The 72,089-nt window shown below is 39.3% G+C and overlaps 1 protein-coding gene across 5 annotated transcripts; it reads left to right on the top strand.

Moving 5' to 3' along the window:
• Nucleotides 1-33,737: 33,737 nt before the first annotated feature.
• Nucleotides 33,738-57,179, top strand: PTGFR (prostaglandin F receptor). Of its 5 annotated transcripts, none has more exons than XM_068952730.1 (3): nucleotides 33,738-33,797; nucleotides 35,316-36,163; nucleotides 54,943-57,167. In XM_068952730.1, the coding sequence occupies exons 2-3, from the start codon at nucleotides 35,375-35,377 to the stop codon at nucleotides 55,246-55,248; spliced, it is 1,095 nt and encodes a 364-aa protein (XP_068808831.1). In that variant the 5' UTR covers nucleotides 33,738-33,797; nucleotides 35,316-35,374; the 3' UTR covers nucleotides 55,249-57,167. The 5 variants fall into 5 exon arrangements, with proteins under 5 accessions (XP_068808831.1, XP_068808834.1, XP_068808832.1 ...); XM_068952733.1 differs by lacking the exon at nucleotides 33,738-33,797 and adding an exon at nucleotides 34,079-34,164 and having other exon boundaries at nucleotides 54,943-57,173; XM_068952731.1 differs by lacking the exon at nucleotides 33,738-33,797 and adding an exon at nucleotides 34,301-34,438 and having other exon boundaries at nucleotides 54,943-57,179.
• The last annotated feature ends 14,910 nt before the right edge of the window (nucleotides 57,180-72,089 follow it).

Genomic DNA, 72,089 nt, shown 5'->3' with positions numbered 1-72,089 from the left:
TAGCACAAAGCAGATGCTTCTGACAGATGCAGCTCTGGGGGCAGAGCACTTCTGGTGGGAAGTGCAGAGAAGACCTTGCTTTGCTCAGAAGCACGTTGGAACAAATGTCACATATGAGCACAAAAGGCTTTATGTTCTGATAGTAATTTTCTTCTACATTCCTTTTTTATTTTTGTTTTACGGTTTTATTTTTCTTCCCTTTATTTCTTTTCCTTTTCTCTCATAGTCCCATATTAACGACAGCCTTTAGATACAGTGGAGTTTACTGTAATACTTTGAATTTTTCAGTATAATTTTCTTCTAGAATCACGCTAAATAACCCTCCTATCCACTTAAGTTGGCACAAGAAACACACCTGCTTCTCTGACAGGACCGTGTGCTGTGCTGACTGCCATTCTTGGACTTTCATTCCTATTTTTCCTCACAGAACTGGTGTCCTGAGTTTGGCAGGCCCTCATCTTTTAAAAGCTGGAGGAGAATTGCTTGCTGGCGGTAGATGTAATTTCAGCTCATGGCTGAAATTCTGCTCTTTATAGCACAAGAGTTCAGTGTCAAATATTTTAAAATAAGCAGGATTAGGGTTAATCAGTTCATGAGAGGGACATCTTTAGGAAGCAGCCACATGTGCTAGGAAAGAGTTGCTAGATGGGAAACCACGGGGGTTGGTGCACAGGGTGGTGGTCTAGATGCCTGCCTGTGGTTCCTCCCAGCTCCATTGCACTGTGAGTTTTCTATGACCTATGAGACTGGATATATATGTGAGGAAGATGTAAAACTGAGGTTTGAGGTGTGACAATTTGCAGAGGTCTTGAGCCCCCTATCACTCCTCCCCCCAGTTTTGAGATGTTTGCTTCAGTATCAGCCAAATTTGACTGCTGTTTCTTTCGGCAGTGCGTGGGTAGGAATTGCACCTTTTTGTAAACACAGATATGTAACAGCTCTGTCTCCAGACAAAATGTGGGCTCTCACCTTGATCAGAAAGAGCTCTGAAGATTGTATAATGCTTTTTGCTCCTAGACAATTGTATATCATTGTCATTTCACAGCGTGGTTCTAACCACTTTGCTGATAGCTGTGGTTTACACTCAGTGAATTAGTAAAAGAAAGTGTCTCATGTCGGGAAAAACTTCCACAAAAGTGAAGTACTCTGAGGGACAAATCTTAGGCATTTTCTGTTCATTCTCATTCACTTACCTGGGCAGTTCTGCTCTACAGTTGTACGCCGTTGTGGGTTGGGTTAGTTGCTGAAGCTTCTTCTTATATGCCTCAGTTCACTGGGAAAAGAGTAAAACAAAAAGAAACCTTTCCAGTATCCCATTCTACAAAAAGTCAAACTTTGCTCTTGGTTCAAACTTCCAGCAGGAAACCAAACTTCACAGGTTCAAATGCCCTTTAAAAAAGAACATCCCACATAATACAACACATCAGTTATATGTATTTTCCTATTATATAGATTCCTGTTTCAGAACAAAAATTTACCTTCTGTTTGGCCTTTGCTGTGGGATGGGCTTAAGCAAGGTGCAGCAGGAGATGTTGATGTTGTGATTCTGTATTTGTTCTGTTGTGAAAACACGGAAACCAACCAAAATCTTCTAGGACATCTGTGGTTTCTAGATGTAGAGGGAGGAAAATATGTAGGGAAGGAGCTGACTAATGCTTGCTTGCCAGCTGAACGGATTATATTAGATCAGTCACTGGGAGGAAAACCACGAGCAATAGTAGACTAAAAACTGCAGACAGATAGTGCATGTACATCTAGATCTTTGTTTTTTGGTCAAGCTGATATGAGAAAGACTATGAATACAGGAGATCTAGAGCAGAATAGTGTGGTGTGTCTGTGTGGTTTTCTTTGCTTGTGTTTTTTGTTTTGTTTTGGGTTGTCCCTTTTACTAAAGTCCTGAGATCTGCTTTGGAGCCCCAGCCAGTCCTTTTGTACCAGAACAACATCTGGAAAGTTGGTAGATCCTTTCATTCGGGATGACAGGTGGTTAACATAATAATAACATAGTAAAAATAAGCTGCCCCAACACTTATGTTTTTCCTTCACCCAGTTTGGAGGCTGTGGATAAGGAGGGGAATTTGGCCATTTTTCAGGCTACTTCAAATCAGGCTGTAGACCACTTCAAAGACATGGGAACTGCAAATGCTTCTATTTTCCCCATCCCATCCTCAGCTGTGTTTAGCGTTTCCTAGAGTGGTGCACCTGGGAGGCTTTTGTTCGGTAGTAACAACAGCTCAACAATGTCTGCTCCACTTGCTTGCAACCCAGTGGTTAGGCCTGACATGTTCTGAAATGCGCCACAGACTCCACAGCCCCTGAGATATTTCCTTTCTTTGGCTCAGTGGTGATAAATTAAAGGTTTCCTGCTATATTTAACTTTATTGCTGTACCTTCTCTAGTGTATCCCGCTGGCTAGAAATAAACATATTTTTTGACCCTTGAAATTAAACATTAGTTTTGGGAAAGCCCGTGGATAGATGGAAGGGAATCAATCAGTGATGGAGAACATTTTTCGTCTCCTGAGCAAGCATCTCCCCCCCGCCGACCCCTTAGCCCTACTTCCTCCACTTGCTCTGCTTCCGCTCCTTGCGGCAGCCAATGGCTTTCCACAGCTTCGGCCATTTTACCTACACTTGAGTCACTTGAGTGCCATCGACAGTAGCACCGTGCACCACTCCTGATCTTTGTGCAGCACGTTCACCATCAGTGACATAGGGGTTTAACTTATGCCTTTCATTGCTTAGTGAACGCAGTAAAAACGTCCCGGTCAAATGGACTGTGAGCCTGGCAGGAAACAGGTAGCCTGTGTTTATGCAGTATCCAACACAAAGGGTCTCTGCTAGTGGCTGAGACCTTTGCGCACTGATATATATGTTTAATAACAGTAAAAAACCTAGTAATTCCATAATCTTCCAGGCACAGTGAAAGGGTAGCTTTAAAATGTCTTTGGCATTGCTCAGTTCTTATAACCAGCCCTACAAAGATATAAATGGTTTTATACACTGAATGATGTTAACTTGCTTGACCTCCTGCTGGTTTTGGGTGCAGGGGATGTATGAGATGGCCACACGTGTGAACACTGGTTAATTGGTCAACATCATGTTAATTAGCTGACTAGGACACATGTGCCCCATACACACATCTTTTCGAAGTGATTCAGAGCTAGCTGATGGGTATGTGGTGGACCCCGCATTGCTAAGGCCTAATAGGAAACTATTCTGCACCTTGAGCAGGAGAAGACATGTTCTGCCCCTCTATTGTGAAATGCCAACTGTAGGTAGCATGAACTAGAGAAATGACTACAGACTCTGGAGTAACCACAGCTTTGTTATAATAATTTCTCTTGTGGTCTCTCCTGTTGCTTATCAGAGGACTGCCAAGAAGTAAGAGGCTCTCATCTTAATTTCTCACTGAAGTCAGAGAGAATGATTGTGCCTGGTATTGAAGCAAGAAAGAGAAGTAGTTTTGTGCACTTCTTTCTAAACACTTTCTGAAACAGTCCAGCTGGCATGATAATTTGGGAGCTGTATTCATTCAGTTGCTAAACTGTTTGTAAACTGTATCCTCTGCATAGATTCTGGTCTGGTCTCCTAAATGCAACAGCTGTGCTTGTCTTTATAGCCTGAGAAAGCTGGAGCAGCACTGGAAGTTTGCAGTTTTAGTAATTGTTCGTCAGCTGACGTAAAGGCAAAACTGATTGGGGAGCATGTGCTTTCTCTATTCTCTGCCTCTGCCCATGTGTTGCCATTTAACGGGGGTGGGTCACAGCATTCAAGGCTTTTGATACTTCAGATCTGCATGTGCATATTAAGTCCCAAACAGTTTGACAACAGATTTTTAAAGACTTCAGAAAATATAACTGCATTCATGGAAGCAGTGAAATACAAACTTAATTCTATAAGGTGAAAATGAAATGCAAAAACAAGGTCACAACCTGGTGATGAGGCAGTAATAAAAAAAATTGAAATCTAGTGTTTGTTTTCAGGGGTGCTGAGATTTTGTTGCCTAGAACAGTCCTTTCTGTAGATCTTTATATAACTATATTAAAATTGTTTCTGAAACTTTAGCGACTGCAGAGACAATGTTCTTAGATTTATATTCATTTACAGAATTCCCTTTATTGCCATAAAGTTGTGAATGTCTTGAGAATACTTATTGCTGTCTTTGGTTTAGAAAACAACTTCTAATTGACGGCAATTATGGTAGAGTGTAACCAACAGATGGCAGCACTCCAATAATTTTTTTTCTATTAAGTAGACAAGAAAATAAGTTTATTTATTATGTTATCAGCTATACTATGCTAGCTGTTTTTTGAGAGGAAACGATGAAAAATCTTAGAGGTTAAAAATACTTCACAGTTTTTGTACAAGCATAGCTCAAACTTACTTTTACTAAAATGCCGTTAATTCAACACTATCTCTAAGATGAGGTAAGTAGAGAAAAAACGACATTGAGAGGAGTCACTAGTCAAACTAAGTAGGAAAAGTGTGTTTGTATTAAACACTCATGCTGGACAGTTCCCAAATGGGAATTTTTCTTACAACAACAAGAAAAAGACTTAAGCTCCGTGAAATACAAGGAGCTGGAGAGGGAATCAGAAGGACTGACTGAGGCATGTGTCCTTGTCCTTCAATTTGATAAATTTAATAGTTGTCCTAACAGTGACCCTGACAATACTGCTAGTGTCCTTATGAAATGAAATGTGCTATCTTAATACATGTATTCTTCCACTTTCCTGGTGACTCTCACAGAGGGATTTACGAGATCAACAAAACGATATTCACAGGCCTTTCCAAAGCCTGTTGAGGTCAGACAAAAGGTTCCCAGTGATTTCTTTTGTTTCTGAATCAACCGCAGTATGGTGGCACCCCAAAAGGGCCTGAAATTGCGCAATGTCCAAATATGCACCTTATGCTGGTTTTTGGATTATCAGTACAGCTGAGAAAGTAATAAGGTAATAAGAAGATAGGAGCTATTTCTTTTTGGGGAAAGAGTTTAGAACTGTTTATCAGGCTTATATTGCAAAAAAAATCACCAAACAACAAAAACAAAATAGCCAAGCATCCAAACAAGAAAAAGCCTTTAACCCCCCTTCCCCCAAAGCATTGTCAAGTTCAGACACCTCACAAACCACGGCACGTAACATCTTCCAAAACATAGAAAATCCCTTAGGAAAAGGTTTCTCATAATCACAGATTTCTTTGCAGGAGATTGCTCAACAGTTCTTAAGCAACATTTCCATTATGTACAAAGCAAAACCAAAAGCTTACAGCGTTCCAGCATGCGTTCATTTGCTGCTTGTAACTGAAAGTTTGGTCTTAGTCTGCTTTACTCTCAACTCTTTTACAAGGTGACTACGAATTCGGAACGTAATCTGAAAACTCATCTTCACATCTGTGAAGCTGTGGTATCTCCTTGCTCATTTATTTCAGCAGGACTAATGCCTGATGTACTTATTTAATCAATGTGGTACTCCAGGACAGGGGTGCTTTGAGTAGTTGAAGGCTTTCAGTATTAGGGCCCAGTTTGCTCATTTCTTTGAAATGATGAAAAAGACATTAATATTTTCCTTTGACTTAGTGTTTATTTTTGGTTGCTTAAGGTTCCAGGCTGAAGGTAGAGATTGCAAATAAGTAAAGGAAAAAAGGACAATGTGCAATTCATATACTTCTGGCCCTGAATAGAAGCAGTTAGTCCAAAGGCAGCAGGGTGAATAGGACCTGCCTTTTCCTACAATGATTTGCAAAAAAAGCTCTGAGAGAAATCTATAGGAGAAAACAAGGCTGACAAGAATGCAAGATGGAATGCAGTGGAAAATTTTTCTGCCTTTTTTACAGCAGTTGCCTTTTCTACAACTATCACCTTTTTCATGCCTTTTGACTTGCCCTGCTATAGGATAATTCAAATTATGTAACTCTGGGTTGTTACTAAATTTTATTTTGGAAGTGGAAAAAGAATTTGTTCTTTGTACCAGCAAAAGACGGTTTAACCTACAGAAATCGTAGTTCTTTTTCTTCATCTTCCTGCTATTATTTTCCAGGCAATGGCTATCTGTGAACGAGAAGGCATACCTTGCTTGAGTCACAGTCCTGTAATATCTCAGTCCTTCCATGAATTAGCACAGCACAATTAGCTGCAAGCCAGACTTACAAGCCAGGAGAGTTTGACATCAGTGGGAGTTGTCTCAGAAAGGAGCGTACAGTGTGACTCAAGAAGAGACATGAATTCCTCAAACTCTATTAAATAAACAGAATGTTGATGTTTGCGGTGAGTCAAACATCTGCGTTTCACTGTGAGTATTACATGAACTTTGAAAATGCAAAGCTTCCTTTGGTTTTATTAAATTTAACAGTTTGACAAAACTTGGCTGTCAGAAGTACTTCTAAAAGGCATGACCAGTAAAGAAAGAGTGGTGTCTTATTGTATTGAAACACCAGCTATACTGACCTTTTTTACTCTGTGGTTCACGCATGTTCACTTCCTGGGCACGGTGGTTCCATTACTGGCCTCGCTCAGTGTGTTTACTTTTTGTCTATCCAGTCATTAACTTATACGTTAAAATTCAGGGTTTTCCTTTTCAACAAAAAGTTGTATGGTAAGAGGAAAAAAGTACAGTTATACTTATGTCTTAAAGATTCTTTTAGTTTTATTCAGAGTGGTTTCAACAGGATCATCCAAACTTTTTTTCAGAAAAACTAAAATTGCATGGAATTGCTTAGAAACTTAAATATCTTCTGAAAAATATTTGAACAAACTGGACTATCATGTTCTTTTACATCAAATCACAGCAGAATTAAAGATTTGTGTGATTTTTTTTTTTTAAATAGCTTTAAGTAACTTCATTTTTGGAGAATAATTTACCTCCCAAACGTACTCTTTCAGTCAAATACAAAATGAAGAAAAATATGTCCCAGGAAACTGTCATAATATTTCCAAAATGAAGCATTTGATTTCTGAATGTGATAAACAAAGAGATTTGGATGCCATTTAAGTCTCCTGAACAGCATTCAGTCTCATGATGTCCTGATCTACTGGCAGGATGAAGCTCTTGGCTGAAATTCCTCTTTGAGTGAACAAGGCAGTATTAATGCTCAGGTCACCCCTATTTTGGATTATTTTCCTAACAGCTAGAATGGTGGAACTCATTGTCACTGCGAGCGGTGTACCAAATTTCACATAGTCAGGGACCAAGAGGCTGTAACTCAAGAGCTGAGGAGAGGAAACTCTGACAGAAGTTTGGAGGCAGGAGGTGACAACAGTTCCCTGAGGCTGAACATGTCATTTGCCACCAATTCAGGCAAACAGTGTTGGCCACAGCTGGCTCTTTTCTTTGTATAGCTAAGGGTTCAGAGCACGCAGCCCTGCAAAAACCAGCCCTACTCCATCGCGCAGACCACCGACTTGCCGCAGCAGCCGTGCCGGATGCTTGAAAAGCAATTGTGACGCAAGAGCGACAGGATCGCCACCTTTGGTACACAGCGCCAAGGACATGAAGCTTTTTTTTTTCCTGATTTCTTTTTGACTCTGGCTTGCTGGCATTATTAAGTATGTCTGATTTGTTTCTGCTTGAATGAAATGTTTTGTTCAATCTGAAATGATCTGTTTTAATTGGCTGAGTATGTGGAAACATTTCAGTTTGGGATGCATCCAAAACAATAACCACTAACTTTTTTTTTCTGCTGGCTACTGAACCAAAATAAATCAATTCTTCACAAGGTTTCTGTTTCAATATCTGCCGTGGAGAAACTTGACAGGATTCTGCATTTACTTGAACCTGAAAATCAATGTGAAATGTAAAGCTATGGATCAAAAACAAAGCAAGCTCAGAGCAGCTCCCAGAATAGAGAAGTGAGCGTAGTTTACAGTTTTAGTTGTATTTTTTTTCTGATCCACTTAAATTCAATCTGAGTTTATATCAGATTTTCTTAAAAGTTGATATCATTTGGGATTCAGTTTCCTTTAATCCTCTGTTGAAATAATGCTGCAAGGGTCAGTTCTGGATATTGAATGTAGTCTTTTTTTTAAGTGATGCACACATTCTGGGCCAGGATTGTTTCCACTTGTCGTTAAAGACTGTGAGCAGCAAGGTTAGATCAGCACTTTATGACAAGTTTTAAATTTGTTAAAATTCAGCATAGGTTTTTGGATCAAGGTTCCACATTTCAAGTTAGATTCAGAGTTACAGCTTCGAGCCGATGTGAGCTTAGGTAACTTCAATTTGGATTTCTGGTTCAGGTCCATGCTAGTTATAAACGAAGGTAAAATATAATGTGGATGGAGCTGAAAGAAGGACAATTTTTTGTGCTTGTTTTACAGTAATGTAGCACAGAATAGGAATGGAATTAGCACTGTTAGAGGCTATCCAAAACAAATACGATTTAGGGAGAAGAACAAGAGCTTTGGCTGTATCCTGTTGCAGGAAGGAGTCAGACGCATGATGGAAGGAACCCATGTTGCCTCTCCCATAGAGCCAACCCAAGGATGTGGTTTCTTATGCCCCTTCTGGTGCGTTTACTTCTGAAGTGATCGGATTCCCAGATGGAAAACAGGGATTGAGGAAAAACAAATCCTTTCTCCCTTGTCCAAGCACAACTTACTTAACTGCATTTTGCTTCATCTGCTGTGGCGCTGGGGAGATGGAAATGGCTTGCTCAGGTGCTGGTTATGGACTCAATCCCCCTCTTCCTTCTCTTCCTCTTCTACACCTCTACCATCTCAAGCTATCACTTGATATGTTGGCAACCCAATTAAATGCATACAACTACAGTAGCTTTGCTTTGCAGCCATAAGGATAATTTTAAAGTAGTTAGCTGGTAAAATCAGCTTGGCTTAAACGGAACATATTTGCTAAGAAGCTTATATGAGGAAGAAGGTAAGGAATATGAAATAAAGTTGATAGGTGATGTTTTGGATGGGCTGGATAACCTGTCCTTACATTAGGCTGTTTGGGTCACCTGACAGTTATAGGGTTTTTTTTGTTCTTTTTTTTTTTTTCTTAATATATAGGAATCTCAGCTACAAGTCGTAACAGGAGGCCACATATCTTTGAAAAGGCTGCACTGAAAACTTTAACAGCCTGAACTAGGCTTTTTTAAGCACTCTAGGGGCTTCCCATCAGAACCACATTTGCCCAGCTCCAAGTTCAGAAAGACAGCAGAGTGTTGATTCACTTTCAAGTTTTCTTAACACCACAGAGGGCTTGGAATATAACTGGAAAGAAAAAAAAACCTGCTGCACAAATTCTGTGGAAAACAGTGCGTGAGTCAGTAGCCATGCTTTCTGGGAAACCTTTTGTAAAAAGGAGAAACTAGCCAGCTAGCAGAAGGTAGTTATCTTACATTTAAGGGGCTTTGTGGTGTTGATTTGAGGATCATATTGAAATGTTTGAACATACTGCTAGCGGTCAACATTTGCTCCCAGTGCTGGACTACATCCTAACACCTCACGGTGGTTGTGCTGCTGGTTTTGCTAAGCCACGTACAGAGCTAAAACTCTTTTGCGAGAGCTGGTTTCATAGCATTAACTCCAGCTTTGCATATCCCTCTCAGTCTGTGGGATATGCGGTCCTGAGGCAGGATTATCCATTTTCCACCTGCCTTCCCATTCCCATACTTTTGTCAAAAAAGTGGTGCTGCAACAACAGTGTTGGAGCGCTGGGGAGAGGAAACTACACCTTCTTTTTCTCCCTAAAACTGCCTGCAAACTAATCCCTGCTCAAGCTCTATAACGTAGGCTATTTATCGCAGAGAAAAGCTTGTGTTAGCAGCTTGAAGAACAGATTTTTCTCTCTTCTCCAACCTTATCTATTAACCTTTTCTGTCAAAATGGTTTTATAAAAAAAAAAAGAAAAGATCGCCCACCAAATGTCACATATGTCATTCTGCAGAAGTCTGGCGATGATGGAGAATTTGCAGGTAGCTTCTGTAGTTCTTGGTAGATGAGAGTTCACTATGTAAGGAGAATCAGGGAAAAAAATGGTTGGGAACAAGTTGTGCTGGATATTTGCAAAGTTAGGGAGTTATTTTCCTTGTGTCAATAGTTAAATTGAGTTTATAATGGTAATGCCAATAGCAACATGGATAGGAATGCAATTTAATGGCCTCTATGTGATGCTTTTATTTTTGTTTTCAGCTGTCAATAATCTTCACTAGCATTAGTTGCATGTAGAGCCTTCTTTATTATTTTCACAAAAGGTAGCAAGGATTGGATGAACTTCTCTTCAGGTGACTAGATGAGGATAAGAATACACTGGCAAGACAAGGTGGTAATACCAATCCATCACCTCTTACTCGGTTATGATTTATTTAGTCTCAGTTCCCAAATTTTCCTATGCTCAAAGTGAATTTCATGATTAGTTTATCACTGTTTCCCTACAGGCATGCTCCTTTAATTCAAAAAAGGTCAGGTTCTGCTTGATTTCCTATTTTCACTGCTAAGCAAATGTGAGATCATGACTAGGATGCCAAATATGAAGCAAATACATGGGATTTCTTTCAGTATACTTGCACTATTTTTTCTTTGGGTGGTCCAATATTATTCCAATATTATTTTTCACAAAATGTAAGAGAATAATTTGATTACCTAGCATAACTTTTCAATCTTGCATGTGGATTTTGTTCTTAATACACAGAATAGAAAACAGAATAACTTTCTGGTAGCATGGTTTGTCTAGTATGAAACAGGTAGTACCTTAAATGACAAGGTATATAAAAATTGCCTAATGCTTTTAACTGAATTGTGATGGTTTCCTTTGAAAACTTTAGCTTCTGTAGCAAACTTTTAATCTTATCCTACAAGTAGAAACTGAGTATAAACGCTGCTTTGAATGGAATCATGTGAAATCAGACATAACCCTCCTGGCTACTGTAGTGAACTGTGCAAAATATGCACGATAGGATTTCAGTCAGGAAAATGAGAGATTAAGAAGAGATCTGATGTCTGTTTGAAGAGAAATAGAGACTTTTTTGTGTGTTTAATCACCCCAAATAAGAAGGAAACTGAAGTTTTTCTTTGTGACATCGATTTAATGAAACATCTTAATTTATGAGACTTCATTTTTTCTCTTTTTTATTTTTGTTTTTGGATGGTATCTGACACTGAATCCCATTTACGAAAAAAGAGTGAGTGATGATATACAATAGATTAGTATCTACACCTTCAGAATGGAAGAAGGCAGAACTATTCCCACATATGCAGCTCTTAAGAAAAATGTAACATGGACACTCAGCGTGCCCTTACTTATAATGCGGGGAAATAAGAACAGTAATCGCCTCACAGACTCTTGGTAAAGTATGGTTATTTATAGTTGTGTGTTCAAAGGTAGCTGGTGAAATTCTGAAAGGCTTAAGCTCCCCCTGGATTTTTCTACTCAAGAATGTATTGTAAAAATAATCTGATCTTCTTGACACAAAGAGTTAGAATACAGCAATCTAATGTGATAGGTTTGCTAGAAACGTTAACCATTGATCTGAGTCATCACTTTCCACTATAATTCTAAACTCCACTGGCAGGAACCACACATGCAGCCTTTGGTGCATATTTGGCTAACAGATCTAACAGCTTTGAAGTTGGGATTAAGAATGTAAAAAAAACACCCCAAAAGCTAGTCATACATGGACATGGATCAAAGTCTAGAACAGAAGAAAGTATGCGGCTTTTGAGTCTGGATTTCCATTTGGCTTTTAAAAAATAGGTGTTGGGGAATCTGTTATATTTCCCTAGTAATCTCAGAGTCAAAACAAAAATTACTTTCTGCTGTGGTTTATGTAGAACAGCTTTATATTTGGCTACACTGTAAACATTAACGTTAATCTTTTCTTTAAAAACAACAGTCTGGTTTTCAATGATTTGAATTATAAAAGCGCCTTTGATTTCTCTCAAAGAATGCTTTTGAAAAAGCTAATTACTGTGGATATTTGTTCCATCTTCTCTATCAGTGGTGATATTTTATACAAACTTTATTTATGTTACATTATAAAAACGCTGTGTTTATTAATAGCATATATATATATATAGTTAATACTATTTAAAAGAGAACATTCAAAAATGCAAAAGCTCTATGATTTACACTTTATCATGACTTACAACTGCCTATTGCTTATTTTAACCATCTATCTTGAATCATTACTAGCCCTTTGTAAATTCTCTCAATATAAAGTGTGACATATTTAATCTTTATAATAATATGTTTCATCCTCTGTTAAGAGTCAGGAATCTTGTCTAGATTTTAAAATATTTAAACTTAAAATAACTTTGAGGTTTGATTGGAAAGAAAGCATTGGTGCTTAAAATACATTAAATCCTCCATTTCTTTTCCAAGACTGCTTCACTTCTTTCTTGGACTGAACTCACCAGCGGCAGCTCTGCTGAGCCCTGCTGTGGGGCGAGGCAGCACATTGTGTGCAGTAGGTCTCTAAGCACAGTCTCAGAGCTCTCTTCAGAAGGACACGCTGGTTCTAGCATCCAGCATGAAATGTTTCTTAGGTCACGCAGAATTTATGACAGTTGTTTAAATCTAATCTAATCTAATTTGCTCTCGTGGAGTTTCCAGATGCTCATGAAAAAGATCAGAGTAAATCATTTGCATTGATTAGCCCACAAAATTGCCTGTATTGTAGCTGAAAATAGGTGTTAGTGATGGGTGCAGACAGATGCAAGAGGAGGGGATAAGGCAGTCAAGGTTGTACAGAGAACAGAGGAAAGACAGGCAAAGTTTAAGGAAATAAAGGACAGGAAATAAAGGACAGAAAAGGCATTTGCTAAATGGTTAAACGCCTGCTCATGCAAGACAACTGTATGGATACAGATCAGGTGGCAGGATGAGCAAACACCAAATCTGAAGAAGGATGGTGTGATTAACGAATAACTGAATAATGATTCTGTGATTCTATGGCTCAGCCGGGCCGGCAGACATTGAGCTCCTCACAGCTGTATCTCGTTTTCTTTCCTCTGTTAACCAGGAAATGGGTATTACTTTGTTTAACACCTGGGGATCAGAGGCAAAGATAGACCAACTGATTTATTTGAGGTCATCCAGGAAGTCTACAGCAGAACAGGGAACTGAACCAGGAATTTCTGAGTTCAGTATTCTAACCATGGGACAACTCATTTCCTTTCTATGGAAGTTTCCAATGCCAAATTACATTAGAGGAGAACTAGTCCCTATTGTTTACATTTTTTTAAAACAAAACTTCATTAAGACTGAATTCAATACCTCACAAATACATTACCAAGATTACCATGAAATGTTTAATAAATCTCTAAATCCTAATGAAAAGAGTGGCTGGTGATGTCAATGATAACGAGATCACAAGATTCAGGAAAAAAGCAAGCAAGACTTACGTGAGGAGATAAGTAAGGTTATTTTCTGATGAAAGGAAAAAGAACCAATAGAGGTTTTTCTGATTTGGGAGAACCTTGTTTGTGTGATTGAATATGCAGAATAATTTAAAAGCTCATTTATTATGAAATAAAATCTGCTTGTTTGAATACTTGGTCTCATCAAATTCCCTGGGGCTGCTTACATAAAGGAAAACAATCTGCTACAGTTAAAAGTTTTACTCACTTCTCTCATTTCCCAGCTCTTTCTTGAAAAAAAACCCAAAACAAAGAAGTCCACTATTTGTGAAAGCTCTTTACTTCAGGAGAGCATACTGTTGCAAGAGCTGACTGTCGCCCAGCTATCGTCTGAAAAGGATGTTGCTCAAGTCACTAACAGAAAAGAACTGTGCTTAAAAAAACAAAGAAAGAAAAGAGAACTGTTTATGCTGAGCATTATGGATCTTTACCAGGTTATAAGTATCACTTACCACCTTGAAAGCAGTGTAGTGATGCTGTCAATTTTTAGGGAGACGGAGCATTTGACATCTCAACTCCTGGAGACGCTGTTTGTGTGTCTACGACTGTTTCTGAGACACAAGTTAGGTCTGATATAGTAACTGTATAGATACACCCAGGCTACCTTCTTTTTTTCTGTGTATTATATGCTCCACTTATCATTGCATCTCTGCTCCCTTTTAAATATTTTCTACTTTTTACTGTTTTTCTGAAGCCTTTTCTAGCTGCACTAAACTGAGGGCTGCATACTGCCAGCGTTATGCTTTTTGTGGCTCCTGCGCTAACAACAGCAATGCAACGTGATCTGTGTTTCGTTACTCTGCTGAGTGCGGTCCTGGCTCTGCTAAAGTCGACAGGGGTTCTGTCTTTGGCTTCCATGAGTACTGAATTTCAGACCTCAGCCTTTGCCTCAAGTGATTGCCAGAAAGATCCAGCGACAGCAGCGAAAGCCTAGGGACCTGGCTAGATGTGTCTGCAGGGCTGGCATTGCTGGTAATCCCATCAGCTCCGCTTCCGTGATGAGGCAAGTAAGTGAATGTCCTGTGGATGTCCGTGGTAGTTACATATACCTCTCTCCAAAAGTAGCATTTGTTCATATAATAGAAGATAATACTCTTCTTATTTAGAATTAATTATTTAGGATTATTTAGGATTATTATTCAGTAGCAGAAAGTCTGACTGGGGAGAAACAGATCAAAGTACTTTATCTCTTAGTCCTATATTGGCCTTTTATGCTGTCGCAGTGTCATGATAATAAATTATTTTTTAAAAATAAATATCTGAGCGTCTCTTGCTGCCCAACATATGGATATAAAACTTCATTTACACATGCAGCTATCCCTCTGTACACAGTACTGAAATACTGAAAACATCTTGCCATTATAAGTTTATATTGGCCTGAGGGTCCCCATACTGACCAGATGGCCGCTGGGGCCCCAGCTGCGGTGCAGGCAGAGCTCTGTGTTTCAGAGCTCTCCTGGCTTTGAAGCTTCCTATTTGCTTCAAGCTGCTCAGTAAGTTGTAAAATGTTACTTTCCATTCTGTGTAAATTCTCATATCTTCTCCCCATTAGTCCAGTGGTTTCTATTTCGTTTACCAGCACCACAGGCTGACACCCGTTCCTAAAGATGCAGTTCCCTTTCTTTTTCCTGTAACTTTTCACCTCCTAGTTTATGGTGTGTGGGTTTTGCTGTTTTTTTACTGCCTTTACTTTGCTGTCACCATGTATTTCTGTATGCTTCCTAGTCATCGACCCTGTTACTCCTCCCTTAAACACTGCCAGTTGCCTTCTACCCTACTAGTGCATCCACTTGTTCTTCCTTTACCTCTCTCTTCTGTTCTGTTTGGCAAAGGTTTTCTTTCCTTTGCCAGGCTTTTAGTGCCATGCTTTTTTTTTAATGTGTTCCAACAGGAAGTACCACAAGGGAATGGTATCTTAAAGCTTCTCTCACATAAATCTTCTTTTGGGGAGGGCTGGCTGATGTATCAGGCCAAGATATGTACTGTTGTGGCTTCTAGCAGGTAAGTGATGATTATTCTAGGCCAGCTGTTTTCCTGATTTCCAGACCTGCAGTTCTGATGCTTGCACAATTTTTCTTTCTCAGCCCTTTATCAATGAATAAGAATTTTGGACATGCGTCATCAATCTCCAAAATTAAAATAGACTCCAATGCCACAGCATTAATTCTCAATTTTTTCTCATCATCTTGTTTCACATCATCCTTCCTAATAATTTATAGATCTGCTATATCTGTCCTAATAATTTATAGATCTGCTATATCTGTTAAGCTGAGTCTTCTGCTGTGTCTAAAGGTGATAATCGCAATATTTGAGTGGAAAAGATATTTCTAGAGCCCCAAAAAATCCCTAAGTCCACTCTTGACCCTGTTTCAAGATCTTTTCCTAGCTTGTTGATAAGGGTAAAACTGGTGCTTACTGCAAAGGTTAATTATAAACCAGGATGCTGATGCCAGGAAACCTCAGCTCATACAAGGTTCTGCTGTATTTCAGGAAATGCTTTAAAGCAACACAGGCTGCAAACTGATTGGGTGGGAATTGGAAACCTGCAGTTCTTGTTGGATAGCAAAGTATCGTCTCACCTTGTGTTCTTTGGTGCAATGGGTCCCCATGCGTTGTACTTCATTTGACTTCTCAGCTTACCAGAACTGGGGATAGGGTGAGCGTGGGCACAGAGCAAAAACTCTGTTTTGATAAATAAATGTGACTGCATTCCCTTGACTGGGGCCAGAAAAGTGGTAGGATTTTCAAGTGTTTAAATGAGTTCACCGCATTATTATTATTAATTATGATGAGAGGTAGGCCCTTGTTCTATTCAAATATTTTTTGAAAAAGAGCTTATTTTCAATTTTTCTAGTAAGTCTGGCCTGGAGATTTTGGGTCTTTTCCTTGGTTGGTATAGAAATAGCTCAGGTGATTCTGCTCGTGGACACTAAAAGTTAGGCTGAACTCATGGCTAATCTTTCAGGTTGTCCTGGTGCAAAGATTTCAGATAAGCGGTAAATAATCAGTTTGGATTACTTCCACCTAGAAGAAGCAAGTTAAGACATCAGGAGTCCGACAACGTTTGCTGAAGATGCCAAAGAGAAATCCAAACAGGTACTGACTGAAGGACAGGTAGGTTGAAGGTGATGTACCAATAGTATAAGAGGCACTCATTATTTTTAAGCAAAAATGTAACTTCTTTAAGATTCATCCAGCCATACCACATCCAGTGGTAACAGTGACCTTTTCAGTAGGTAGGTGATGATGAGAACTACCATTTAATATCCATTGAAATAGTCCTTGAAGTGAAATCAGGAATTCTTTGATGCTTTAACATTTGACTGTTGATCATTACTATTATCCAGCGGAAAAAGTTTTAATCAAAAAACAAGTTAAGAGGTAGAGATGGAAACTGTACCCAGTACTATACTGTAACAAAGAAATACTCAAAGTGAAGGGATCTGGTAAATGTGAAGCACAGAATTTATTCAAAGGCTGTCTCAATGAATGAGTGAAGTCAGGTCACAACAGGTGATCTGAGGATTTAAACACAGAAATAAACTAGCATGTGTCAGTTGATCCATGGAAACTGCACTTTGTTAGTCTGCAGCAAAGGCAAAGAACTGGAGATGGCTTACTCTGCCTGAAGAAGTCACAAAACCAGGCAAACACATTGGAAGAAGAAGACCTACAGTTCCTTTAGTTGAAGGTTCAGAAGCAGCATTTAGGAACACTTCTCTTTACTGATGAGAGGTGCTGACCCCAGTTTTGAAGAAGCACAAAGGGAATGTGTTACCTTTGACCAAGATACACAACGTGGAGCAGCTTTAACTTCTTCTACTAACCATCTCTTTCACCCTTATGGGGTAAATCTGTGCTTTGACTACACTTGGTTAAAACTGTGGGACTGAACACACCACAGCCATTTTTGCATTTAGCCTTTTGTGAGGTGGACCTAAATCTGCCCCATAATCAAGTCAATCAAGCATTTACCACCCAGTGGTGCACAAATGTCAGTTACTCAAATGGCAGCCCTTCAGTTTTAGCAAAAATAATGTCTAGCTGTTTTCTTGCACGTTCTAATTCCAAGAGCTATAGCTTGCTCACCTGTGAACCCCCATGACGGTTAATTTTCTAATCAATACGGAACAGCCAAAGATCACGCACTTTAGGGCATTTAATTAAAACTCAGTGAAATAGGATGAGATTTAGACTATCACTGCTCAAACCTATCCGAATAAAACTTTTCTGAATTCCATAATCGCTCCCTGCCGAGGGCCTGATTCACAATGTGCTGAAATTGCTTCAAGTGTTTAGGTTCTTTGCAGTCTATGGATTAGCTCTTACGTGGAGCAAAAGAAAACTTTGCATGAGTGAAATAAGGAGCATGGAATACAAATTTGTTAGCTGTAATGGTGGCTGGGGGCAGCAGAATTAAGACCGTGTTAGAATTTTAATTCCTTCCTTCCTAAGTGAATTGCTCACTCAAATTCAGGCCCACTGGAAAAAAACCAAACCAAAACAAAAGCAGAAATTCAATTTCTGATGCAGATATGCTCCTGTCAAAATTTACACGTTTAGAAATATATAGTAGCATGAATTCAAGCTTGAGTTAACTAAGCTTCAGCATAATTCCAAATAGTTTAAGCTGATGTAGGTGTGATCTTTCAGGAGGAATTGCTATTAACTGTTTACTAAAGCAGGAAATGTTGTTTACAATTTTTGCCACTATTTTTTTAGATGTGGGAGGATTTTGGTATTTTCCTTGTTTTAAGTGATTTTCCTTTTTCTCCCCCCCCCCCCCCCCCCCCCCGCCTCGCTCCTCAAGCTGGACTCTCTTAAAAAACTCAGAACAAATTGTTCCTTAGTGTTATAACTGTTCCCAGGCTTGGTAGCTTGCCCTTCCGCTCTGTCTAATGAGGTCACTGGGACAATCCCAACAGTGGCATAGGTAGTGTTTAGGATTGTGTGAATTTATGATCTACAGGAACCGACATAGTGTTTGTGAATGGGTCTGGTTATAGCTAAATGCAGCTAGCTAGTCAAGTTAGAGAGCAAGTGTGGTTCCCTTGCTCACAACACCCCAGATTTTCGGTTCCTGCAGTCTCCTGCCTTGAGAAATGTTTCTAAGTATTCTTATGCTGCAAAGGAGGTGGAGGGCTTTTCTTCCGCAGATCCTAAAAGAATACGTTTAACAAATGCCTGTAACGCCTGAGCATTGGAACTGGCTCTGGAACCAGCAGTAGCTACTCCTACCACTCGTAATAGCAAATGAAACCTATCTGATGCCGGCTGGACTGGCTGGAGACTGGACGTAAGCCAGGGGAAGGGTCATTTGAACTGCACAGCTGAAATGCTCTCCTTGGGGAAACCCTGCTCCGGAATCTAGCCAGAAAATGATATGCACCAATCCCGTAGTTTATCAGGGCATTGCAATACAGCCACCTCATTGTGGTTATATGTGAAAGTGTGAAAAGCTCTGAAAAAGTATTTGATGTGCTACAGAATTGTTTTCATAAGCCAGGAGAAAGTCCATTAACTTGGAGTAAGATTTTCCAGAGGATAGCCAATTAAATTCTTCAACAGCCAATTAAGTTCTTCAACCTTGCACAGAAACACGCAAAACAATTGTTTCCTTCCAAAAAAATGTGGAATGGAACGTTTAAATGAGAAATTATGGGCAGGAAGCTAAATTTTACGTAACCTCATAAGCTTTAAAAGAAATTTTTGTTCACTGGTTTACTGCTTCTGCATCTAAATAGTCTAGTGTTACAAAACTGTTGCTGATGTCTTGTAACTGTTTTGTGAGATCAAATTATTTTTGGAGGCCTAGTTTTGCTGTTTGCATCCACACCAGAAATTCACTAGCATGGTTAACTTCCTTGCAAGCGTTTCAGTGAATCCAGTTTCTCTCTTTATCTTGCGCACCAGAAACACTTGGGAGCAGTTTGTCTCTAGAAACAGTCTAGTGAAAGGTACTGTGATCTCCCTCTGTTTCAGTGAAGCCCGAGTTGTGGAAGGGTAAACAAATTAATTGTTCAGTTAATAAAACCTAAAGCAGTGCTGATGCTGTTCTGTGGTCATATTCTGTGTTCCAATCCGCAACTCGTTTTTGTCTCTGAATCAGAGAGCCACTAGTTCTGAGGAAACTGATTTTTTATCAGACTTTTATCTTTTCAATATTTCTCCTGAATTTTCTTGCTAGCATGTTTAAAACGCTGCAGTGGTTAACCTGAAAACATAAGCCAGCAGTGCCCTACCGCCACATTTTGTGAAAAACAGAGGTGTGCTCTGAGTGCATAGAACAAGCTTGCCACCACTTGCTAGTCCAAAGACCTCAGCTCGAACGCAGTGTTCAGTTGTGGGCACGGTTTTTAGAAAGTGCAGACTAATTGAAAAGAATCCAGAGGAAAGAGACTAGCCAGAATCTTGTCTTTCTAACTCCTCTGTCAGTGAAGAAAGGCTGAAAAGGAATGATGGAGTCATAGATTACAGTGAGATGAAGTGCAAACACCAGAGACAGTATTTAAGTAAAAGGAGACAATGCAGAATATATGATTTTCAGGACCATTGTCCATAGGATAAGCTTAAAACCCAAAAGGGGTGGTTTGGTTAATATTGAGAATAACTTTCTCAGTGTAAGGATAGCAAATCCTGGAAAAGATCAGCTTTGCAATCTTCAGACTCTTTGCTCCTGGAGGTTTGGAGAAAAAACTGAATTCTTGTGAATGCTTTACTTTAACAAACAAACTGTTGGAAATTGGAATTCGTAGAAGCTTAAGAAGTACAAAGAAGAAGGAAATCAATATGCTGATCTGTGAATTTTAAAGTGAAAAACAGTTTTTATGGATGTTTTCTCTATTTGGAGTCTATTATGGATAGTATCTTTAGTGAGCATCAGTACCATATACTGCTAGATTTTGCTGTTTCCTCAACATGATGAAGCAATAGCATGACTGTTTTGGGATCATTGATTTGTTCTTAAGTTTAACTTTTTTCTGTTTGAGCTCTTTAAAAAAAGGATTGGCCTATAGCATATTACTGTATTTTTTGATGTTGGCACAGCTAGGAAAACTTTTCTTTGTCTCTTTTATCTTCCATTACGGTTTATATATTCCCCCAAAAGTATTAGATATCTCATGGATATACTAGCAGCTCATAGATAACGAGGCACAGGTAACTCTAAGCGTAGAGAAATTGCTATATGTGTATATAGCTAAACAGGGTCTCGGAGATTTATCTCCATTTACTGGAGGTAAATCTCAGCAGATTTAAGGGCAGAGAACTTGAGCAAAACATTAAATGCCACTTACTGTATATACCTAATGACAAATATCAGATCACACTGAATTTCGTCAAAGGGTAGATATTGGCAAAGAAAGGATACTGTGGTCAGTGCTCTTACAAAGCTCCGAGTCACTTGGACCTGTTTTTTTTTAATATTGTATGTTGTCAATGATATGTATTTCAGTAAACATGAAAAACATGGTTTAATTCATTCTGATTAATCAATACACCTGAAAAATGTTACTGCAAAGGAAACATATTATACATAGTATGCTTAATAAATAATAAATAGCCTATTTTAAATTGATACTCTCTTAGAAAAAATAGCAGTTCTGTAATCAGTCTATAAGGGTAGCATTGTTATTGGTGGCTCTTATATTCCAAGTCAAGATCTTTGTGTGTATGTGCACTGCATTTTACATTTAGGATGTAGTTGTTACTATCTGTTTAAGATGTAAACCTTCGCAAAATTGGTAGTGTTTATTACTAGAAAGTGGGAAATGTTAAGAAAAATGTAGGTCACCAAGTTTTATCTTCAAGACTTAAATGTCTTGTCTTGTCTTTCATAGCCTGCTAGCAACCTTTTTTCAAAAAATGCAGTGGCCTTTGTTACTGCCATAAGCCACGCTATCTTTCCATACACGTTATCTTTCCACTCTCACATGAAGAAAATTCTACTCAGGCAAACCCTGCCTGCAGTGATTCACTATCTTTTTTCTCCTTCTACCACAAGAAGAATTCAATCTATTGAATGATCAGTTCATGACCTGTTTGCTAATATAAAACTAAGTCTAGACCCTGTTGTAGAATACACTGTTGTTGGTGGAGCTGACACACGTGAGCTGAAGATTTGGCCTTTAATATGAAAATAGTGATATGATGGCAAAAGAAAATATAATGAAAAAAAACTCTCTCTACCTTTAAAAAACATCCATTGAATAAACTTTATGCCATTGACCAGGCTGTTAAAACTGGCCATCCTATTCAGAGTGTGCCAGTGCCCTTTTGAGAACACTTCACACACCACCAGCTCTTGCTTTTAGTACATTCTTCTGATATTTTCCATTGCTCAGTTTAGTTCAGTTAGCACTAGTTATCTCTCCTTGGGCTTCATCCTGAACAGTTCCTCTTTTTTGGTATTTATGCTCATGCAGAAGATAATCACATACCCCATTTAATTGTTGTTTAGCCAGCCTATGCTGATTGACTTCTTTTAATATTTCCTCAAAATTTACATTTGTCACTTCAATTTCTCAATCATTTCACTTACTTAACTCATTCCAGACTTTGTCATCCTTATGGTAGCAAGATGCAGCAATCTACATTCTTCTAGCTGTAGTGTCATCAGTGAGGAAAGAGTAACATACTTTCCTAGACAATTCCTCTGCCAGTCAGCCCTTATTAGACATCAGAGGACCTCAGAAGAGAGTGGATAATTGACTATGACAGCTAAGAAAAAAATAGTGGGAAAGATTGATCCTCTTGAAGAACAAATCAAGGGGCTAGGAGCCATTCGAACGGGAAATATGGAAATTCACCGGCAGTTTTTCCTTCTTAAGTACAGCTCAGACCTGAAATGATAAAAATTAGATGTTTTGCCTTCATCCTAAAGGCTAAGTACTGCTCAGAAGTAATAAATCTGACAACATACTGGCCAATATCTTAATGGTCAAAATGAAAATAAAAGAATCAAAGGCATCATTCTAGATGAGATGAAATGTCCTGTCATAACTGTCCTGATATTTGATCAGAGTTAGTCACATTTCAACAGACAGGGTACTTCTCCAATGTCCTTACAGACACATCCATGTTCAACACTTTCCTAATTCAAATCAGGCTACTCAAAAGCTGTTTGTTTTTGTTGCAGTGATGGCATAGTGCTAGTGCTGTGCATTCTTCTTGTGCCCTTTCCATTTCCTTCATTTCTCTTCTGTTTTGCTTCTACTGAGTAAACAGCTCTGTGCCTACTGCAGTTTCCCAAGCTTGAAAATAGAAGTGTCTTACACTATTTCTGGGTTTACCGTTAACTAGCTATGACCTCAGGCCATCAGAATGTTAAAATGTCACTGATTATTTTGTTATTAATTGATGTAAAGAATTTAAAAAATACTCCTAATGCACACATTATTTCTGTACATTTCACATTTCCAAGCAGACTCAGCTTTTCTTTATGTAGCTGTATGCCAGATGTGTTCCTCTGCATATGCCATTGTGAATCCAGTTCAGCCCATTTTAAAGTCAATTGGTGTTCCTTATACATGGAAATTCTTATCAGAATTACTCTAACCTGAGCTAAAAGCTGGTAGAATTCAGTCCTAAGCAGTGTCAAAGTAAGTGTAAATTGTTTTTACAACCTGTAGCGTTACTAATGGAGTCACAAGGTACTGGAAAAGGCCTAGAGCTTTTTAGTCTTTAAACATCTGAAGTCAGACTTATTCTTTCTGTGCGTGCATTCGCCTATATATGTGATCTACTGTGTCTACACAGAAAGGCATGTGGCAGCCCTCTAAGAGCCTTTATGACACTTCTGGACATGCTTCTGTTTTGAATATGTGAAGCTAAACTTTCTTTTCAAGCCCAAGTTCCTGGCAAATGCAGTTGCAAAAACTTCTGTAATTCACACATGCAATGAGGTTTGTCTCTACTACTGTACTTTTAGTTGCGTATGGGCCTTTCTAATTATTAAGTCCTGGCATCTGAGATTTGGTCAGTGAATCCAGTCACGCAGAGGTCTGCCACCAAACTCAAACGCTTGCTTTGTCTGTCTTGCAAACCCAACCCTCCACCCGTCAGCAAATAAAGCCGAAGAAAACCAGCATTGCCCTGTACAGGATGTGAATGCCTCTTTGCTCCCTTCCTTCACGATATGCTCTTAGACCTTGAAGGTCTAGTTCCCTTCCAAACCGCTTCTCTCTTCCCCTGCCCCACCAGTGAAACTATAGCAATCCTATTACTTGAGATTTAGTTTTCTTTAATTAGCCTACTGTTTATCAAATCCTACTGTTTATCAAAAGCAAAAGGCTTGGTAAGATTTCAGAGGTAAATTCTCTGCCTGCTTTATGGATATATCTGTACAGATTCTATTACTGAGAGCTATATGGTTATGTGGCTGCCTATCACACTGAAAATTCAATTTCTTCAAATTAAGGATATAAAGTTGTTTACTGTCTTTCTTTAGCACAGATTCTACCTAAGGTAAGCCAACACCATGAGGATGAAGTTAGATCATTCTTAATAAATAAAGTAATTATTAATTAATTAATTAAGATCATTATTATTTAAACACCTCCACAAAGAGACCTTTTCATATCATAAGCGAGTGCTTTTTCCTTTCACTAAGCTGAAGCTCTCTCTCCTTCAAAAGTCATTTTCTTCCAGGAAATCCAACCTCTTTCGTTTCATTTGGAACCCTTGAGGCTGAGTTCCTGCTTATGGTTTTGCTTTGTGGTTGATCCTAAAATTCAGAGATCACACTTTGCTGTAAGATACTGTAAGATACTATGAATTCTAAGCAAAAAGGTTGTAGAAATATGAAGCCTTTTCTAAAATTAAATTTGTCTGCATAAATTGTTGCTTCCCTCTAATTTCATTTTCTTTTCTTTGATATGTACAAAACAAAGTCCCGTTCTGCTCGCTTTTAGGTTTTCTGGGGATAATTTTTTTATCATTTATCTGCAATAGTCATGTATTCTTGCATCTCTGTTGATGCTAGCTGTGGTGGCATGGCTCAAGGAGAGAACTATATCTGTGAAATGAAATAGTTTATCATTCTAGGACTGTTTTTTGTGGTAATCATCTGCCATTTGTATTGCTTATAATTCTAAGCCCCCTAAAGTCCATGGAAATCTTCCTATTGCTTTTCAACAGACTTTAGATCTGTATTTGATAATATACATATAAAATAACATTGAATATTTTATTTAAAAATATGAAAAATGACCAGAAGAGAATCAGGACAAAAAATAAAAGAAAAAAGAAAATCAAAATGAACCTGTCAAATTGCTAGCATATATTCTTTTTTGAGGAATAACCTTGATATGGATCACCTTTGAAATATTTTGTTATTGATAGCAAAATGCATGCTTTACTGTTACAACAGAGCAAAAGCAAAAAGTTCTGAATATGCCACTATATAGCTAATGTTAAATAACAGCATCCTTATTCTTTTGAGTTTATCTTATAATTGAAAGGATTGTTAACATCTTTGATAAAAATCTACAAAAATACTACTGCATAATTTAATCAAAACCATCTCCGTAAGAAGTTAAGCCAGTTAAGTAGTTATATTTTGGGGATTTTTAACATCTTTCTATTTTCTTAAGCAAAGTAAAGTTGTAAAAGTTTCTTTGACTAGAGCTGGCTTGCAGAGTGCTACTTATTGTGCTACTTCATCAGAAAGGTCAATGCAGTGCATTGTAAAACACATGGGTGATGGTTACGCTGATAGATCCTTTTTCCCCCTATCATTAAAATATAAATAACTCCTCTACCATTCCAAATATTTGTTAAATTCAATTTTTGAAAGAAGGAGGATAAAATAATTTAGGTAATGGTATAAAAATTTAAAGGTTACAGTGCTGATTAAGTCCCAGCTAATCTCATCCATCATTTTTACTGACTTTTATAGAAATTTTCCTCTTATGATCACTATCTTATTTTCTCTCTGGAAAGTAACTTTACAACTGGATATCCATTTTCAGAAATGCTTGTTTCACATTGATTTATTTTAACCTATTACATTGCCCCCAAAATAGTTTTTAAAAAAAGAAAATCATATTTAATTGACAGCGTTGGATTCACAACTGCCTACTTTCCGTTATGTCTCAGAAAAGAAAACCTATTAATTCATAGATTAATGACTACAAGAATTCTTTAACTCTCTTCCACATTTGATGTATTAAATATAATTTCTGTCAACTTTTTGACATCTCTTTTTTGATGTGGAAAAAAAGCAACGTATTTCTAGAGTACAGATTGAAAGGTAAAAACTTGTCAATAGAAAGAATAGAAACAATAGAAAATAGAAAGAATAGAAGCATTAGTTCCAGGATCACTGATAGTAGGCATAAAAGTTCAAAAATAGGAACACTATTATAAAGCTATTATAAAACTATTAAGTGATTATGAAACTATTAAGTGATGTAGATTACCCACAGATCTCCATCTCACATCTGTAAATGCAAAAGGATTCTACATTAAAAGGATACTTCTGTTTTTGTTTTTAAATGCTGCTGTGCTCTGTTTCCTGATACTTTTGATAATCAGGAGCAACTAGTAGTAATCTGACCACGATTTTGTAACAGAACCGGAATCTGGAAAAACACACACGTTTTGCAAACAGCAGCATTAATTACAGGTTATTAAACAGAAAGGAAGAATTTCACTCAGTCACAGCTTTGAGAATCCTAGCAGTATTTGCTCACAAGAAACAATAGATTACATTTTTCATTTCTTTGATGAATTATCAGTTTCAAATGTCTTTTTATTTTTGTATAAATTGGAATAGATGCATCTGAAACTAAAACCATCATTTCAGCCTAATTGCTTGAGAGAAATGCTTGCCAGGGCCCAGCAGGGTCTATCGGAAGATGACACTCGACAGTGAGTCAAGTGTGAGGATTGCTTTTCTGTCTGTGCAGAGGAGGTCACTTTAGCTTCTTCCATCTGTTTATTTATGCAGATTATAAACTCCCTCGGGGCAGTAGCTGTTCGCTACTGTCCATACCATCCCGATTATGCACTGGCTGTGAAATAAAAAAGACCCTTGTAAAGTTGACAAGCTTTCTCCTGTTATCTGCATCCCTCCCTTACCTTCCCCCCCAAAACTCTTCAGCTGTCCTCCAACAGCAATGACTAACGAACTTAAAATGGAGCATTACATAGAATGTAACATGTAAGTCACTTCATGTGCAAGTTGATGTGGAGCAGTATCATGGCCCTTTTAAAGCTGTACAGCATGTCTATGGCTTTCGGCTGTGCCTTCTCCAGGATTTAGGCTGCCAGCCCCTCTGTGAAAGTGCTGAAGGGCACGGGTCTTCAGACTAACCCTTCCACCCTTCTGCCAAAGTTAGTGGGCTATTTGTCTAATAAATAGAAAGAAAAAAAATATGATTGAAGAGTCCTTTGTTGTGGAGCAGAGAGATATTTTGCAAACACCGTGAGGCTAATCACTTCTTTTGAAGTGAAAAAATAAGTGTTCTCAACAATTCTCACCTGCCCTGGAGTAAATCATCCCCGTCAGGGTCACCTCCGGGCTTCTTGGAGAAGCAGAGAAAGGAGTCCAGCCTTCCAGGTAGTGAAATTTTAACAACGGGTTTCTATGACACGTCAGGTGTCTACTCTAGCACGTCAGCGGAAGAAATATTATCAAATGAAGATGGTTTAGAATTGCTTTTTTGATTGCCTCTTTGCTTAATTAACTTCTGAATTAGATGACGCCTAGATTTGTAACTAGTATGTTAGAAGTGCCTTTATCAAAAATACCATTCTTTATCATATTTCGTAAAAGAAAAGCTGTTCCATTTAACAGAATGTCACCCTTCTTTTAAGCCACAATTAAAAGTAACATATAGGCCACATCTGCCAAACAAAGAGGTTGAAAATCACACAATTAGAAAGAAAAATGAAGAAGGTCTCTTTAAAATAGATAGTCCTAACTAGTGGTTTTATTGTTTGTTTGGTGGTTTAATTCTGTAAATATTTAGAGAAATTTTGAGAGAATATAAATTTTTAAGACTAATGTGTGTGAAACTGATAAAGTCTGAAAAAAACAGTTCTCTGCCTGTTGGCTGATGGTAGATATTAACTAGCTAGTATGAGCTAGTATGGCACAATGATTAGAACTCGGATCTGTGGGTCACTGATTTTAAGGGGATCATTTCTTTGAAGTCACTGCGGAAATTCTGTTTGCAACCAATAGAACAGTAGGACCCCTTAGTTCCAAAATATCCTTTAAAACTGTTGAATCTATCAAAAGTCCACATATCAAATTCTTGAACAACTGTACATGCAAAGAAATCAAATAATACCACGTAAGTGTAGGGCGTACAGCAGGCATACCCTAATGAAATTTATTTATGTAATGGACTTATTTTGGCAATCATGTCACATGTCATAAACATAATAGGTTAGGACAATTTGAAGGAAATGATTTCCTTATTTAATTTGACCTGAGCAGAATGATTGAAAAGAATACTTCATGAAAGATATCTTCTGATTTGGTTTTGCATTGTTTCCATTCTGGAGAAAGGAAGAAGAGAAAAGGAGTTAATATGGCACAGCATTTAATATCACTTTGCAGATTGTTTGTTCCTGTGTGTCAGAATATTACAGAGGTGAGTCATAAGCGAGAACATTTTGTCTCACATATTCAAAATGAACAAAAGCAAATTATACTGTTATTGTTATGGGTAGAACAGTACTTCCAGTCTTGATTAAACCCACTCACTACAAATTACCCCAGCCTGAAAAGGCAAAATGCACATCAGTAATAGTGACATGTGTCTTCTCTAACCCGTTTAAAGATTTGGCTCTATGGTAGTGAAAAAAATGGATCGTAAAGGAGGCATCCCTCGACTACGATTTCTGAAACATCTTGTTGGACTTTTAAAAATATATTTCTGATTATGAACTCTGCTATTGATTAGAGCCAGTCAAATGGTTACAGAATTGCAACACGAAGCTTCCTAAAAATTCTTGAAGGGAATGCTTGTAAATTCATAGATGATAGAAAAACCACCCTCAGATTATCTTGTAGTCAATTTTTAAAAAGGAGTTAAAAGAAATTTCAGTTACAAACTTGCTATATGATCACCTTGCTGTTATTCTATCCACCTAGCCTCCTTTTTAGGGTGTAGACTTGTACAGAATAATAGGTATAACTGTACAGAACGAGGAGTCAAACTACACAGAAGGATTTGAATCATCTCTCTTACATACCTTGTACTGATAGAAGAGAAAACATTAAGTACCAAGAAAATATCAGCTTCAGAAAGTATGCAAATGAAGAACAAAGATGGGGAATTATTATCCTCCTCCTCTTTCATTTATAACGATGTTAGGCACTGTTTGAATTAACCAAACCTTTTTATAGTGACCATATGTGATTAAGAAGAAAGTGTCTCTAAGTAAGAAAAAAACGTAAATCAATAAAATGATGTAATGAAAGGTTTGAGTAGGCACTTTTAGTATTTACCATTTGTTGGCATGATCTGCTAGTGAATCATCTGATCAATAACTAGCACCTTCATTATAATGTTTATGCAAACATTTCTAAGAACAAACGTGAGTAAGACAATCAAGAATCAATTTGTTTTTTTGTATTGCATATTGTGGCATATTACAAATATCCTAGCTTAGACTGAAAACTTCAGTGTTTAGTCATTTTTTTCCCACTTGAAGTGCTGTGTGAATGTTGGACAGCTGGATGATGGATGCTTGAGCTCTTTCCTCACGCATTAATGTGGTTTAACTGTGATGACTAGGTTGAGTTCATCTGTTTCAGAAACTTAACTCATGATTTTGGTCTGCTCATCAAACAATTGCTTTGCAGGTCTGCTGGTATCTCAGAAACAATCTGTTTATTTATTGGGTATCAATGGGCCCATTAGCCAATTGATGGCCAAATTCTTGGGCTAAGGGAGTGACTTCTTGGAGTCTTAATGTGACAGGAACAAGATCTAGCTTAAGACAAAAAACCTGTCTTTGCTCTACCTACTGAGAAGAAATATCATGCAAACAAGAATGTCCCAAATTGTAGCAAACACTCTCTGTCCTGTTCTCTGCCCCCAATTTCAAATTCCACCAGGGAAACTGTGCAAGTTTCCCCTTTGCTCCATCTACTGCAACTCTTACCTCATCTGCCAGGAGACATGTCTCATTATCAAGAAGAAAAGAATTGAACTTCCTTGCTGATAGGGATGTTTAGAAAACAAAACAACATTATCCACAGTTGTACTTCCAGTAAGAGCAAACAGTCCCTATTCAGATATCAGCAGGTGGAAATCTCAGCAGAACTGATGTATGTTTGTTGTTATGATTCCTGATGACCTTTCTTGTTTTTATTCCACACTGATAGTGAATGCCTACTGGCATGTTGATGCTTTTAACCTGAACTGATTTAGGGCTTGTTACAAAACACCAGTAATTTATATTTAACTACCTAGGAATTTCCTCCTTTAACTGCATTGGCCAGTGTCCCAGTTCAGGCAATATTTATGCCAGAATTTGTGACTGCTTTATGAGGTACTTGATGGTGAGGCACAAAGGTCACAGTGGCCTATATTATCTGAATGACAAAGCCATGAACGAACGTTCAGTGCATTTTGCTGAACCATGCTTTTCTTAATAGAATTATTTAATATGTATTCTAAAATGAGTATTTTAAATATGCCAGGATCCTGAGAGTGTTTATTTTATCCACCTTCCTCAAGAATCAAGCAAACCTAGGACCATGAGACCTGCTGAAGATCTCTGAAGAAGAGATATATTACAGCTTCCATTATGTACTTCATGTACCTACACTGTCTAATTAGGTATGCCAATATGATATTGCACAAGAAATAACATGTTCTTCTTACAAAACATTTCTTTTCTAACTTGGACTGAAACTTATAGTTTTGTCTTAACACTATCAAGCCGGTACCCAATGCACAAATTATACCTGATTTTGAAAGGGGAACATAACAGTTACATACTGCTCCTAAGAAAGCTTTATTTATTTGTTAAATGTGTATGAGCCTTCAAATGTTTAAGGGGCTTAAGGTGATATCCTTTACTGCGCACTTATACTAGGTACATCATCATCTTCCATATTGCTGACCTCATTTTCCTGCCTACATTTTCCATATATGAGGTAAATGAATTTCTTATGCAGAATCAGCCCTTGGTCTATCTTAACTGTTTTGCAAAATGACATTGTGAATTGTCCTTCACTTATATGTCATTAACAAAAAACTCTGTCTCTGAAAACCTGGTGTAAGGCCTGTTTAAAAAAAAGCAACCCCCTCCCTCCCCAAAAGACATATAATTTATTTATCATTTTCTAATAATGACAATAATGAATATTACTACTAATAATACAAGAATGGCTGGCTTTTTTAAAGAATGAATCAGACAAATTCTTAGACTTCCAAGACTGTATTCTTTCAGCCCTTGTGTTTCTGTTGTCTGCCTATTGTTAGCTTTAGAACAGAGCAAGACTCTTGACTCCTGAGCCATTAATACTGTATATAGCATGGCATCTATGCATCAAAAAGATGTGCAGTATTGCCTTATCTAAATCCCACCTACTCATAACCTTCCTTTCTATCTAATACCTTCACGTGAATATGTGCTTTTTCATTTGAATGTCTCATTCATCTTGTAAAGTTGAATAGAAATGGTATAGCAGCTTGATATAAGTGGCTTAATAGAAGTGGCAAGAGATGGGAGTCCTGAAGGATTGCTAATTTAGAAGTTGGTAACCCTAACCCTCCATGGAAATGGGTGCTGCAGGACGCACTGTCCCTGTCTGTGACCTCAGAAGTCATTTCCATGTCAAATGATTACAGACCAAACAATGTGGCATTTAACTGAGGGATTTTCAGTGACAGTTTGATTTGATTGAGGAGCCCCCAAATCTGATCCTGTTTTATTAATTTCCATCTGTCGTGATCTGATTTAGTACTTTTGTCTCGTTGGTATCATTGATATTTCACTGAATGTGATTAGTTGGAAGGATGACATTTGGTATCATCATGAACAAAGAAAAAAAAAGATTCTCAAAGTTTTGCAGGAAGAACTGTGAATAATGAAATCAAAGTATATACTAACCATCATTTAAAGCCGCATTAGAAATTTAAAAGAAAATCATACAAGAGGAAGAGATACTGCTAGTATTTGCATCCTACCATTCTACTGAAAAATCTACCTGTTTATTTACAGGTAGTTTGTCTGGAGCTGGTCTTTTGGGAAAAATTAGTGCAAGGCTTGAGAACGTGTCTAGATTTGTAGCAAGAGGCTTTGAGGATCTGATCACTGTACGCTTCATTTGTCAACCAGCAGTACAATTCTTCATCCAGAAAAGGTTCTTTACTTTTTTTTCCCAGTGTTCAGAGTTTGATAACCAATGGGTTGCTTGCGATTATCTCAGGACATGCAGACTGTCCTTCTACCTCTGCATATATGTTATACCAATGCTTTAAGATTGTCTTCTGTATTGAAAGCCATTGAAATGAGCAGGGAACGCTGGTTTCTGCATTCAGCTTGAAACGTGGGACAAAAAGAAATACTCAGGATAGAAAGAAATACCTTCATGATTCCCGAAATGTATTATATTTTGAGGAGTTCAGGATTTTATAACAAACACACACAGACTCCAAAACACATTCAGCAATGCTGAAGTCATAGTGAACAAAGCCAATGGCAAGACTGAGCTGTTCTTCAGTCTTTTGTGGCGTTTGAACAGCCAGAGCAATACTGAGACTCTAAGAGACACTCCGTGTGACTCTTGCACCTCAAGCTTTTGTTTTCAATTGTATAAGAGCATTTGTCAAATCCGGGGTCTGCCTTGACTAGCTGGCAAACTCTTGATGACAGTGAAGAGCCGTTGCGCTGCTGAGGGGAGATTCACCCTTTCTCTCGGTTCTCGCAGCCCTGGCTCAGCACTGCAACCCGACGAGAAGCTGCTGCCCCCTGGAAGGCAGGAGCTCCTGGTCAGGCCCACGGCAAAGGCCGTGACGGGAGAGTTTGGATCGCTTCTTTCTCTGTTGTTCTTTGATTAGCAATAGGAATAGGCTGATTCTCAGCCAGTATGAATAACTCAACTCTGCTAGGGTCACTGCCAGTTTTCACTCTCCCCAAATCTTCTCGTATCAGGAGCACACAAGCATCTACAGTGCTGAGCTGCAGACACGTCTGCCCTGCTCACGTCGATGCCTAACATCGTGCTTCTTCGCGGCAGGCTAACAGAGCAAAACTGCAGTATAGCACGTTCTGCCCTTTGAGTTGTACAGGTGGAGGAGCACTTACTATGCCTGTAGTCTGAAAAGGGTGTTGGCAGTTCATATATTTATTTTGCTAAGACTCTCTCTTTTTCTCCTTTTCCTATCTCTGCAGCAATTGAAATTTCACTCTCCTTCCTTTTGGCAGATCAGCGTTCGACGCTTAAGTTAAAGCAGCCGAGAGATTATACATATAGAGATATAAAATATCCTGGAGTTTAATAAAATAGATTTGGCAGTACAGATAGCACTGTAATGTTGAAAGTTTGCCTTCTGCAGCAGACAGTAGTTCAGTTACCATTCTCTTAATTGTTTTCCTGTTCCTTCAGTAATTATCGTCTTTTGTAGAGGACAGCATCCTGTTGGAAAAGAAAATGTTAGCAGAACTTTGGTTTGCTCTACTTGACAATGGCCATTTAACTTCTGCCTCCCAGACTGCAGGGCTGTGAAGTACCAGCAACTTCATCGTTTCCTTTTCAACAGACATGCCCTTCACTTCAGGAAAGAGATTGGTGAATAAATCCTGTCAACGCAATGGTACAACGCAAGCTGAAGTTTGTAGTTTGAAGTCTCCATCTTGATCTACTTCTGGAACAGGAAACATAAAATCAACTGAACTTTAACAGGCAATAATTTATGTTGAGATTTTTTATTTTTATTGTTGTCTTAAAGAATTTCTGGGAATTTATAGGTCCTAATCAGATCAAATTGAAAAGGAATTTGTTTCTACTGTGTGGCAAAATTGTTTGCTTTTGCTTGTCGTACTATAAAATGCCAAAATGCGACAGGCATTTTCAGGAAGAGGGAAACTACATGGTGCTTTTAGTTGTCTGTGCATGTGACTGGAGATACTATTTGAAGGGAACGGATGGCTTTAGCTGCCCTGCACGACCTCACCTCATCAGTAGATTAGGAAGGGGCATCTTGCGTGCTTGCAGTACTCCAGGCATGGAGGTAAGTGAAACTTGTGGCATCACGGTGAATTTTCATTTTTAACTAATCGCCTCCCTGAGGTGGGAGGAGTACAAATCAAGGCTGTGCCTTAATGAAAAGTTCTCCATCATTCTTACAGATAACAAGTTCCGTAGGATTTTACAGTTCGACTTTATACCTATTTCCGCAGGAAGAGTTTTCAACAACAGTTCCCGTTCGGGCCTGTTCTGTAGCGCCGGGCACGGCTGGGAGAGAGAGGTTGTCCGTCCGGTGATGGCCGAAGGCTCCCCGCACCTGCCTGGAGGCGAGGAGCCCTGGCCCCGCTCCCCCCGGCTCCGCGACCGGCGGCACCGGCTGTGGGGGGCGGCCCCGCTGCCCCCTCCCGGCCCCCTCGCAGCCCGGCGGGCCGCGCCGGGGCCGCGCCTCCTCCGCCGCCCCCGCTCGCGCTGGGCCGAGGCTGAGCGCCAGGACCCCCGCGGAGGGCCGGGCGAGCTGGCGGCTCCCCGGGGCGGCCGGTCCCGCAGGGAGCGGGGCGGAGCGGGGCCGGCAGGGAGGGAGGGAGGCGGGCGGCGGTGGGGGCAGCGCGCTGCGCCGCTGCGCTTCTCGCCGGCGCCGCGGAGCGGAGGTGAGCGGCGGGCTGGGGCCGGGGCCGGGGCCGGGGCCGGGGCCGGGGCCGGGGCAGGCGGCGGGGCCCGCGGCGGTGCCCCCCCCCGGCCACGCGTGCCCGCGGCGGCGCGGCGCCTCGCCCCGCCTCCGGCCGCGCACACTTAAGGGACGCCGGCGGCGGAGAGGGAGGTTTGGGCCGGGGTGCCGGTGCGGCGTGGCGTGGCGTGGCGTGGCCGCTCGCCCCGCGCCCACGTGGTGGCTGTGGCTGGCGGCGCGCGTGGCGCTGCGCGGAGGTAGGGGCGAAGGTGCGGGGCGCTCGCCGGGTGCAGAGCGCGCTCGCGTTCAGCCGCCCGCAGCGCTGGTAGCGCCGCCGGCTCCGTCCCAGCCCCGGCGGGACCTCGCCGCCGCTTCGCGTTGGGCAGGGTTAACAGCCCGGTCTCTGCTGCGCGAGTTTTTGCTCAGCTGCGTGTGCCGAGGCTGTAGATGGGAGACGAAGTGTGAAGTAACTTGCAGGATGGGTTTCTGGAAAAGGGAGCTTCTAAAAACGGGGAAGCCGAAAAGTTTATACTTCAGCAGAGGGAACTGGGGAGTTGGAGACTTCAGCACTGGTTACGCTAGAGCTTTAAAACATTGAATTGAGAGAGGAGACTTACTTGGAAGATGTTAGGACATTGTTTTGAAAATAACTGCTTAACAGTGAGGGAAGAAAAATGAAGTGTGATTGGCATCTCAGAACGTTCCAGTTTGAGGATTTCACATTTGATTGTGGTTGGGTCGATAAATTCACCTATAGTAGGAATATGTTGCAAAAACCTATGTTTGTATATGTGGTTTAACCACCACAGTGTCCTTACGGTTTCTCTGATTCATGTACATTTTACGTATGTGTGTATTATATATTCATTATATATATTTTATATGTCATATGTATACCTTATATATGTCAGGAGTATAAACATGCTGTGCATTATATCTACATCGTATAATGCATGCAGATAATTGTTTTACCCTTTATCTGATGTGCTAAAACGTGATGCGGTATCATATCTCTCAGAAAACAGGAAAATTAGATTTGTACCACAGACTAATATTGTGGAATTTCTGCTACAAATGTCATTTGAACAGTGGATGCCTTTTACAGTGTGTGTTTATTTGTTTTTAATATTACAGATGCCTTTTGATTGCAAGAGTGCTGAAATGTTTTGAGCGCTGCCTCTACTTTCCTAACCATGAACAGTTCAAAATCGCCAGGGCTGGCTGGATTTGGAATCTTAAGAAACACAACCTGCCACACAGAGAAGAAGATTTCAGTTTTCTTTTCAATAATCTTCATGACGGTGGGAATATTGTCCAACAGTCTTGCAATAGCAATTCTTATGAAGGCATATCAGAGGTTTAGACAGAAATCAAAAGCCTCTTTTTTGCTTCTTGCTAGCGGTCTGGTTATCACAGATCTCTTTGGCCACCTCATCAACGGAGCCATTGCAGTGTTTGTGTATGCGTCTGACAAAGACTGGATTCGGTTTAACCAGTCCAACATTCTTTGCAGTGTTTTTGGCATCTGCATGGTATTCTTTGGTTTGTGCCCGCTCTTCCTGGGCAGTGTGATGGCTGTTGAACGTTGCATTGGAGTCACTAAGCCAATATTTCACTCTACAAAAATGACTTCTAAACATGTGAAAATGATGTTGACTATGGTATGTCTGTTTGCTGTTCTTATAGCTTTGCTGCCTATTCTTAGGTTTAGAGCCTATCAGATTCAAGCATCGAGGACCTGGTGCTTCTATAAAACAGAACATGTTGAGGACTGGGAAGACAGATTTTATCTCTTACTTTTTTCTTGCCTTGGGTTACTGGCCCTTGCTATTTCATTCTTGTGCAATGCTGTCACAGGAATTACCCTCTTAAGAGTCAAATTTAAAAGTCAACAAAGACAAGGCAGATCTCATCATTTTGAAATGATCATTCAGCTCTTGGCTATAATGTGTGTTTCTTGCATTTGCTGGAGTCCATTCCTGGTAAGAGTCTAATGTGTTTGCCAATTTTTAATGCACATCGCTGTCTAAAACTTACCCTTTTTCATCTCCAGGTTATAAGGTGCTCTAGTTGCCGTAACAGCTCCATTCACATTTTAATGCATTACTTGTACAGTACATTGCCCGTGATGTATATACCTGTGCATCTGTAACAAATATAGTAATTATTCTCCACTTCTGATCATAAGTGAAATAGACTGAGTAAGCAAAACGTACAGGGACTGTGAAGGCTTTATTTCCGGTGAAGCAGACGGTGGGGGGCAGAGTGGTGGCTAGAATAAATTAGAGCAATTACTGAGCTTGCCCAAGAAATTCAATGAAAGCTTGGGGTGGTTTGTCTGTTCAGTCTTTACTGTGGTTTGTAACGTTCTTTACTCGTGGTAGTCTGTTCATGGTTACTGCTACTTGCAAACTACGTTACAGAAGATGACAGTTAAAAAGCTAAAACTCCTCCTCTCCGTTAACAGATTATTAAGGGCTTTGCTTTAGAGTTATGTCAAAAAGCAGTGGCTGATGGGGGCTTAATCTAAAAACTTGGTTTAGATCTGAACAAGCTGGGTTTGTAGTCTGGACAGATCCCTAGCAAAGACTGTCTGTGCACTTGGTGCTCTTTCTCGGCTGTCCCGGATGTAACTTAGGGCTGCTTGCTAGCAATAACTGTGATTCTCTCAGAGCCGAAAGTGTTGGTCAGATTAGCCTGCACTCTCTCAGTAAGCAGTGTCAAAAGAAACAGGGCTATGATACGGAAAAAACTTGAGGGCTTCTATTGCCTGATGGTATTAGAAAGCTAAATTAACTGTGACTGTCTAGTGTAGTAAATCTGACTGAAGCAGTTTTGATTTTGTCTAGGGTAAGAGAGGTTAAGTCACAAATAATATTAAATCTTAATTTGTTTCCTAGAAACAAGGTCCCATAGTTTTCCACTGACGTGAATGAGGAGCGATTTTGGTTTTATCCATGGAGTTCACAAAAATAGAAAATTAAGTCTGAGATCTGAATCAAATCCAGTTACATCTCATCTGCTCACTGACTGTGGTATAGTATGGAGGTACCTCAACCAGTTCTGACTTAGCTTAGATGCTGACAGTAGCCTAGCTGCAGCAGTCCAGTATATCTGGCAGGTAGCAGCTAAGTTTATCCAGTATTGCAGAAATGGAGGGTGTCTATATCTAAATCTGTGTCACTGAAACACACAAGAACTCCATCACTCGTATCAGTAGAGACAGAATTTTTCTCCGGCTTCTCTATTGATTTTTCTAGACTTGGTCTACAAAATAGTTTAAATTTATGTTAGCTTTTTTCAGCGTGCTGACTGTTGTGTATAGCGTATGAAAATAGTAATTAGAACATGATAGCAAGCTCTTGTAACGTGTAGCTACTTCCAGACACCTGCTCACCTCATTAAATTAATCTGGGGCAAGCACAGAATAATTATCAAGAAAAGCAACTGAAGCAATTGCTTTACTTTTCATAGAAAAACAGTATATTTATCCACTCTTGATATTTATTTTCAGTTAAAATAACTGTCCTTAAAAATCGCAAATAATTTCATTTCAAATGCCTTTGGGTATCAAAAGAGTTATAGGCTTTTTTTTTGTTCAAAAGAAGTATTTCATTCATACAGTATATGAAGAAACACTGAATTGCAATGTTGATTTTTTTTCAGTATTAGTAATTTTGTTATGCCTTTCCTCTCTCTTTTATTAATTATACAAATATAACTTTTTTATTCTTTACAATCTTTAAAGAAACCATTGTGCTACTTTCATTAAAGCATTTAATGTCATCCAGATTGTAGCTGAAAATCAATTATTATTCTAGCAGAAAATTTTTTTCAGTGCCTTGAGTTTAGCATTCTCATCAGCTGGTGATGTAGACCAGTGAATTGAGTCCTTGCTTAGTTTTGCGCTTGTTAATTTTTGAGACTGGGTTGCAGAGGGAGGTGATGGACAAGCAACCCTGGTTTGCTTAGCAGGTGCTGTATAAATTCGGGGTGCAAATCTGGTAGTGTTCTCTGAGCGTTAGAGCTCTTGATACTTTGTTTCTGGATCTCTTTTGAAATGAGATGAGCCAAACTATCCCCAAAATTAGCCTGGCAATATGGAAAACAGTTCTTTAATTTGGACAAATGTACACTTGAAATGAGAATTAAAAAAAAAAATTCAGTGTAGCATAGAATTTAATTCTTGAAACAAAGTTTCAAGGAATGAATGATTAGCATTTTAGATTACTATAGTCTGAGAAATGCAATGAGGTCAGTACTTCAGAATTGTCATATGTGGCTAGACTCCTGAACAGTGTAAGAATAAGCATATCTGTTTAGGAAGGTGATGTATTCTTTCATAGTTTGTGCCCAGTCTACACAGGGAAATGGATTTATGGCCACGGTCCTGCTGCTTCTAGGTCCTGCTGCTTCTAAGACTTTTGCATTTGTTTAATTCTACATATGTGACTATTCCCAGTATAAACGAGTGGCACTAATCATGTGTAAAGGTGAGTACATAATTTTTTTTTTCCAGGGCTGGAGTCCTTTATAGATATTCTTTCTTAGCTATTAGGATTGCAGAGAATACATCAAAGTTAATTCTGTAAATTACCAAATCTTTACTTTCATAGTATTTGGTCCACTGAATACAAACAGAATTATAAGCACTGCATTAACTTAGCAAGCTTTATTGGAGTGTAGTGGAGCATGCAGATTCAGTGGAATAAAGCTTTGCCAAGAACATGCTGCTACAGTGCTATAACATACTCCTAAAGAGATCCAAAATTTATTGAGGCATATGATTTATGATGAATTGCTGATACAAATCTACTTATCCTATTTACCTGAAACCTCTCAGGGCTTTTCATTTGTGAAATGAATGGCTTAGATTCTGTTATTTAATCTGCATATGCCTAAATAAGTATTTCTTGAAAAATACATGAGCAGGGGTTTTATCGATGAAGTTGTAGCTGAATGCATATTTGTATCGCATTCATTTACTTTTTTAAATGGTTCTTACCCAATGCTGTATGTAAATCACATGGGTAAAATTCTGACGACAGAGAAATCAAAAGAAAGCCTTCTATTTACTTTAAAAGATCAGAACTTCACTAGACATATGTGTAAACATATGTGCATGTGCATATATACACCTATGTAGCCACCTTGCAGACTTGTGCACTTAGTGAATGGACAGCAAATAGTAATTAATATGACAAATGGATAGAAAATCCCTATATCAAGCTGACACAATACTTACTTTAGATAGCTCTTGATTTTAAATATTGAGAATTTAAATACTAGAGTATCTTATGAAATACTGCTTGTTTTGCGTTTATTAAGTGCTCCCACGTTTACTAGATGCCAAATAAAATATCCTCACAGTGAAGTCTTCACATTTTGAAGCCAGTCTTAATTAGTGCTGTCTGTCCCAAGGAACGCACGCATTTACACACTAAAACCTTGTATGAGAATGAATTGTCTCTACCTAAACTGAAGTAAAACCAAACAAACCCTAGGAAGAGAAAGCAGAGGCAGGCGATACGGTTTATGCCGCATGTGGTTTACCGATAGAAGAGCATGTATTTATTTGGTGTGATTATCCATCTGACAGGGGGTTCGGTTTGTTTTTTCCCCTCTGTTTTTAATCTAGTCTGATGTTACACCAACAGTCATTGGGTATGGCTACCAAAATCAAATCCATCCAATACTGTAATCCATCTGCAGATTTGCCTCACTGTTACATTTTAATTTTATATTTTTAAAGTGGAGCTATATATTCAATCACTGTTCTGTGCTAGTCATCCTCAGATGATCTTAGAGGCATTCGACCCTCACTCTCTCTTCCTTTATGGTGTCTGGCATGGAACTGACCTTGGCTTCTGCAGCTGCTCAGTGATGGTGAACCTTATTTGGTGCCTTTTGCCCTCTTTCTTTTAAAAGACACAGTAGTCTGCTGCCATCTCTGCTATGACATGCCTGGCACCAGTGGCACTCCCTGTCCCTCTTCTGTCTTCTTATGTAATACAAATAATATGTTGTAATCTGTTATAACCTCCCTTTTAAGATTCCTGGAGATCTGGAGCATCTTTCAGACAGAGAGCCCATGGCATGGCTGACATAGGTCTCTGCCTGGGGCAGCTGGGCAGGGACTTCTTCCTGATCCCCTCTCGAAGCTCCCTCTCATTTGCTCTTCAGAACTGAGCAGCGCTCTCAGATTTTTGCCACTTTGGAAATGCTGTCATGGAGCACTGGAATGAGAGGAGAAAGGACAACACAGTCAATCTAGGTGTGTGCAGGTCATTTTCTCTATAGTTCTCTACAAATCAATACAGACAGTGAGGGTTCTGCTGGCTGTGTGATAATCAGCCTGCTTCTCCCTTTATGGGGAAACATTTCTCTGTTTGGGGAGTTGAGAGGGGAAAGGAATTCACAAAAAAGGCCACATGAAATTCATGAATTTCCTGATAATGTGTATAATCAGTTATTTACAGAGGCACATGTGTTCTGTGCCTGTGGTAGACTGCCACAGCCTAAATTGACGATTCAAATAATTCTGCACTGTGGTTGGTCATTCCGGAAAACACGTTCTGAAGATATTAACATCAACTGCTCTATATAGTAAGTCTTTTTTTTTTTTTTTAAATCCTTGCTAGAGTCTTAGTCCTTTGCTAACGATATGTGAATTTCGTTGGATAAATTTGGCCCTTAGGAGGGCTGGATTCCCAAAGCAAATTGTTGGTTTGGAGCATTTTGTGACAAGTATCAGCGATGAAGCAGATTGTTATATAAAGCTGCTCTTTTGGCTGTGACTCCGTCTGTCTTGTCGTGAAGCAGCTTGTTTGGGGAGCTGTAATCGTATGAGCAGAATCTGACTTCAGTACGACAAAGTCTGTGGGGCTCAAAGCATAAACATGTCTTAAGTTTCGTTTTTGGAGGAGCGAAGTGAACTTTCTGTAGTTGCAGACAGGAGGGATTTATTTCAGAGTGCGTTTTTATACAGGAACAAATTATGATATGGAGAACCGTCTAATCTTTTTCATGCGTGGAACACAGTTTTGGCCTGAGAAAAATACTTCTACATTTAAATTTAGGTTATAATTATTCTTGTTAATACCTTTCTCCCTACATTTGTCTTGCTACTTTCATTCTAGTTTTACCTTCCCTCTAATACAGAAAATAGCTATCTCTTCCCTTTGGCTTGAAAAGATGTCAGCTCTTTATTTCATGCCATTAAATTGGGTCTTAACTCGTTTGCTTTTTCCACTGCCTAGGTTAATTTCTAGCAACCTCTCCTCATGCCGCCTCTTCCCTTTCCAGTTAGTGATTTTAACTGTGTCTCTCTGAATTCATCCCGACCTCTTAGCGTCCTCGGATGGTCTCGTGGAGCGAGGCCAGCGGTGGGTCTGGGCGCACCTAGGTCGGCACCGGACCGAGCGCCCGCGCTGAGGGGGCGGCGAGGGGGGCGGCGGGGGCTGGTGGCGCCCGGCCCCCGGGCTGCTCCCCCGGCCGTTGCCGGGGCTGCCTCGGGCTCGCCGCCTGTACGCGCTGGCGGAGGTCAGCGGGTTGCGCGCTGGACGTGGCGAAGCCTTAGGCCGTGTAGTAGCAGATAGCGCGAGGCGTTTCACCCGCGTGGTTGCCCAGGCAGTGCTCCGCACGTCTCGTTTCAGGCTTGTCCCTACAACAAAACAGTTACTAGAGGATTTGTCAGTTGTCTCGCGCTGCAGCCGAGAAGGAGCAGGCCGCGTCCCAGGCGTGGGTGAGCGCTTTGCCGGTGCAGCCGTATACAGATACCTGGGGCTTTGCCCCCCGGCTGCCAGCAAAACGCGTCGCCAGGCGAAGTCGCGGCCGCCGGGAGCTGGTGGTGCCTGCGCAGGCACTGCGAACTAGGAGAGTCATCTTTTCCTTGCAGCGAGGATGAATTAGGCTTTCAATTCCAGTCGTCTGTTCCTGAAGGCTGAAGGAGATAACTGTTAAATATATTTGTCTAGCCAACGCCTCAGCAGTAGATAGTAGGAGTTACAGTCACTGGGGAAAAAACGTACTTTATGTGCTGCTTCTTCAAGATTCGGATTTTCAAAAAGAATCGGTGACAATTGCTGTGGTTTTGCTGGCTTTTGTGATTGAATCCGTGTCACGTTTTGCTAGTCTGAAGTATTTGAAACCTGTCGTCTGTTGACGCCGTGTGAAGATGGAGCGTGCTGTCAGAACAAGGAGAACGTTGTTAATGTCGGCTGGCAACCTGTCTGCAGCAGGAGCGGCGACCTGCCCCCCGCGGTGATAACCAGAAAAGGTTTCGTCTGTCTCTCGGGTCAGCGCGATCTCAGGAGCCCGCTTCTGCCACAGCGGCTTTAATAAATGGACCAGTTTTGTAGGGAAAGAAAAAGGCTTTTTGTTAGGCACAGGTCTCCTAGGTACGACTCTTTACCTCTAGTCAAAAGCATCGCTACAGTCATGGTTATTGTCTGCTGTAGGTTGTTATTTCTTCTTCGGGCCTTGCTCCGTCAGAACAGGAGCAGCCGTTTGACTGAATAAAACGATCCCCGAGTTCCTCCGGGCGGGGGGGTAAAAAAGAGTTTCTCATACGAGTTTGCAGGTCTTTCAAGCAACGCTGGAAGAAGGGCTCTCATTCTCCCTCGTATGATTGTCTTTTAATTGCTAGCCAAGTTTCCCAGTACATCCTTGAACGCTGTGAAAATTCAATTCTTGCTGGAGTTCCTCTGAATGAGTTATGATGTACTCAGGGTTAAAGCACTGAAATGTTACCGTGCCATTCCTATTATAATGGCCAAAAAGATATTTTAAAATAAATCTGATTTTTACGTGTTAATAAGATTCTGGGAAAGAGAGCACTCATTTTGATCGGAATTTTTGTTAGTCTCAAGACTGAAATGTCTTTTTAGCTTAGTTTCCTGTGGAATAAGGTTTAAGCAGTGGCTCAGACAATGTGAGTGTGCATTTTCCCTCTCAACAGATTTTGGATCTATTAGTTGATTTCAACCACTTTAGGGGCAGTAATTAATTTCCATGTAAGTTTCATAACAAACAAGGAGATGAGATGAGTAGAGAATGGGAATTGACCATTTATAAATCCATTTTTAATGATTTTTCATTCTATTGGGTAATTTTTAATGGAACAGAAAATCTCTGTCACCATAAAATTTCTGCAGGGGAAGAGGAGGCTTTTGCAGAGAGAACAAAAAAATCTTAATTTAATGCATTTAAAAATTCAGTCAGGCTGTTCAGATGCATTTATGTTGTACTGGAAATCCTTGGATTTGATTTTCATGCCTTTTTTTTAATATTGTTTTGAGAGTGCTTTCTTTTACTTTGTTTTCTTAAGAGCAATAGCTGGCAAATTTCCACCAGGTTAGATGAGAAATGCAGTGAGTGTCATTTTAGGTATCTTCAAAAGAGGATGTCCACCTAAAAGGATACTGAATTTCAAAGATACTGTTTTAGTGTTCAAAAGTGGGCTGCTCCTATTTTTATCTTTTAAAGTTTGTAAAGCTCTGGCTGGTCTCAACCCTTTCTGAGAAATGTGAATCTTTTTTTAAAAATATTTTTAAACGTGGCCAGGGCATAGTTTATCACAGACTGCTTATAAACTCAGTATTAAATGTGGCTATGCTTGTAAGTCAAGTGTATACCTCCTTCTCACAGAAGGCAGGGAGTTAAGTAGTTACGATATTGTCTCACCAGTAGAGAAGTTCTGGAGAAGAAACAAATAGTGGACAGCATATCGTCCTGCAGTAATGATATGAGCCAGGGAAGGAAGAAGAGCCGTGACTGAAAATTGTCCTCTACCAGAGGCTTTTGATAAAGCATAATTATAGCTTATTTATTTATTTGTGTTTACTTCTGCTGTTTAGAAAAACTTCAGGTGGAGCGCTTTTCCGAAACCAGAGTGTGCCCCCATAATGAAGTTGGCCTGTTTTCAAACAGGAACCAAAAAAGAAAACAAGAGAAAATGTAGAGAAGGTAGAATTCCAGCAATGTGAAGACATTGCACTTTCAAAACAACGTGGTCCTGTTTTTCTTTCGAATTTGCTTGTCACTTGATGTTTAAATATTTATTATATATACAGGATTAAAACAAAAAGATCTAAACATTGACACAGAATATTTAATTTCAGATAACTGTAACTTTCACAGAAAATTTTGATTTTTTCGACTTTAAAGTTACCATCCCAAAAGATCAAATTTTGAAATCCTCAGCCAAATAATTTTGCCGTTCAGTACCTCCCCTTAGTTATTCAATGGGCACGTTTCTCAAATTCTGCGCTTAATATTGAAAAGTAAGTCTGTGTGATGAGATACATTCCAATTTTGTTTAATATTCAATTGACTTGTTCCTGTTTCCTAGGTATGACACTTACTCAGGCCCTTCTTGCTTGAAAATATCATGTACTTCATAACCATTTTTGGAAAATACAGTGCATAATCATTTTTAGGTTGTTATTTTAAGAAATATATTTTTTCCTGAGTATCGAAAGTCTTTAAATGGTAAAATTTGTTGCTGAAAAGTCTCCCGGACAAACACTCTCTCGTGGAGCGATTCCAGAAACTCCTCCGTATTGACCAGCTGCAACCTGACAGACTTCAGTGTGCCTTATACTTTCATATGTTCTGTGAGATACTTATTATGCTATTATGATGTTAAATCACAATCTTATGGTTTTTTGTGGTGATGATAAATGCTTTCTAGCAGAAGTTCTTTATCTCAATGGTAGTCTATAATCAGTTCATATTTGAGAGCATCATTTGAAACCACTTCGGGTAAAATACATTGTTTACCTTCTAAGGCACCACTTGCTAAGTAAAACTAGAAAGGCAGTGATAGTTTTAAAATAGAGCAATTTTTCACTGATTCTAATTCTGATTTTCATTCTTATTTGATCTGCTTTTAAGATGTAAATTTTACATTAAAATATTCATAAATTTTTGAATTGCAGCTGGTTACTTGGATTATAAACTCCCTGAGGAAAGGTGTCTGTTTAGTGTATGTGCATATGGTGCCCAGCAAAACAGGAGCATAGTCCCATATTGGGTTCTGTAAATGTCACTCTTATAAATACAAATGATCAGCTAGCAGAGCATTGCAGAAATTGTTTAGAGCAGGAAATATCCTGAAGTTTTATTAATTTCAATTCATTCCTTTCATATTGGATGAGGCAAAATAGCTGGGTGAGTGTGTAACGACCCTGAGTGGTGCTGTGTGCACTTTCTCCTGCTGAAGGATTCCTCCTGTCTACTGCAGGCAAAATAGGGAACGACAGAGCAGCTTGTAAGCTCTTTCCCAGGTCCTCTGTTTAATGAGTGGCGTTAAAGACCTCGTTCAGAGAACCGTGCCGAAGTGCAGGTTTGAACGGCGCTGGAGTTGAGTTTCTGTGCGATTTCCTTAAGAAGGCTGAAGATAAGCCTTTGCGTGAGTGGTGTCACGGACTGAGTTTTCAAGAAAATCAGACTTGAGTACTAAACTCATGGAAGCAGAGGACTACTTTGTCATTGGAGAAACAGAAGTTAATGATTGATCTTGGGTCCCCAGCCTGCTGTCCCAGACCTCTGTGCTGGCAGTGGCCGCAGGTCACTTAACAGTGCATAAGCTCATGCCATGTGCTCCATGGCCGCTCCATAGCTGCAGGAACGAATGAGGATATGCAGGACTTAGCGAGTCTGCCTTTAAGCATCCTTGTCACCTGCGTTATGGATAATATTAGGAGATGAAGATGTGGGGAGGAAGAGCCTTGTGTCAGCGGGGATATGGGCGGTTGCAGTCCCTGTTGCATTACAGCATGAGGAGGCGTTAAAACAAAGGAGGAAGCAGGGAGTAGGTAAGGCAGCAAGGACCGTGTAGGTGATAGCAATTTGTTTTAGGATATACAGTTCATTAGTGAATTAGAAATAAACATGAATTCACTTAATGGTTGTTTATGTTTACCAGGAACGTGAGTTTGCAGAAGTCGGTGAGAAATAAATCACTCTTAAATGGTGATTTGGTTGTTCCTTCGCCTCTTCCACCTACAAGGTTGTCCAGCTGCACAGCAATCCCTTCTGGAGTTTACAGTGATTAGTTTGTTTGCCAGCATTAAAAAAAAATTAGTTGCAAAGGATATATTCCAACTTGGCAAATATCAGTTTGTTAGCCCTGGTATTTCAGTTCATAGTGCACAGTTTTTCTGTGCACTTCTTCAGAATGGTCTATAAAGTAAGTCTTTTTTTATAAAGGTGAATTTTTTTTACAACATTAAAAGGAACACAGCAGATTTTCCTTTCCCTCAGGCCAGATCTGCAGATACTGCAAATCGGATAGCAGTGTTGCTTCCAAGTTGATTCCATTCAATGTTTAAAATCTTTTTCCTCCACTGTATGCATTGCATATCTAGTAAACATAAATAGGCATAAAACATAATTACAAATAAACTTTTTTTTCCCCATAATTTCTCAGACTATTAAACTGAAGGACTGACTCCATTAGTAGATAATATGTTCTTCACTAATTTGGACCAGGCATTACTTGAGGTCTTGCAGGCATGGTCACACATCAGTGTTGTCTGCATTTCTGAGTTCCAGAAGAGGCTTGAAAACACCAATGTATATTATGACAGACTCATGGAATTCTTTGCCCTTCTTTGCTCGCTTCTAATATGTATGGCTATCTGTGGTTTTGGTGGTTCTTGCCTGAAAGCCCATATGTATGTGGCATTCCTGTGAAGTCAAGGAGCAATCTGTCCAGGAATCCTTACAGAATTCTGCCTACTCTGAATTCTTGGATTCTTAGATGAAAATGACAGATCTGAGAGAATAACAAAAATGGCCAAATAAGAACTGCAACTATCCTTACGGAATAACATTTCCTTGCTCTCAAAAAAGTAGGTGGCGGGTTTGCCTCTGGTTGGTGGGTGGTGAATCTGTTATTGTATCTTTCCTCAGACTTGTAAATATAGTGGAGTATGACTTTTGAAATAAAGCAGCATGAATGTCGTGATGTTTGAAATGACAGTCCACTTCTAAGCTGCTATTTTGATCCTCTGCATAACAGTAGTTAAATGCCAAATTCGTTCTATAGTTATGGACCTTTGCAGCTCTTATTTTCCTCCAGGTTGTCTGTATACTGTCTCTTTTCTGTCTTCCCTCACTCCACCCACCCCCAGCTTCATCTGTTGTTTGTGATTCTTTCTTTAGGTATTTGTAGATTAACTTCTTTCTTAGTGAGAGAAATTTTATTGCTTCTAAATCAATAAGAATATTTGTTTAACCGTTAAAAATATGATTGTTTTCTGATTGAGTGTGAAAAACTGAAAAAGCAAAGCAGTAAAAGAGGAAATGATAGCCCATTTTCAGGATTTGAAGCTTTTTCCAAATGACTCTAATGGAAGAATGAATGGACCCTAAATACATACAGTTCTTATATCCCTAAATGATTACTTTGTTTGATTGTATTTCTCATGACAGTCCTTGTTATGCAGTATTAGAAATGCTCTATTATTTTGTGGTCCCAAGAGATTTAGCAGTTATCCTGTAAAGTTTCTCTCAGCATTTCTGGGTAAAGAATATTTTCATTTCATCTGTAAAATTAATTTTTTTGTACAAGAGATTTTTGCTTACTCTGTGGAGGAAGGCATTTTCTGAACTTTAAAACGTAGCTGAAGAAACAGCTTGTTTATTTGACTTTGATAAGGACACTATCCTTTCATTATGAAGCAAGTCATCTACTGTTTTCAGGTCTAAAAATCTTCTATATCCATATCGAGTCTACTTTTCCTTCAAATAAGCTAGCCAGTTAAGCGGTGAGAGTAATTACGTTGTCAGCCAGTTGAACCAAAGTATTCCTATTTTTCAGAGGAGGGCTAGGAAGGAAGGAAGGAAAAAGGCCTGTCAATCCAAGATGAAAATATTTGGATTCTGTTGGAGGAACAGAGACAGGTCACCAGGAATATTTTGTTCAAGATCAAACTGAATATATGCTTCTGCAAAACACGTACAGATAGGTATCCTCCAAGGGGGAGAGAATAGAAGATAAAAGCTCCACTTTCAGTTAGTTTGCTATCTTGTGTACACACAAAAAAAATCCTTTTTTTGATAATGTTTACTTCATAATTGCATTCATGCCTCACATAGAGCATGATAATGCCAAAGGCAGTTAATAAAATGTAAGCAGTGAGTATTAATGTCTTGACACATTTTTCTCTTGGGAATTTTGATAAATTCTTGTATGCATAAACATCTCATTTCAAATGACGTATTTCCGAATGTTTGTTCAGAAAGTATGTTGCCATATATTGGTATTTTGCATAAAGCTGTAAAAACACAGATGGTGAAAGTGTCACACTCTCTCTAATAGGACAGTAACTGAATGCAACAATATAGATGAGGTCCTCTATGGAGCTGAGCCTGTTTGAGAAGAGCAGAAAGCTCAGAACAGCTGAGTGGCATCAGTGAGAAGTGAGTATACTGCTCATTCAGCTGTAGCTGAGCAGCTGGGTAGCAATACCCGCAGAGCCTTAATTTAATAGAGTGGCTGTACAGCGTATATATACTGCCCTATTGCAGTCCTTTCTTTGGTGTTCGGTTGATGTCCTGCCAGATTTGTCCTACCAATTTTGAAGGGTGATCAGATATACCACTTCAAACCTTTCATCTTGCCAAAATGAGAAAAGGCACACAAACCCTAAACAATGATACTGTGTTCATGAAGCAGTGTCATGTGCCTGTAAGAAATCACCTGATCTCAGACTCGGCTGATTCTGAGAAAAGAATAACGGAAACTGTTTTCACTAATTTCATGTAAAATAGTGTATACTCCTGAGTTCCCTATATTTTTGACTTTTATCACAGCAGTAGTACTTTGGGAGCGGCTCACAGCTATGAGTGCCTTTAGCTTTACAATACCTCTGAAAGATCTACTCAGCTCTGTTTGAGTTGTAAATATGGGGCACATGGGCTTGTACAAAAGGACATGGCCAATAAACTTGTACAAAAGGCTTTTGGCATATCTTGGCTACCTGAAGATTCATCTGAATCTTTTCTGATCCTCAGCCTATTTCTCATTAGGGCTCTGTGTTCCCTGTAGAGGAGTGTGACTCTGATGTGGCAAAGGTCTTCCTCAAACTAGCTGTGTTTAACAGGATAGTAAGTAAACTTGCATGTTTAATGGCAAGTAGTTGTTACCATCTTTGATTTACATGTATTGGACTAAAACTTGATTTCAGGAGGTAGGCACAGATTTTTCTCCAACTCAGTAATGAGTCAGTGGATCCACTATTAATTTTTGATAGCATCATTATTTTTTCACAGAAGTGTACCTGAGAAAAAAGGCAAATCCATTATTTTATAGCTGCTTGTTGAGAGCTGATCCTGCAAAACTTTAAACATGGAAGTATTGCATATCCCCATAAAAGTATCTTCTGGACTTTAGTGTGGAGGAAAACATGCTAGTGCATTTTATCTTCTCCAATTCCATTTTAAATAGACAATTTTTAAAACAAAATCACTGTGCTTGGTTAAAATGAACTTGCTAGGCCAAGTGATGGTTGAACTTGAAGGAATAGTACATGTAGCTTTAAAAAGAAAGGAAATCATTAGGGGGGAAAACATAACTTGCAGATCTGTAAGGTAGGAAGTGTTTGTGGCCAAAGCAGTGCAGTGTATGTGTTTGCACTGTGGTGGCAGAAGTGGTGCTCTACATAATATTTTCCTTGGAAGCCCTTGCTTTTAAACTGATATAAAAAATAAAATGACACATACTCTGCTCTGTTGCAACAAATACTTTGTTTACATACTGTAATGTCAGTATAGCAGTGGTACAGGTAATTTGATGCAAGTACTTATTTTCTAACCCCAGTTCTTAGAGGATATAAAATTGTACATAAAATGTGAAGATCGTTCCCTCCCTCCCTCTGTCCTTCCCTTGCTCCCTCCTTCTTTTTGTGTATTTTTTTCTTAAATTCTGTATTTATAAAGCACTACAAAATACCATCTTCTAGCAGCCTGCTATAGGCAAGAGCTGACAACTTGTTTGCAGCACATATAAATAGTGGAAGTTCTGAAAACTTCTGAAAGTTCAAAATAATTAAATAATTCTTGTTTCCATGGAGTAAAACAAAGTCACTTGAACCACCTTGTTTCCTGTGTGGTTCAGGAGAAGGAGATTCACTCCTCTGGATTCAACATAGGCATCAGTGACCGTGACAAAACACAAGTATTCTGCAAGTATGGAAAAAGCAGCTTTGTCAAACTGGTCTTCCATTAATGGAAATTCTCAGAACTGCTTGTAATAAAATCGAAAGGAAGAGGAGGAGGTTTGGGAGGGTATGCAAGGGTCCCACAGGGGTACAAAGGAGGAATAGGTGGAGACTCTGAAGGCTGAGCTACAGAGAAGAGAATTTCTGATATTTATGTTTGAACATAACAAAATTGACCTGTCTGCTTTGCTTTCCAAATCAATCTCTGTTTTTATCCACTTTCCTGAAGTCAAGGGTAGGACCTGGATTTAGAGCCTCTAAGCTGAAATGCATCAAAGTAGTAATGCAGTTTGTCTTATTTCCTAACTAGCTGTAAAGTCTGCTCCTTGTTTTGACTGGCTGTCATTGAGTATTAACAGGAATGTGACTAAGCAGCGCTGCCATTTAGCTTATTAGTTGTTCTCATATAATTGAGATCCAATTGGAAGGGAAATTAAAGACATGATGTTTGTACTTGGAGAGTGGTGTGAAGCTTTGGAGCTATTTTTTTCAATTTGTTGCATTGAGCTTTGTCCCTCAGGGAAGTGACTGTTCTCTGATGCTATCTCCTAGATGCAAAATCATAGAAGTCAACAATTTCAAGATGTTTTAAAACTTTTCCGTCGGAATTTCTGGGTCTTGCAAAGTAAGCTGCTGTTTTGTGAAACCTGACTTTGGAAGAAAGGGATGGCAGTGTTTAATGTATTGTGTCAAGTCCTTGCCTGACACATATTTGGACTTCTCTATATTTATTTTTAGGGACAGGGAAATCTCAGATCTTTTCTGAAGCCAGCAGGGACTCACATGAGTCAGAGTAACTTTATATCCTACAAGCAGGCAGCTTTGATTTAAAAAGTCAATGTTTTACACTGATGCATTTATAGTCACCTTCCTAAAGAAAGGTGGAATTGTATTTGTTATATCGTACTTTTATTGTTTTGCAAATCAGGGAGACATAACTGCAGCTGTATGCATGTAAACATTATATAGCTCAGCAAAACACTACACAGATTCTTAATTTTCACATTTCTAAATATGTTAAAGATGTCTTGGGTTGTTATTTATTTATTTACCAGATGAAGTTTCGGGGTTTTTTTTTTTATTTGATTTGTACTGCTGAATCTGTGTGGATATTAAATTTAGCTAAAGACATCAAGGGCAACCAGATATGAACCTAATTGCATTGCCTCTTCCCACTTCCCCACTTACGTACTGGTGGCTATAGGCAACAGAGTTCCTTAATCATACTAACCTGATGGGCCTACAGGATAAGAAAAAAAGTTTTAGTCATTGAATTGGTTTCACATCTTTGAACTAATTATTGAACAAAATTAGTGAAGTAAGAAGAAAAGGTGTGGCTTTTCTGTGCCCACGGAAGAGGTCCTGCCCTCAAACATCAGCGTGGCAGCACACTTACTTTCCAGTTCCTGAGCCAATGATTTCTGCCAGTTCAGGGACATGGCTTTCTTAAGCATATGGAGTAAATACAGGCTGTTTGAATGTTTTAATTCAATAAAACACTTTAAACAGGTGGTAGTGTATTAGGCCTTTTTGTTGTTTATTATAATTTCAGAATAACTTAGGAGTAGTTTTTTTTGAATTTAAATAAAAACATTGAAACTAAAAATGTGATAAAGTGGCAATTTATATTGACCTTGCTTCATTCTGCCCCTGTTTGGTTGGAGTGTAGGATCTTGTTCTACAACTCATGAGACTGCTTTTTTAGAAGTGCTCCAGTAGCCAGGACGCGTTTTCCTCTTTGACCTCTCTTTTCTAGTGAAAGCATGCAGTTGCCTTCATTTGTCTACCATCTTCTACATAGTTTCTCGGAAGATGTGGAAGAGCTCCCAGTACAATGTAGGCTCTTTGGAGAAGTGGAGAAGCTATTTCACTTCACTCCCAGAGACAATGGGATGGTAACGTGTCTGTCACTACTGCTACTCTGCCACAAGTATTTTAGAATAAAACTGCTTAGGAATCTCTCATGTCTGGAACTGAACTGAGATTTCTGTGTCTGCCCAGGCCTTATATAGGTGTAAAGCTCACAGAGCTTTAAAAAGTGAGGCTATCATTTTATATTGCTTTTAGTGATACAAGTAAGCAAATAGCTTTTTATGCCTGAATAACACTCCCAAATAATGTAAGTAACAAGGTTAGGAAATTATTATTTTATGAAACAAAATCTGTAGATAACATATTTTATCTCAATACTTCCAGTATTGGGATTTGCAGCTGAGTTGCTTAAGCATTTAGTTATGTATATATGCTATACTTGCTATTTATGAGTTTAAATATATTATTTTGTGCATATCCAGTATTCACAAAGAGTAACTTAAACGTCCTGCTAATGAAGCTTCTCTAAGTGTCAAAATCCATACAACTATAAAACAAATTTCCTTGTCCTGATCATTAAATAGTACTTGTAAGTAAATCCAAATCAAAACAAAAGCACTTTGTTTTACTGGCAAATTAAACAGCAAAATGTGGATTCATTTAGAGGTGATTAATATTAGATGGAAAAAAACCTCACAAGTTTGCTAGGTAACATGTGAGAAAATAATAGTTTTACAGAATCCCGGTGGAGTTATTTTTAGATGGCAGCCTTTGCTGCCTCCTCCTCCAGGCATAGGATTCCACTGAATGTGGCATTTATTAACTTTGCAGAATGCAAGATAAGAGCAAGATGCAATTTTGAAGTACACCCACAAATATCAAGAAGTGGGTTAGCAAACTGTATGTCTCTATTAAGCTAAGCATACAATAAATCATCTAAAGCCATTGGTATATGAACTTTACGGTGTTGTCATGCTGTGCCCAGTTCTACTTGTGTGAGAAGGGAGTATTCCACCTGAGTTTGATTTGTGGTACTGGACTTCTAATGAAGAAAATGTAGGACTGTCCTGAGAAAACATCCCATGGAGGAGCCAAAGGAGTTGTCCAAGTTTGGATGGACTGCTGACGTGAAAGAGGAATGCACCCAACAGTTACAGGGTGAAAAGCAGATTCAGGGAATTGAGTTGTAACTGTTTGTGTTGGCGTGGTGCTCAGACATTCCTCCTCCTTATACCGGTTTCCAGCTGTGCTGCTGCCAGTCTTACCAGCTTCCCTAAGAATGTTTCTGTGGGCTCTCTTCTTTGCTCCCACAGATGTCCATATAGAAACACTTAACCAAATGCTTAACCAAGCAAATGCAGTCTCATTTTATGTGTTCATTCTGTTCCAGTCTTCAAGTTTATACTCAGATATGGTGACCTGTGAGATATAGGCAGGGCCTAGGGATACAGCAAGTCATTTGAAAAGAAATAAAAGAGATTTGCTGGATTCGTGAGTGGTAGGTAGTTTTCTCTCTTCATTCGTTTCCCCTCTTTTTTAATATTGTTTTTTTGCAATGTATCTTTGCGCAAATACCGGTCTCTGCACTGGACAGGCTGACCTTACCTTTCGGCACCCAATAATTCATAGTATTAGTTGTAAAATATCCCATTTCTTAGTTACTGTATCACTTTAAAGGATTTGAAACTAAAAGCCTTACAGTGTTTCATCCTTCTACCAAAAAAGTCTTTATGTGCTTTTAACATTAATAATAGAGAGAGATAATTTACCATGTCCTGGCAGATTCCTGGCTTTGCACAACCAGGGTTTCTTCACACAGGAACTCAGGTTACAAAACCTCAGTGGCAGAGCGCCCATAAAGGAGGTCTCCGTGGGGCATGAGCCACCGTCAGCCTCTGCTTCACCAAATCTGATGTTTCAAGGCTTAGGCTGTAATTCTGCAAAGGAAGGCGTTACTTCGGGAGCTGTACTGAGTGAGCGTAGCTTTTGGATATCCTCTGCCAGCAGCAATTCCGTTGAGCTGTGCTGGAAAATGAATGCCTCCACTGATGTGAAACCACTGACCTTCACTGATGTCAAGCCAGTGGTGGGCTGGTGGAGGTCCGTCCACGTACAGCATTTTCGTTGCCTCCATAGGTGAATGAAGCCCTTTCTGTCCCCATTAGCAAGAGGAGAGGTAGTGGTGGCCTTTGTTACCGTAGCTTGAATTGTGGTAGAAACTTCTCAACCCCTTCTGCTCTGAGGTAAATGAATTGTGTTCTGTTGCAGCTTAAGATTTAGGAATCTTTTTGATGAAGTCAAGGTGCTGTATTCTTTAGCAGATTTTGTAAAAATATTCCAAACTGAGATAACAGTAGCCTATACACTTGAAAAATCCAACCCTGAAATAGTCTTGACATGCTTTTCTAGCTCAAATTCGGGCTAATTTGTTAGTCTTTGCTTAAATCAATGCCTGTTTCTGGAGGATGTTCTCTGGCTGGTTGCCATCTGCTCAAGTTTCAGCAGTAGTGGGTCAGTAGAGGCAGAGGTACGTCCTTTAGAAAACATGAGGGGATTTCTAGAATGGTGTTACGTGCATGAAAATGTTTACTTTGTAATTGAGATGCTCTGATGCTGTGAAGGCGGGAAGATAAAAGATAATGCTGAAATGATTTCACACACTTACATGCTCTCTTGATGTACCTTTTGATGTATAATTTAAAAAATACTCCATTTTTCAGGTGACTATGGCCAGAATTGGGATAAATGAAAATCGTTCAAAGGAGACCTGCGAAACAATACTTTTTGCTCTCCGAATGGCAACATGGAATCAGATTTTAGATCCCTGGGTATACATTCTTCTTAGGAAAGCTGTACTTAAAAACCTGTACAAGATTACTAGGGGATGTTGTGGCATGCACATCATAAACTTACACATGTGGGAACTCAGCTCCATCAAGAATTCTTTAAAGGTTGCAGCAATATCTGAGTCACCGGTAAGTTCCAAACAAATAAGCCTACAGCCGCTCAGCACTACAGGGCAATGAAATTAAACACAGTGTGTGAAGAAATGATGGAGGCAAGGATCATACACTGGCAGTACCTTAAAATGAAGGCTCAGTGGTTTGGCATTTGTTTTAAATTGTGAGTGGTTTGCTCTTGTTGCTTACCAGTTTGATATTGCTACTCCAAAAGATGCACTTGAATGTTTTTATTCACTTCAGAATACATCCCTTCCAAAGCTAGTAATGAAATAATGATGAATCATCTTGTATTTCTCCATTCCAGGTACCAAAATGAAACAAGGTTCCTCCCCCCCCAACCATCTTTTACTTCTGGCAGGCTTCTTAAGAATCCTACCAAAATTCTTAAGAACTCATTCAAGTGAGAAAATTATCTCCAAGGTGTTTTTAGAAAGGGGTAGATTGTATCTAGCAGTGATACCCCCAAGTCCTTTTTGGAGTTGCTGTTTCCTAGGGCTAAGTCCATCATCCATTCCATAGGGGTACTCTTTGCTTCTAGGCATTGAATTTTCCATTTGGATGTATAAAAGACACTTTGCTTGTGTCCGGCTTGCTAAATGATCTAGTTTGTTTGGTTCAGTGACTTGAGCTCTTAATTACTTACTGTTATGCCAGTTTTTATGAGCTGCAAACTTTATCAGTGGAAGTTTTCCTTTCAAATCCCTGGTAAAATGTTAGGTACCATGTGATCCCCATGGGAATTAGAAGCAGATCAGCTCAGCTTGTTTACCGTTACATTTTTAGATCTGTTGATCAGTTTTTACTCCTTACAGTAGGTCTTATTGTAACTAACAGACATAAACCTATGGTTAGTCTGTATAAAGAAGAGTTTTATTTTCCCCCAACTGAAGCAAGTTTCTTGAAGGTTCCCCTAAGGCATATATTGAAATGCCTATAAGGCACATCTGCCTAATTTGTAAAAGGTCACACTTGTCTCACATTAAAATTTTGTGTGAACAAATGAGCACCTTTGCAGGGAACTGCACTATGAGTGTGTGTGGGTTTGTGAGAGCCAGCTGTGTACTCAGTTTTGGCAGGGTCTGTATCTTAAGTACTGAGTATATTCAGTATATTTGATGGTACCAGAAAGTTTCCAGCCCTTCACAGAGGGGACCCTTTACCTTTAATGCTGCTAGAAGAAGCTTTAATTTTTGTGACTGTACTTTGTTTAAAGCAAAAATGAGACTGTCAGAGACTTTGTAGCACAGATTGTTTTAAGATGCAAATTCCTTATGTTATTTTTACTTATCTTCAAATAGCTTCATTAGTGAATTGTTGGTAGATTTGGATGAAGCTATTAAAAATTAATTCATGAAGAAGGCAGTCTGAGGGACCAAAACTGTTCACAAAATACAAATTCATGTGCTGCGTGAGAATAGTTTGAGTCAAAAAATAAAAAATCAAAAAGTTTAAATATTTTAATTTTTGATTTTAAAGTTGCTTCCTTTTTACTTTAAAAAGGATAAAACATAAATGGGTTAAACAACCCAATAATGAAATGAAATGGCTTCATTTACCCTAAAGAATTTCTTTATGTCATTTATTTCCTCAGTTGCAGAGTTGATGAAACATGCACAGAGGTGATGCTGGTATAAGCCAGGCACTGTTGCTTCGTGTCGGTTCCACTGATATCAGTGAGAGTGTTAAGTCAGTGCTCAATCTGGCCTTTTCATTTCATAGAATGTGATGCCAATGTATCTGTTGACATAAATAGTTGTTTTAGCAGCTGCAGAAAATTGTTGGTCCATAAATTGTAGAGATATTTGATCAGTGAATGAAGCTCATCAATGTTCCATTTTGTTATGTGAATAAATGTAGCTTGTGTAGTTCATACTGGTTGAATTGTAAAACAAATGAAAAAGTTTATTTGTATATGTGATTTCTTATATTTTGTGTACTGATACATATTGAATGTAAATTGCAGAGCCTCATTAAAGTTATCAAACTGTATCTTGAGAGTGATGATATTTTTGCATGACAAAAGGGAGCCTGAGTTACTGGAAGATAACCCTTATTACAAAAAACCTCACGCTGGATTCAAGCTAACCAGTGCCATTGACACATGTGATAATGGTGTGAAGGTAGGTAGGAGGACAGTGAGAATTCAAGTAGGAGGTCTGAATTGAGACCCACTTTAATTTTACGTGAGTAGCCCAGCTGAAAGCAAGGGACTAAGGCAGGTAAGACCGAGTTCTGATGATCCGTGCTTAGAAAATGCAAATGAAAGCAGCACTGAGAAAGTTCAGTGTTTAGAAATAAAGTGTTTCTGTTCAAATAACCGTCAACATATTACATAGACTCTGATTTCACATACACTCCAAATACTGAAAAAATGAAGTTTTTCTGTTACTATTTTGTTTTGCCCATTGACATGGTAGCCTACACAGACAGCGCAGGATACAGTCACCCAAGGATCTGTTACCAAAGTGATTAGATTATCACTGCATTTGGTCTCATAGGAGAGTCATCAATGTGCTGTGTTGCGTGAGTAGCAAATTGTATGTTTTATAGAATATAAGATTAGAAAAAAACCCATGAGGAGAGCTTCACACTAGGGTCTGCGTATTACCCATGCAAGGAGAAAAGGGCAGCATGGCTAGCAGTGTGCTAATGATCTCTTTGGAGCTTGGCTAACTATGTCTGCAGTCATTAGCTGCCTGTTTACTGTTTAAGAAGGCAATAATGAGTAGGCAGGGGCAGTAAATGTTCTAGTGGGAAGAAAGTTGAATCACATTCCTGACTAATGGCTTAGGAAATCCTTAGGGTGGGAGAATACTTTAATCCAACAGAGAGCTTAAAAAAAGGTAAGAAAAAAAAAAAGTAGGTAAGAAAGCATGATACCCTAAACCAGGGTCCCAGATGAGGCTGTATTAGCCTGCAGAGGCAAAGACGACGTCAGTAACAAGTTGCTCAGCGCAGGGATTATGCGAATATCTGTAGAATGTTAGCTGGATACAAAGATGAGGAGCAAGGTTCAAGGTCTTTTTGATCTGATTTTTGAGGCAAAGCTTCCCCTTTCTGTTACTTGTGTGTTTCTTTTCAGATATTTGTATATGAGTATTTTTATCTGATTATTACTTCAGTCTGACATGTTAGCAATGGTATCAGGATCACTAATAAATAATACTTACCACTTCTGCAGTCATGGTGATCCTTAAAAGGATCCTTATTGGGATCTTCTAGACATGCCTAGCCTGCTGGTATACTCCCACAGGAACTTAACTGGTAAGACGGCATACCTCTGTTTAACTGCAGAAACTAGCACAGCATTTAGTTCTCAACAGTCAGGTACTGAGGAAAGCAGTAAAATCCCAAGGGAATTTACAACACCTATGATAACTCGCGTTGCCTAAAAAATCAAAATGCTTTTTAACTGAAATTTCTTTGACCTGCCAACATTAAATATAACAAAACTGTTCTTTGATTTCATTGAATTATGACTTCCAGTTCATTATGTTGAGGGAAATATTTGTTCCTGGAACAGACAATGTTTTCCTCCTGAATGTGAATTAGTTTGGATACTTGCTGAGTAAATGAGTATGCTCAGTGAGTATGCTGATCTAAAGATAACGGAAGAGAGGGGTATTTAATATAAGTAGTTGCATTTTGTGTCCTTGAGAGAACCCGGTTCTTACCCCTCTTATGATGATGGGTAACTGCAAGGAAAAAAAAAAGTGTAAGTTCCCATACCCATTGGCCAAAAGATGACATGAATATATATTTCAGATGGAAAATAGTGCTCATTAGTACTGTATTGATACATTGGTTTAGCAACAACACACAGTTGACTCTAGCCTCATATAAATGACTTTTCAAAGGTGGGTTGCTCATTATTAGTGCACGCAGCAATGTGGGATCTGGTAGTGACAGGTATTGTGTCTAATTGCTTCCAGTCTCACTAGAGCTGGGTAAACAAAGGAAAAATACCATATTTGATTCTCAACAGGGAACAACCATTGTCACAATTCACTTTCCTGTGATAATTTGTATGTCCAGATGGATGCTTTAGAAGGAAGCCTTTTTCTGTGGTAAATACAACAATTACTGTCAACTAGATGATCCCTTCTGTGCCAGAACGTTTGCCAGGCTGCTGTTATATCAGCTGCTTGGGCTGTTGGTTCATTTATGGACCAGGCTGACTTAACAGCTCCCTGTGGCTGGGAGGAAGAGGCACCTGGCCACGTGCTCCTGCCGCTTCCCTTGTGCTGGTTGGGCTCTGCTCTTGAGTGCCTGGGGAGGTGACTGAAAATAATGAAAAAATTAACCCATCCTAAAAGGGAGTAGCTCTTTACAGGCTTAGTGAGTTGGATCGCTTTATGTTGCAATGCCAGAAACAGTGCAAGGGAGAAGCATGGGGGAGCGAGGGGGAAGCGCAGCAGCAAAGGGAGGGACTGTGAGACCTCTCTCATGGAGGAGCTGTTAATTTTACTCAGCTGTTTTGTGAACCTATGCCCTTGACAGGCTGAGATCAGGCTGGTAAGCAGGACCTACACTGCTTATCCTCATAGATTTCTTAAGTGTAACTCACACATTCTTTAACTCATTCTTTTTACAAGCTTTTCCAGGCCCCTAGTTATTTAAACTAATTAGGTCACAATTATTTTCTTTTTGTGAAAGCTGAAAAAGGCAATGACTATTGCAGACTTTTCTCTATCATCTGTATTTGTTTTTCTTCTCCGGTAAGTAATAATCCGTACTTTTTCTCACTTTTACTTCACTTTAATAGTGGCTGGTGAATAAGAACAGATTTGCAGTCTAACCTTTAGCACAGCTGGAGCTCTGCTTACATGCAGATAGATACAACATAACATTTGTGACCCACTGTTCCTGACTCAAGCAACTTAAATACTATGGCTGAATACAAATACTTACTAGCATGTTTCCCTTTCTTAGATCTGAGCTATTGAACTCATAGGGAGTGTGCAGAAAGCATACAACCTTTGCAGGATAGCAGAGCCTAGACGTGAATATTTCCATCTCAGTTCTCCATGCACTTTCCATTACCGAAGAAAAGGCCTTCTGGTTTCCATCTAACTTTTCCTATGGTGTTTCCTTAAAAAAAGAAATCCCATCCAGCTCCTGAGAAATGCAGTAGCCTGGTGACTTTTTAGAGATGACTGCTGTTTATAAGGAATAGGTAGCGCAATCAAAGAATATATCTATGGATGGAAACCTAGGGAACTGAAAGAGTCTGAAAACTGTGTGAAAATTCAAACATGAAGTGTTACTCAGTACAATTTATTCATCAGAAACAAGAAAACTAACAAAATATCTGCAGCAAGTTATAGGAAATATTAGTAACTCAAATACCAAGCATATAGTAAATCACAATTGTTTTGCTGGAAGTTTGCCATGAAGGATCTGACTCTGCTTATGTGGGGAAAAATGCTTCCAGTGGGCATTTCAACAACTCCGAATGATAGCACTTTAAGAACAAATCTATTTACCTCACTTTTTCCTTTTTCTACTGCCTATCGCAATCAACATGACGTGTGAAGTGATCGGACAATGATTAAAAGATTGAAGATATCATTTCAAATGCAATTTAAAAAATGTTTATAAATGGTATAAGTTAAAGAGTGTCATAAATATACTAAGGGCTTTGTTTCTTAGCAACACAGTGATGGAGTCTTTAAAGAAAAGTTCTGTGGTCACAGGAATATAAACATGTATCTAGCTAGCTGTGTGATTTCAGCACCATGGTTGCAAAATAAATACTTGCTATAGAAGCTTGCAATGATAATTCCTTTTTTTTTTTTTCATCTACTGCCAGTAGTGGGTTGACAAGTTAAAATAGTTGAGGCTAAAATTTATCGTCAGAATAGCAACTGTACCAAGTAACTACAATTCCCTGCAAAAGTGTGCTTGTTTGTGGGGGGTATGTATATATGTGTGTATATATAATATGTACACATATATATTTCATATATGTGTGTGTGTTTGCACATATACATGTGAGTGTATGCACAAACACACACAAATACATATATGTATATATATACACACCCACCCACCCCTTCTTCTGAAGCTAGCATAAGAAAAATACTTGAAGTTCCATTATCATTCGTTATAAATTGATTACTAAAATAGATTCTTTACTGAAATAGATTCTTCTGCAGGAGCTGTGTAGGCGTGAGAGCTCCAACAAGAGACCTTGTAACAGTCCATACCAAAGCAGCCAGGGTGAACTTAGGGTGAAATTTTTGAACTATTAGTTGGACAAGCCTGCCTAAATTCCATTTCAGGGTTCAAACTTTTGATTTTTATGTTCGCAGTTGAGCAGTGTTTAACAGATTTGTAATTTCTGTGGTGCCTTAGTTTTCATCCATGAAGTTCACCAGGTGCCTGAAATGCCACAAGCTAGCTGCTTCTGTTCTGTGTAACACAGGCACAAGAGGAAAATGAGGAAGGCAGAACTTCAATCCACAATTGCCTGAAGCAATTCAAATCCAACTAAAATGGTAATTTAACATCCATCCTTTGTGTTAAAGATACTCCAGTCTGCAATAAAAAAACCCAGTTTGACTGGACCACAGCAGGATAGGAGCATGCATGATTCTGTAATGCATGGCTTGAGTCCTCACCCACAAACAGAAAACTGTGGTGAGCTCCGTGGTCCAATTATTGCTTAACTCATGACAACCAAGTCTTTCTGTGAATGTGAGACCTTGAACTTGAAGCATTCATCTGGTATGTGGGTGTTGTGACCTCCGTTGTTATTTTCCCTTCTCCTCTGGTATTTTTCCATTGCAAAGGAGAAAGAGTATCTGAGGCTTAGGCAACTCACTAAGTTGGCGTTTACTGATTTCAAAGCATCAACCTGAAACAGAGAGAATAAAATTTTACTCTAGCCACTTGCTCACTGGCAAGTTTGGGGTACTTTTCAAGTCATCTTTTTTGACCGTGAACTTCATGTAGATCTCTTTAGTCTTTCCCTTTCAAACTCCCAATAAAAGTTTAAATTGTTATGAATTGGCATTTGTCCACAAGAAATGTTTTCTTAAAAAAAAAAATCAAATGACTTTGTGTAAATGCAATTATACTCAGATTTGAATTCTGGATGTCTTTCAAGGCTAGCAAGTGTCTCATGTACACCATCGGGCACTCTTCGAGCTCAGTAGAGAGGCAAGATAAGGAACGCTTAAGGCTAGTGTGATATGTATAACGGCAACATTAGCTAATATTTAAAGTAGATCTTTACATTGGTTTACTCTTCTTTTGGAAGACTGTGTGGAAGTTATACCTGAGTGAAAGGATCCTAGGGGCAGAGCGAATTAAATACTGGGCTGGCCTTTTCTCTAGCTGTGTACTAACTTCAAAACATTAGCCTGTGATGTTACTGTTTACCTGAACCTGATGTAGTTTAAGGCCCAGGAGAGTGCCCTTTCACACTAGACAATTCTTCCTGTCCCAGCTGGATAGATGGGGGGCTGCTACACTACCCTGGGGACTTCTCAGGTCCTGCCAGCACTGAGGCTGAACACATGCTCCCAAGAAGTGTGCACATGTGGACAAGCAGCGCCAACACAGCTGGTCCCTGAAACAAGCACTGGCAGAGAGCAGTGCCCTTACCAGCACCCATGCAAATGGCACCCGCATGAACATGAGCAAACAGATGGCTCAGCCCCATTCCTTCTCTGGCAGACTGGCACTGAAGTTTCCTCATGGACCATATATACACATTCACTCTTTTGATTCACAAGCACGCTCGCGTTCACAGGTCCCTTGATATCAGCACACGATTTAGATCTGGCTGACATCTATGCCTGGACCCTCAGCCCCTTTGTCACCAGCTCGGTCCTTGGGTCTTTTAAGAAGCTCGTCTCTTCCTGCTTGCTGGCTGCTCTAAATTAGAGTTTGCTAACTGTTGGCATGCATGCAGCATGGGTCCCTCCAGTAGATGGCCCCAGACATGTGGTATCTCCAGTTGCTGGCACCCAGACTCCAGTCTCCTCCAGTTGCTGGCATGCAGGTCTCTTGTCCTACTTACTAGTCTGGCTTGAAATTCACTGCCAGTTCTCGCACGTAGGGTCAGAAGAGGGGGCATGCTCACACAGAAGAGAATTAGAAATAGGATTTAACAAGAATATAGGGCACACTTCGGTGACCAGTTGCAGAGTTCAGTCAGACAAGTGCGTGGCCCCTTTTATCCCCTTCTTCCTCTGTTTCCCATGCTTTTTCATCCTGACCTACCTTGAGCCTTCCCTTTCCCCTCCTGTGTCCCTTCCTCTACATATGCTATATAAAGTTTTGTACAATTTCCAAATTCTCTTCCCCTTGCATCTTGTAATAAGTCCTATGCTCCTTTAGGCAGCAATTCTTTGTAGTCTGCGTGTTGTTTGGGGATAAATTTCTTTCACTGAGTCATCTTGGTGGGTTTCACACCACAAACAACAGTATAATCAGTGGGGTCTGAGAGCAGCTGACTCAGTGTGTTCCCTTCTTCACCAATTATGTTATGGGGGCTCCTCCCCCATCACTGTTCCCTTGTGTTTAATTTGATTAACTCGTAGTTATTTAACCTTACAGTTAGTAGCTTCCTGACAACGCTGTATCTTTTGTGTCAGGAGATGGATGGAGGGATTAGCTTCTGGAACTGCATCCTGTGAATCCATATAGGAAACCTTCCTTTGTTTCCTTGGTTCTCCATGGATACACTATCTTGAGCTTTATGGCCTTTCCTGTAATCACTCTCTACCACTTGTCCTCACTAATCGAGGACCCTATGTACGGCATCTCGGCTATTACCAGCCTCTCTGTGGTGGCCAAGATTTCAATTTCCATGGTGATTAATTCCAGGATACTGTATTATGAAGTTTCAAAAGCCCTGGGTGATGATTTGGCTTCAAAGCTTGTCCTGCTCTTAACAGGGGGTTGGACCTGAAAACCTCCAGAGTGACTGCCATCCTAAGTTCGTCCATGATTCTTGAACAAGTTCTTGGCCATATGTCCTGAGCCAGGCTTGTCATCAGGACAGTTTATTCTCTCCTCTGTATTTGAGGCTGATGAAGCATGAGTTCCACTTGTTGGGATTATTCTGTCAACAGATTTGGGCCTTCTGACAAAATCCTTGACAAAATAAGCTTCTGATGTCTGAAGTTCTTTGTAATTGTCCTTCGTCTAGCCTTTGTTGCCTGCTAGCAGTGATCCATTTTAATTTTCGTTTTAAACAACGTTCTCAAATCAAATACCCTTTTGGTTGCATGGCCTGCCTCTTAAAATATAACAGAGCACATTAAAATTATTTATTTATGGTTGTGGGACAGCAATTGTGCATCATCTCCTAGAAAAAGAAGGGATGTGATTTTTAAGAGAGCATGGTGTAAATATAACACTTTATATGCTGCACATTAAAATATCTCCTTCAAATTTATCTCCCCCAAAAGCATCCACCTGTTATACGCCTCACTGCAAACAGGTTTAACTAGTCCTGTGCCATGTAATACTACGCTGTTTTCACTTAAGAAATCTAAGGTGTCTGAATCTGACAAGATACAGTTAACACCTTATTTTTCAGTGATCCTCTTGACTTCTGCATCCTGCCTTTAGGCTAACATCATAGAAGGCCGCATGTTGTGCAAGTGGCAAAGGCTCTTGGGAAAAACAAAATCCACAACAACAACAACCATGCAATCCCCTGTAAAGTAAAATTATTTAAAAACAATTTTAAATAACAATTCTAAAAGAAACCACAGGAGAGAAATGACTACTTTTCATTATCTGCTCCTATCTGTTTGAAGTCAACCACTGTAGTTGCAGCTTCTATGTTTTGTGTGGCCCACCAACATCTCTGCTCCACCTACTCTTTGGGTAAACCTTCTATTGTGCTTAATTAGAGGCTGATGGCCAGAAGGAAGGATGGAGCTTTGGATGATTTTGCCTGCAATGCTGATTAAACTATTCGTGTGTATGTCCTTTGTACAACAAGTAGGTATGTTTTTATACAGAAATGTCAATCTTTTTACGTAACAGATCAGTAAGGTAGTACAGTTTAGTAACCACTAAACCGCTTAAGTGACAGACTATCGTTCTTAGGCTATGGTGTTTTATTAGTTCAATTTAAGAGAGCTTTAGAATCAGTAAAGTGATTTTTAAAGTGCTGTGATGTTTAATATTATTATTTTATTTGGTATACTTACTGCAAGCCTGTTCCTCTTGAGTTCATTGTCAGAGTTCCTGTTGACTTTGATGAAGTAGTTTTAAGTTCTAGAAGAATATTTGACAGAGCTATAATAAATCATTCTGTGTTTGAAGGAACACTGTTTTTTTTTAATTACTTCCTTCTAGCAAATAACTTGCAACTTGATATGAGTGACTCCCACAAAACATCACTCACTGCTTCATTTCACTTCCAAATAAATGTTCTTGTTTCACCAAGTTTAGCTGAAATGTTACTACTCATGTGAATGCCTTGTTGGGAAAAAGTTTATTTCTGTGGGGATCTGAAATGAATGTACTAGATGATTTGCAAATATAGAAGGGATAAACAGGTTTCTCACCTGAACTTTTGTAATCTTTGCAATATTTCTATTTTCAAATAAAGATACGTATTTGTCAAGTGAAAATTAGCATGAATCACACATAAAAACCAGTTACTTTCCTGTTTAAAACATTTTAGGTCATCAAGCAGGAACTATACTTCTTGTTCTAACTGAGCGAAGGTGATGCTTCCAACTTACATACCTTTTCTTTATTAAGAATTACCTTACTCACTGTAACTAATTTGGAAGGATGGTATTTTGTTAAAGGATGAAAAAAAAAACCCACCCACGTATCGTAATGCTGACATACCAATGATGTAATATCAGCTACTGCGTCAATAAACCATGCACTGGTCTTTGGCTAGTAGTTTGTGCTATAAATAGTCCTGCTAGTGCTAAGAAGTCACTAGTTTATGATAACGGACTGAATTTTAGTGTGTTAACTTGTAGAAAAATAATTTTCTGAGTCAAAGCCTTCTTCCTGAGGTTATACATGAGTGTAAGATATGACTGTTTTTTTTTGTTTGTTTTTGTTCTCCAGAGACTATATACTGTGCTCCTAAGATGTATGAAGGTAACTGCACAGAGCTGAAAGTGCCAGTGGCTCCTGTCAGGATAGTAATTAGGGTTATACTGTCGTATCTACTGCCACATATTGCTTAGTTTATTCACGATCTCAGCTATAAAAATTAGAAATGCCACTGTAATTTCAGAGTTGAGGGGTCAATAACAGGGGACTCAAACTGACGCATACCTATCTGTGTACCACGTTTTCTATAAAAATACAAAGTGACAGTCATTTTACAATGTAAATGTTAAACTGTGAAATCTAAAAAACCCAGTCATTTCAGACAGATTAATAGGAATAGCTGATGATGTTCAAAGTTATTATTTGCATGCCTTTTTATTTTTTTCCTTAAAAAGGGCTTGGAAGATGTGAATAAAATAATATCAAGGCTGGTGTTTGACTGTTGTAAGCATATGTCTGAGTTTGATTTCAATCCTAGGCTTGGATCCCAGATGTCTTACTAGGAAGTGAGAACACAAAACATCTGGAAAAATCCTGGATAACAAAACCAAGCCAGCATAACTTCATAAAAGGTAAAATTTTGAGTCTGATGCTGTCTGGTAAACTTATTTTCAGGCAATGTGTGTAAAGAACAGATGGGGAGAGTCACAGATGCATCCTTCCTGGATTTCAAAAATGAGTCCAGTTTCTGGACTGACAGAGTCCAGCACAGAGGCCTGAATGCATGAGCTTAGTCTGTATCTCCATATCCTAATCCATATTTCCAAACAAGGAGAAAACTTGGCTGGAGACGAGGAAAAAAAATCTATAAAGCAGATTAAAAGCTCACTCTTTCACACAGAGGGCCAGCAGACCCCAGCCAGAAGAGCCACCCTGCAGGGGGGTGCCCGTGCCAGGAGGCAACACCACCTGACAACTTGCACCCACCTTTTTATGCTGTGGATCCCACTCCCCCCCAGGCCCCAAAGAAACCCCACATATCAGCAGCCCCCACCTTCTTCTGGGGGACACTGCTGTGGTTGGACACAGCTCTTCGGGGCGTGGGGGCTCAGCCAGCAGCAGCATGAGGACAGGGAGCTGTCACAGCCCCCTGCCACATCACACAGGCAGGCAGGAGTCCCACAGGGGCCAGCAGGCTGGGGGGGGGGTATAGATCAAAGTCCTGCAGGGCCCCAGTATTAAAAGATCCACCAGCCACTTTCCCAGGTGGGTGAAATCTCTCAAGTATACTCTGGCTGCTGCAGGAAAGGTGGTTCTCAAGCAGGGATAGTGAGTGGGATATGGATTCCTATCACAGTGAGAAAAGGTGGAAAAAAACACCCAGTCCTGTAATAGACTACCTTTTTTTAATAATAAAACATTTAACATGAAAGACTGTTCTGTGAGGATATGATACCCAGAGATCAGCTCCAATAAGCTGTGCTTCTTGGGAGCCTTATTCTGAAGGAAGATTGAGGCCACCTGAGAGCAGTAACTAATTATAAATTTTTCCACTTACCTCAGGCCTTTTTGACTCTGCAGTCAGAGCAAGCAAGTTTCTCAAATAAGTTTATGTGGAACTCCTTGTTTGGTAGAAATGCTTGGATTTCTGGCCCTGTGCCTTCCTAATAAAATAACTGTGCAAGCAGGTCCACCGTTTTGTGTGTAGCCACTGCTGCCATTTCTCCTCCAGGCCTTCCCTGTTTTGCTGATGAAAAACAACAGAAGTTTTTGAAGAAGCTGGAGCATAGGTGATTTGACCAAGAAAATAGATTTGAAGTTGATAGTGGTAAGTATAAGATCACGAGTTTGGGAGCTGGAATCCCAGCTAGGAGGTGCATGTGTAACTCGTGAAGCTCCTCGTAAATTCTGAATAGGTTTTGGAGCTTATTAGAGGAATGATAATTGGAGGAAGCAGATGAGTTTGCAGCCATAACAGAGTAAAAATATGCAGTTTGACATAATACAACATAAATAAAAAAGAAGAGGCTATGGCTTTCCAGTATAAAACACTCAATAAAATGAAAGAGTTTTCTGTGAAATGAGAGTTAAAAAGCATATGGCATTGTGAAGTCAGTGGAACACAGGACAGCGGTGTCTAGTAGAAAGATTAAAGAAGTTTGTTTCATCTCAGCTAAACAGAGACCTCGGTGTAACACAGTAGAAATATTTACAGTTCCAGCATGTTTGTCAAAAAGTGATTGTGGCATTTTTATGAGGTTCAGAAGGTCAAGGCATAAAGCACCCTTGGGTGCAAACAAGTAACTCAACATCCAGTGGTTCGTGTTGCGTGTAGTAGTCCGAGAGAGAGGAGGAAACTGAAGTAAAGGGCCTAGGTAAACATAAGGAACATCAGTGTTTTCATGGTAAGCAGTGTTTTTATGTTGTGAATTAGAAGAGAATATCAAAGAAGGGCTGTCCCCACCCCGGTATTTCTGATGCTGTCTTATATTAGACAATATGGGAGAAACTCGGGTTTTTATTTTGTTTGGTATAAACGTGGAGCTGTTTCTGAAGAGACCCCACTTCAGAGTTCTGTAAATCCCTGTGTAATGATGGTGCCACTTCAAATTCATATAGCAGTGCTCACATTGAGAATGAATCAGTTATTTTTCACTCGCATGGAAGAATAGCTTAATCTGTAGTCATACCCTACTATGTAGGAAACTCTCAGAAAAACGAGAGAGACGAAAAGCTACCCCAGAAGTTTTAATTGGCACTCTTGTATTGCCAAGCTCTCTTGCAGTTTTTAATTTTCATCTTTTTGTTAGTTTTCAAGCCTTTTTTCCCTTTCTGATTGCTTCATATATTCTTGTGTGGGTGGTGAGGAGCTACAATGGAAATAATGAGATGCTACACTGTTAGGACTCTTTGGTATGCTTTTACAACACACTTTGCTCAATCACCAGCCCATCTCTGCTTATCTTTGGGGCTAGAAACAATGCACCTCCTCTATTGTTTTGCACAGAAATCATTAGCATCAAAATTGATATATATGCTGTCTTTTAAGATAATGAGTGACACACAAATACTGAAGCACAATAAAATAAAAAAAAATGAGAACAGCTATCAGTCAAATGCATGTGCCAGAAGACAGGATATTACTGCAGTATGTAATGCTCCATATACTTGGTACAGCAATCCACAGTTGCCGTCCTATCTGCCTGAGTGCTGTGAAAATCAATGGATATAAGGACTAGGCATTTTAATCATCACCTTTTTGAGGAAAATCTATGATTGGAGACCACAGGAGGAAGGAAATTAAATGTCTGCTGGGGGACATGAACTGCACGTGCACCTCCAGTCCCCTGAGCAGGCGGGTCTGCTTGGCCAAGAGACTCAGACCAGCTCTGCTGCCTCTTGTCCGATGCCTCTGCAGTGAACAACAGAGAGGATTTGAGGGGAAACCTCTGACTGAGGTCTTGGATTTCAAGACCTTTATGTGCTAAGCTTGCTATTTTTCTTTCCTCCCATGTCCATGAACATTTTCTACTGCTTGCAAAGAAAATGAGGGGAAAAAATAATGGTCAGTCTCTAGCAGCTGATTCTCCAGTGTCTTAAGCCTTTTAAAAGTGCCATAATAGACAAACCTAACAAACCATTTAGAATGGTTTGTTCTGATTTGGAATGACATATACTTACTATGAGCTGTGGTAAATTATTATACTGGTACTAAGCAGTGATGATTCACGTTGCAGCTTTTCATGAGTACAATATGACTATTAAAAACATCTGCTAGTCCTACTCTAATTCCCCAAGTTAACGTGACGGTCCACAACCACATGGCATACGTAAGATAAAAATAGACGTGTGAGTAGGGTTAAAATGGTGGTACTCAGTGCTGAAGATGTTATGTTAAAATCCTGCCATCAAGTGATGACCTTAGGTTGGGGATCCCAACCCTCCTTAATTCCTTAACCTGGATGAAAGAGTATCATTCTTACTATGTGTGACTTCATTCCAGCTACGGTTATGGGGAAAGTTTCTACTTATCTGGGGAAAAGGAATGAGTAGGTTTTGTTTGTTTGGTTGCTTGTTTGTTTTTTCAGGGTATATAAGTTTATGCAAAACCTGCTCACTGTCAGCTACTAACTTTGTGTGTGTGTGAGGCAATATATGTCACTACTTAGCAAACTATTTACCAAGGCCATAAGGGTTATGTAGGGGTTGCAGGAAGAAATGTTTCCAAAGGGTGCACAGGCTCTGCGTTTCTCTGGCTGTTTCTTTGTGTTCCATGAAAAATGAGCTTTTCAGTTTTAAATTCTGCCCCTGAAATCTGCCGATCCCCAGTCCTAGGATTAGGACTGTGCTGTCACAGATGCTGACCGGGGCATAATCCATTTGAAACAAAATTGGTAGTGGGTGAAGAATTTTCATGTCTCTCTTTTGCATGACAGGGAAGTTAGGTCTGAAAGGTGTTCATAACACATTGGATGTCTGTTTTTAATTGTGAGCTTGCTGATTACCTTTGAGGTTTTAAGCACTGATTACAGTTATCAACTCATTTACAATTATTGCAGTCAGGGTAATGCTAAAGTAGAGAAGAATAATGAATGGTGAATGAGGCGTTGCTTCCTTTTGTACTCCTGACCATACTGGCCTGTCAAAACGGTATGACTACTGTATGTCGAAGATATTCTGGTGGGGAAAAATTATAGAATGGCTTACTAAACCTTCTCTTTTGTAACTTAAACTGCCTTTTTTACCTGTGCACTTCCCAAAGTGTGTTTAGAGCAATTTGTTTGTCTGGATAGAACTCTATTTATTTGTATTTACATCACTTGTGTATTTCAGAATTCCCTATAGCCAGAAAGGCTTGACAAATATTTATGAAAATCTTTACCATTGCTATAACTTTAGTAGTATGTAACCAAAATCCCTAATGCATTAAAAGACTCACCCAATAAATGTCCTCTGCAGACATCATGACAAAACAGAAGAATAGTCATTTGGCTCTTTAAAAACATCCCAAGGCTATAAATTAGTGCATCAGAAGACTTTATTGCCTTTTGCCCAACAAAGAAACACAGATACCTTATTCATAGTAAAGGCAAGTAATTTTTATTATGCCAACTTCCAAAATTCTGAGTTCTAAGCAAGACAGAATGAGGATTTTTGGGCAACTTGATATAAGTGGATTTGAAAAGGTGTAAAAATTAATATTTTGACTGAAAATTAAAGTCTGATTACTTCTGAAATATTATTAATGGGCAAAAACCTGTTGTCCAGTCACAACCAAATGGTATGTGATAAGTTACTGTGTTCACTAGAAGCTGAAAAAATTTCATTTATGACTGCTTTTAATAGTCATACAGAGTGAAATTCCAAGTGCAGGACATTGCCTAACCGTCTACAACTTTGTTTTTGGTGGAATGATGGGATTCTCAGTAGATGAAGGATGAGGCCTGCCCAGTTCGGAAGGAGACAGTGAAAATTCCTTAGAAGTGTTTTACTTTAGCATTGTCTGGTTCTCACTTATTTGTATTATATTTTAATAGAAAAAGTTCCCTGAAATAACCTTAAAGGTGTAATAAACACTTATGCGAAGTCCAAATTCTTGTTATACTTCAAAAGTCGATGATGGCCGAAATACAGTTTATTTTGGTTTTCCACTTATTTGGTGTGGAAATTCGAGGGCTGTGTTCTATTTTGATGGCATTCTTTTTTTTTAAATGTGCAGAGAAACAGGACTTTTGATTCTCTTTATTGTTCAGTAATTTATTTGGGAACTGAAGCCATACAGAACTTTTTAAGTGATGATCACCTAAGATTGAAGGGATTACTTCTGGTGAAAAGATGAAGGGGTCTGCCCTCAGTTGTTTCTCAGTAGAATCACTTATGTTCATCTACAGATTTATAATGGTATTGCAGTAAAA

This window comes from Struthio camelus, chromosome 8 (assembly GCF_040807025.1).
Source record: "Struthio camelus isolate bStrCam1 chromosome 8, bStrCam1.hap1, whole genome shotgun sequence".
Taxonomy (NCBI): Eukaryota; Metazoa; Chordata; class Aves; order Struthioniformes; family Struthionidae; genus Struthio; species Struthio camelus.
This window is presented reverse-complemented; position numbering and strand designations above follow the sequence as displayed.

Bases quoted from the DNA above. Each gene is read 5' to 3' on its own strand.
- PTGFR (XM_068952731.1), top strand. From the start codon at position 35,375: ATGAACAGTTCAAAATCGCCAGGGCTGGCTGGATTTGGAATCTTAAGA. The intron at 36,164-54,942 runs GTAAGAGTCTAA...TCCATTTTTCAG, and splicing joins TTTGCTGGAGTCCATTCCTG to GTGACTATGGCCAGAATTGG.